The sequence below is a fragment of the Mus caroli genome, unplaced genomic scaffold, assembly GCF_978045245.1.
Source record: "Mus caroli unplaced genomic scaffold, Mus_caroli_1 scaffold_5, whole genome shotgun sequence".
NCBI lineage: Eukaryota > Metazoa > Chordata > Mammalia > Rodentia > Muridae > Mus > Mus caroli.
In genome coordinates, this window is record NW_028227260.1 from 60,682,270 (window position 1) to 60,754,358 (window position 72,089).

At 38.1% G+C, this 72,089-nt stretch overlaps 1 protein-coding gene across 1 annotated transcript; it reads left to right on the forward strand.

Annotated features, from left to right (window-relative positions):
• Positions 1–33,893: 33,893 nt before the first annotated feature.
• On the forward strand, positions 33,894–36,488 carry LOC110287286 (uncharacterized). Its single transcript, XM_021153942.2, has 2 exons — positions 33,894–33,939; positions 34,981–36,488. Exons 1-2 carry the CDS (start codon positions 33,894–33,896, stop codon positions 36,486–36,488), a joined length of 1,554 nt encoding a protein of 517 aa, XP_021009601.1.
• Positions 36,489–72,089: the final 35,601 nt, after the last annotated feature.

The window sequence follows — 72,089 nt, forward strand, 5'->3', positions numbered from 1 at the left end:
TGTATGCAATGGTGTCAGCGTTTAGAAGCTGATTATGGGATGGATCCCTGGATACGGCAGTCTCTAAATGGTCCATCCTTTCATCACAGCTATGAACTTTGTCTCTGTAACTCCTTCCCTGGGTGTTTTGTTCCCAATTCTAAGAAGGGGCACAGTGTCCACACTTTGGTTTTCATTCTTCTTGAGTTTCATGCGTTTAGCAAACAGCTTCGGTGAAGTAGCTGGATATAAAATTAACTCAAACAAATCAATGGCCTTTCTCTACACAAAGAATAAACAGGCTGAGAAAGAAATTAGGGAAATAACACCCTTCTCAATAGTCACAAATAATATAAAATATCTTGGCGTGACTCTAACTAAGGAAGTGAAAGATCTGTATAATAAAAACTTCAAGTCTCTGAAGAAAGAAATTCTAGAAGATCTCAGAAGATGGAAAGATCTCCCATGCTCATGGATTGGCAGGATCAACATTGTAAAAATGGCTATCTTGCCAAAAGCAATCTACAGATTCAATGCAATCCCCATCAAAATTCCAAATCAATTCTTCAACGAATTAGAAAGTGCAATCTGCAAATTCATCTGGAATAACAAAAAACCTAGGATAGCAAAAACTCTTCTCAAGGATAAAAGAACCTCTGGTGGAATCACCATGCCGGACCTAAAGCTCTACTACAGAGCAATTGTGATAAAAACTGCATGGTACTGGTATAGTGACAGACAAATAGACCAATGGAATAGAATTGAAGATCCAGAAATGAACCCACACACCTACGGTCACTTGATCTTCGACAAGGGAGCTACAAACATCCAGTGGAAGAAAGACAGCATTTTCAACAAATGGTGCTGGCACAACTGGTTGTTAACATGTAGAAGAATGCGAATCGATCCATTCCTATCTCCTTGTACTAAGGTCAAGTCTAAGTGGATCAAGGAACTTCACATAAAACCAGAGACACTGAAACTTATAGAGGAGAAAGTGGGGAAAAGCCTTGAAGATATGGGCACAGGGGAAAAATTCCTGAATAGAACAGTAATGGCTTGTGCTGTAAGATCGAGAATTGACAAGTGGGACCTCATGAAACTGCAAAGCTTCTGCAAGGCTAAAGACACCATCAATAAGACAAAAAAACCACCAACAGATTGGGAAAGGATCTTCACCTATCCTAAATCAGATAAGGGACTAATATCCAATATATATAAAGAACTCAAGAAGGTGGACTCCAGAAAGTCAAATAACCCCATTAAAAAATGGGGCTCAGAACTGAACAAAGAATTCTCACCTGAGGAATACCGAATGGCAGAGAAGCACCTGAAAAAATGTTCAACATCCTTAATTATCAGGGAAATGCAAATCAAAACAACCCTGAGATTCCACCTCACACCAGTCAGAATGGCTAAGATCAAAATTCAGGTGACAGCAGATGCTGGGGAGGATGTGGAGAAAGAGGAACACTCCTCCATTGTTGGTGGGATTGCAAGCTAGTACAACCACTCTGGAAATCAGTCTGGCGGTTCCTCAGAAAATTGGACATAGTACTACCGGAGGATCCATCAATACCTCTCCTGGGCATATATCCAGAAGATGTCCCAACCGGTAAAAAGGACACATGCTCCACTATGTTCATAGCAGCCCTATTTATAATAGCCAGAAGCTGGAAAGAACCCAGATGTCCCTCAACAGAGGAATGGATACAGAAATTATGGTACATTTACACAATGGAGTACTACTCAGCTATTAAAAAGAATGAATTTATGAAATTCCTAGCCAAATGGATGGACCTGGAGGGCATCATCTTGAGTGAAGTAACACAATCACAAAAGAACTCACACAATATGTATTCACTGATAAGTGGATATTAGCCCAAAACTTAGGATACCCAATACATTTTGCATTTCTGCAGTTACTTCTGTTCGAGTAGTTGCACTTGGACTTATCTCTGTACAAACTGTTCCTTCTTTGGTCAGTTCGTACTATTGCCCTTAAGATATGCCTTTAGTTAACCTCCCTAGCATTAAACACAGCTTGAGAGATTTATTTGCCCTTTGTAAATAAATATGTTTCTGATACTATTATGGGAAATACGACATTAAATTGCTTATGAAAGATGTATTGAAAGTTCAAACAAACCCATATACTTCAGTGTGGGTCCTGGTGATTTTCAATTTCAGGTTCAACTTAAAATCAGTATTTGTGTTTTCTGCACATACTATCTTTTGGGTTTTTTTTTTTGAATCTTTTAATTTCCTTTTTTATTAGGTATTTATTTCATTTACATTTACATTGCTATCCCAAAAGTCCCACACACTCCTCCCACTCCCCCACTCACCCACTCCCACTTCTTGGCCCTGGCGTTCCCCTGTATTGGGGCATATAAAGTTTGCATGACCAATGGGTCTCTCTTTCCACTGATGGCCGACTAGGCTATCTTCTGATACATTTGCAGCTAGAGACAGGAGCTCCGGGGTTCTGGTTAGTTCATATTGTTGTTCCACCTATAGGGTTGCAGATCCCCCCAGCTCCTTGGGTACTTTCTCTAGCTCCTCCATTGGGGGCCCTGTGATCCATCCAATAGCTGACTGTGAGCATCCACTTCTGTGTTTGCTAGGCCCCCGCATAGTCTCACAAGAGACAGCTATATCTGGGTCCTTTCAGCAAAATCTTGCACATAATATCTTAATACAAATAAAATGCTTCTCATACAAATAATATCACATTGGTTGATAAAAGTGTATTATTGTGGAAAATGTCTCTCAATTTGGAAAAATATATTAATTCATTCTGTTTGTCTAAATTGCAAATTCTATTATTTAGCTAATCATTCAAAACATATTTTTCCAAATTTGTTGTAACTACCAAGATGCCATAGTTTTTCTAGTTTCCCTTCAAATGTGTGTATGTATGTGTATTTCTTCTGCAGAACTTATATATTAATATAGTTCATCCAAATGTATTATTTACTATTAAATCTATCTATACTAACAAATAAGATAATCATGTATGTATGTATAATGCTCTTTGATGCTCACTTTTTCTCCCTGACAGTCATGAGTCATACCACTGACTCATTCATCCCTGAAAGACAAGGAGATTAAAACTGATGAGAGAGAACTTGCTTCCAAAGACAATTTCTATTTCTTTTTATTTTAATCTCAGATAAGAAATTTCCTCAGATGAGGTATAATTTACAGACTTCAATAATTTTAAAGCGATAAGCCAGGTCTTTTGTTATCACTATGGTTTAAAGTCTGATGTCTTAGATACTGATAACCTCAGTGGGCCTAGGGTGTTTAAGAGCCACACAGGAAACTGAATGATAAATCACCATAAAAATCAAATAATAAAACTACACATTTGTGTGTTAGTGTGAAGTATGCTGTGTATATCAGGGGTGGGGCATTCACCTGTGTGTGTGGAAGCCAAAGGTTGACCTTGAATCTTTTCCCCTATCATTTTCTATTTATGTTTTGATACAGGGCCATTTACTGAGCCTGAAGCTTGCCATTTCTCCTATACTATTTGGCCAGAGAATCACTGGGAACAACAGTCAATCTTTATTCCCTGAGTGCAGGGGTTACAGGTACATGTTTCTGTGTCTAGCTTTCACATAGAAGATGCTTTCATAGCAAGCACTTTATACACTCAGCCAGTTCTCTAGTCACAGAGATTTTGATTAGAAGTAAAATATCTGATAGTGTAATAAAAGTGGGAAATTGAATAGGACTGATTGTAAGGGTGAAGAGAAAGAAGGTCAGATTCTCAAGTGGCTATCAAAAATATGAAAGCTGATGGGGACTCAGAGTTTTCAATACTCACAAAGAACTGTGTTTACTTCATTCTGAGATTGAAAACTCTCTCTCTCTCTCTCTCTCTCTCGCTCTCTCTCTCTCTCGCTCTCTCTCTCTCTCATGTGTGTGTGTAATACCACAAGTGTTTTATTTCCTACATGCATTAATATAAGTATACTTTAGAAACAAAGAATATTGCTGCAAAGACGTGAAATATTTTACTTCTGAAAGCCTTAAAAAATATGCTTTGAAGAAAGAAAATTTGAATAGTATGTGATCCTATTGTTCAGGCAAGACTTTCAGTTACTGGATACCATACCCAGGATCCAAATATCTTTGTAATCTTTGTATAAAGTAAAATAGATTAGATAGTATGTAAGCAAATACTTGTGGCCACAATTCCCATTGTGGGAGAGGGTATGCAGGGAACATACAACTCTCTTTTCTGTGCTACAACCTCCCTAAATATCAAGCATGTCTTCTATTCTTAATTGGTTCACAGAAAAAAAATGGTTGTCTCTGACCCTGCCACATTACACACTAATCCCAAGTTCATTAATTACATCTAAAGAAAATATGGATGATGTACAGTGGTTCATATCTAGAACTAAAACAACTATATTGCATTATAAACTAAACTGAAACATATATACAGAAATAAATCACTCAGTAAAAACTTACAGCATTAAATTGTAAAGATAATAAATATATCAGTTGTATAACTATAAACACAGGAACACACACACACAAAAAAAAAAAACCATAAAATAGAATAGAGCTTGGTTAGTAGAGTGTATGCATAGTCTCCAGGATGTCCTGGTTTTGAGCCCAAGAACTACTTGAGATGTGTGATGCACATTTTTTTCTTTTTTTTTTAATTAGGGATTTTCCTCATTTACATTTCCAATGCTATCCCAAAAGTCCCCCCTACCCTTCCCCCCACTCCCCTACCCACCCACTCCCACTTTTTGGCCCTGGCGTTCCCCTGTACTGGGGTATACAAAGTTTGCAAGTCCAATAGGCCTCTCTTTCCAGTGATGGCCGACTAGGCCATCTTTTGATACATATGCAGCTAGAGTCAAGAGCTCCGGGGTACTGGCTAGTTCATATTGTTGTTCCACCTATAGGGTTGCAGATCCCTTTAGCTCCTTGGGTACTTTCTATAGCTCCTCCATTGGGGGCCCTGAGATCCATCCACTAGCTGACTGTGAGCATCCACTTCTGTGTTTGCTAGGCCCCAGCATAGTCTCACAAGAGACAGCTATATCTGGGTCCTTTCAGCAAAATCTTGCTAGTGTATGCAATGGTGTCAGCGTTTGGAAGCTGATTATGGGATGGATCCCCGGATATGGCAGTCTCTAGATGATCCATGCTTTCATCACAGCTCGAAACTTTGTCTCTGTAACTCCTTCCATGGGTGTTTTGTTCCCAATTCTAAGAAGGGGCAAAGTGTCCGCACTTTGGTCTTCGTTCTTCTTGAGTTTCATGTGTTTAGCAAATTGTATCTAGTGATGCACATTTGAAATTCCAACACTCTGAAACTGCAGGCAGGAAGATCATGAAGTTCAAGGTTATCCTCGGGTAGTGAATGCAAGTCAGTCTGGGTTATATGACACTTTAAAAAGAATAAATAAGCCGGGCTTGGTGGCACATGCCTTTAATCCCAGCACTCGGGAGGCAGAGGCAGGCAGATTTCTGAGTTCGAGGACAGCCCGGTCTACAAAGTGAGTTCCAGTACAGCCAGGGCTATACAGAGAAACCCTGTCTCGAAAAACCAAAAATAAATAAATAAGTGTCAACCAACTAATCCAAAGGTAGTCAATATGGATCACATGCCTAAAAAGGAATTTAAAGAAAAATGATAAAAATGATCAATGACAATCTAAGGGAACACAGATAAGCTGAGTGAAATTGCCTCAAATCAGAACCACATCCTGTTTATTAATGTAAAATTAAAGAAAAAAGATTAAAAAAATAACCCATCAGAGACCTTCAATATTAAATGTTCAGTAAGTTAAATGAAAATATAATTAAATGACTCATGAACAGATTGAATCAAGAATAAGGAAGAATAGCTAAACTTGGAAGAGTGGCACTTTGAAATACTGCAATCACACCAAGAATATCAACTGCCTATAGAATACCATTAAGAGGCATTCAGATTTTTAGAATATCATAATATAAAGAAAATAAAAGAAATTGCATAGAAAATTGATTGAAGAAAATAGACTATAACTTTCTGAATCTTGGGTAAGGTAGATAGATAGATAGATAGATAGATAGATGCATAGAATACTTGTAGAATACCAATTTGCCATGATGCCTGTAAATATTTATGATGACATATTATATCTAACACAAACAAAGAAATAAATTGAAATGTGCAGCAGAAAAACACAAAGTCTTATTGAAAGTTCTCTTAGTTATCCTAACAGCACATTCAACAGAAGAAACCATAAAGACCAAGACAAAACATGACATATTAGAAGTTCAAGAAAAATGTCAATTATGATTATAATAGCTAACAGAAATTAAGGGAGAAATAAATGCTGAACTTGTCATGGATTTCTAACACTGTAGACAAAATTGATTATGTATATATTATATAATATTACATCTCATATCTCATGTCACATGTCACTGCCACATATAACATATCTTCATACATCATGCATCACATCATATATCATTTAATCATGTATCATATATCCTATATTAATTAGCATATAATTAATATATCATATATTGGGTATTTTACTATATCAAGGAATTAAATTGGCTTACAGGATGTGGACCATGTAATCTAACAATGCCTATCTCATGACAAAAATGTCAATAATCCTGGAATTGTTAAGTCCATAAGATTGGATAGCTCAATAGTTTCAATATAGTGCTGGAATCCTGGAAGATTTGTAGAAAGCTGCTGCTGTTCAGTTTACAATGCCTGAAGAAGTTGTAATTAATACTGGTCTTGGAAACAATATAGAAAAACTTGCCTGTGTGAATGAGTGAAAAAATAGTTTTCTTCTTCCATTTCCCTTAATGTAGGCTGCCACCAGGAGGTGTGGCCCAGGTTTAGGGTGAATTAGAGTGAATATTCCTGCTTCAAACAATCTATTTAAGAAAATCCCTCACAGGTGTACTGAGGATCTTGGGTACCAGTTAATTCCAGCTGAAGTTGCTTTCACAACTGAGATTAGCCATCACAAATACCTTTACAGAAAGGCAGTAAATTAGCATAACAAAGCTTGATTGAGAAAGTTCTTCTAAAGGTGTGAACAAATCCATAATTCACATCATGAAAGTATGTGATAACACAATTGTCACCACAATAGTCAACACATAGAAGAGCTTTAGGAAGGAAATAGAAGTGGAGGGAGGCTTCTAGAAGCACTGTCACTATCACACTGCACTGCACACTGCTAGTCCCACCAAGAACTTGTTTGCTACCTCACATTCCTTTGTTCAGGTTCAATGATGAGCTCTAGTAAAGCCCCGATTGTATGTCTTCTGGATGGTTGGTGCAGCACTCCCAGAAACCCTGAAGCCACTGGTCACCAGAATGACTAAAACTGCCTTAGATTCTAGATTTGTTTCAAGTCCCAGAAGCAATCAAAGGTGATTTGTTGGTATTAATTGGGTACCTCTAACTATTTTGTGTAGAGGAATTTTAATTGAGCAAGATGGCTACTACGGCAAGGGATTACATATCCAGCTGTAATGTAGACATGTCACACACCTTTAATGCCTCTGGCTGAAATGCAGAAACCCCCTATGGATCACACCTTTAATTCCAAAGAATGACATCTAATTTAGGGGAAGAATAAGTGACTGATCAGAGAAAGATTTGAGAGCACAATATCAACTCTTCATATCTTCAAAGGGATGTTCTGGACACAGTGATTCAAATATGAAGATGACTCAAGCTCAATGTAAAGACATGTTCACAGATATAACAAAGAGAGCTGTTATTCTGTACCAGCAAGCTATGCAAGATAGAGATTCAACAAGAGAGATGTGATAGAAATGATTATTGTTGGTGAAATGAGAAGAAGCCCTCAGTTTCAGCTTCTTAAAGACAAAACCCTTCATAAAGCTATCAGTCCTGATTAGCAATTGGAGCTGCCATTCAGGAAGGTATGTGGGATGGTGAAGTTCTATTTCTGCAGGTTCCCCCTGTTTTGGGGTATTAAGATTCTGTGAGGTGACTTTATCAAATGTATTAATAAAAACTGCATTTTCACAAGCAAAAAGAGGCAAGAGGTTTTAATGGTTGCTGAGGAACAGACTAAAGTAGAGAATGTTAGGATAAGAAAGAACACATTTCTTGCAGTTTTCTCTAACTGAAATTCCCTAACCTCCTTGTAGACTTCTCCAGATCAATGGAATTGCCTAAGTCAAAAGAAAAGGAAACATTAATGGCAACCATTCATTTTGGAGCTAAGAGAAGAACATGCTATGGAGCTTGAGAGTTCCTGAGCCAAGGGTGGCAAATTTCAGTCTGTGCACTGACTGTACTTTTGCAGTATTCTGTACATGAAATTTCATTAGCATGTAAGTTTAGTGACAATAGCTAACTGAATTAATGGGTGATAAATCCAGCAACAGCAGGAAGTTCATAATGTTCTTCCCCTCGCTTATTATTTTCACCTGCATGTAAAGAGAGGAAGCATCATGCCAGTGAAATAGTTCACCAGGTCATTCACTTGCTATATGACCTGAGTTCAATTCGAAGAACCCATAGTGAAAGTGAAAAACAAGCATAGTGCAAGTTGTCATCTGATCTTTACACATGGGCTTTTGCACACACACACACACATGCACACACACACACACACAAACACACACAAACACACACACACACTACTGCTATGATTAATAATAATAGTAATAATAATTTTAAAAGTAAAGATATTGGAGATAGTTAATAATCATTATTAAGGTATCATTGGATTATGCTAAACTATGTGTACATGTGGTCATTCAACTGATGCTTTGTAAAACAAGACCTAGGTCATGTTCATAGGTGCTGAATTTGAAATAACTTTGAAAATGTAATGAGGGCAGGTTGAGGTCCTTCATGATCTTAACATATGTTTTTCTTGCTGCCCTCTTGGTCTGTGTCTGTCACTTATGTACTTCATGATTGTTCTTTTTTATATTGTCTGTTTTTAAAATAAAAAATAAAACATGGTATGCATATTAAAAGTACAAATAAGCATAACAACTAAAGTTAAACATTGATCCACAAATGTTCCAAATAGAGGACAGAAAGAGCAATGAATATTCAAAACAATTACAAGAAAATCAGCAGAATATCTAAAATGAGTCCTTAACTATCAATAATAAACTTGAATGTGAATAGAATAAATTATCCAATAAGAATACATAAACATACTGGATGAATTAAAAATCAAGAACAAATAAATTTCCAAGTAGAAATAAATTTCTTTCCACTGATGACACCAACTGAATGTGGAAAATAAGAAATAACATTATATATTGAAAGGCCCAAAAAGGGAAAGAGATAGGGATGTAGGCCAAATTAGGAGTCAAAGGAGAAGGTTTACACAAAGAAAGGAGGTATAAAATGCCACATAAAAAAGACTTAAAGGGTATAAGGATAGTAGAATTCACATGAAAAGAAAGAAGAGAGGGGGTATATTAAGTGTTGATGGAATTAAGTGTGGATGTGTTGGTGGAATGTGAGAGTGGAGAAGGTAGTGGATAGATTAACCAAACCCTTATGTTACATAGGGGAACGCCAAGGCCAAGAAGTGGGAGTGGGAGGGTAGAGAAGCAGGGTGAAGGGAGGGTATAGGGAACTTTCGGGATAGCATTTGAAATGTAAATAAAGAAAATATCTAATAAAAAAAAGACTTAGGAAAACTCACTGGTTAATAAGCTAATTTCAAACTACAGCTTAGCCAGCTACCTGGGGCTAATGAGGTTATGGATCCTAGTGAAGAATCTACTACTGCCAGTTTCCTTGCGAGTGTGAATTACAGCTATATTCTAAACACTTAACCTGTAAACCTACAGATAAATGTAGTTCTCAAACATAAAAAAAGTACTTATTTCAGTGATTGAGGCCATTACAAAAAGCCACAATTGATCAAAATACTTAGAACAATGGACTGTGGATTTCCAACTCCAGTTTATCCATCTACAACACAATTGCTACAGCTAAGTCCCAGTGAACATTACAGAAAGGGAGGCATACAGAATGTAAGTGGAACAGGAAGTCTTACTGTATGATTATATTTTCAAGATATGGCAAAGAATCTACACCCATGAAATCATAGTAATATCAAGCCTAAATAAGACTTGAGCAATGGCAATACCAGCTGACATGCTAGTGTGATTTAAGTAATATAACAGGGCCCACTACATGAGGATAATGAGATGATGGAGAACCTACTATCAGCAGTTTCTGACTGTGTATTTATGCTTAGATGAAGAGATACTGGCAGTAAAGACTGCTGAGAAAGATAATTAATCTTCCTGAATGATATGCCCCAATAATTGGTTATCAAATATCAAATGGTTAAATCCTAGACATACACACATAAGCAACTCTAAAGTCACCAGATTATATTTATATACTTATTTGTTTATATCTGTATAACAATAATAATAATAATAATAATAATAATAAAAAGGCCATGAATTTGGAGAGGAAATGGACAGTGGTTGGCATGGAAGGATTTTGAATTAGGAAGGAGAGGAGGTAATGATATAAATGAGACAAATGCTTAGAAAACAATTTTAACATAGAGTTGGCATGGAAGGATTTTGAATTAAGAAGGAGAGAAGGTAATGATATAAATGAGACAATGCTTAGAAACCAATTTTATCATAGAGTTAACACAGATTGACTATAGAAACTTATATCATTGTGTCACTTCCATTTATGTTCATATTATGCTTTAATTGATTCCACACACACTAATATCATTTCTTTGCTTCCATCCTACCTCTATTCAAATCCATTTACTTTTCTAATAGTTCCTCTTCTATTTTCAGGTAATATAATATAATATAGCATATATTATATTATACATAGTATATACATACATACATATATTGATATATTAAAAATTGACACACATCCTGCATTTTTATGATTATAATACATATACATGCATCTATCATATATACATATATATGCATATATATGTATATATACAAATATATATATATATATATATATATATATATGAGTCATCAATCCTCAGACAAACAAATAATAATCATTTCCTACCATCTCATAAGCAAACTCTTTACTTTGTAAGTTCTTTGATGTATGGGAAAAAATTAATTTGATGTGATTTTATTTGGTAGCTTTTGCTTTTATTTCTTGAACTACTAGATTTCAGAACTTTAATATCTACATTTATATCGTGAATGTTTTGCTCCACTAGCGTTAAAATTTTATAGCATGACATTAGAATTTTCGGTTAATTTTTCTTTTTTTAACTGAATGAAAAGGATGTAGCCTCAATCAACATGTTAGCATAGACCTAATCCACTTTTCAATCTCTAGCATCTCCTAGACATCTCCAAAAGCCCCTCCCAACTTCCTGTCCTAGTCTTTTTTATTTATAACTCAGGAATTCAAGTTAGATTTGTTCCCATGCCCATGGATGTAGGGTAGATTTGTTCCCATGCCCATTGATGTAGGGTCATCTTCTGGATCATGGACAATGTACAAGAGACCACAACACTGGAAAAACACTGGGATTCCTTCAGCCATCAACTGCCTGTATCTCTTAAGTAGGAGTGGGGCCTTGTGTACCTCTATCCCATCCATGTTGGAATGTTTACTGGATTGCTGTTGTACAGATACTGTGAAGCTAGCCACAGCTACTTGACATCATGAGTGCATTGCCCTAACTGTGTCATGCCCAGAAAACAGTTTCAGCACTGTGTTTGGAATAGTCTTTGCCAACTTCTGACTCTTAAAATCTTTCTAGCTCTTTCTCTGGTATTCCCTGATCCTTGGTGGGAAAAGTTATGTAGATGTCTCGTTTAAGGCTGAACACTCCACAACCACTCATTACTATACTTTTTCTTGTGAGTCTATGTGTTAACTGCCATCATCCACTGAATTAAGAAACTTCTCTGATAAGAGTAATAGCTATGAACAACCATTACAATGCTATGTTGAGTCTGTACTGTTTTAAATTGGACTTTGTAATGCCTCCAATTTGGTTAATTTTTCTCAGAATTACATTGGTTATCCATGGTGTTTTGGTTATACAGAGTATTTTCTATTTACAAATAAATTTTAGGAATTCTGAACTTGTAAATAACGCCATTAATATTAACTTTATTTAAATAAATATTTATACATTGCTGACAAGGAAGGTTTCATCTTTTCTATGATCTTTTTCGCTACTTTTTCATTTTTCCCTTAGTTTCACTCTAGAACTTCTTAAACTAGTAAGGTTTATTCATAGGTATTTTATTGCTTATGCTGAGGCTACACTGAGAGGAAATTTGTTTACCTATTTGTTTCGTATTCAGCTCATTGTTACTTGTGTGTGTGTGTGTGTGTGCGCATGCGCCTGCTCTGTTGTTGTAGTACTTAATTTGCTTATCAGAACTAAAAGTTTTCTGATGGAATGTTTATGGTCTTTCAAGGACACATAATATAATATGCTGTAAGTGATTATTCTACTTCTTTTCTATTTGTATTTTTTCTTTTACTTCCTTATTGTTCTTGTAACAATATCAAGTATTATAAGAAGTAAGAATTATGAGAGTGCCCATTCTTGATAATACAAGAATTTATTTCAGTATGTTTTCTCCATTCACTATGATGTTGCATATAACCTTACAATCTGGAGCCTTTATTATAATGAAGTGATTATTAAGGCTTTAATTAAAACTATTTTATTTTAATTATTGTATTTATTTACATTCCAGACATTAATCTCCTCCTGGTCCCCCCTGCCACCATTCTTTACCCCATTCCCCCTGCCCTTTGCCTCTGAAAAGACGCTCCCTGCCTGTGGCATTCCCCTTCCCTGGGGCCTCGAGTCTCTACATATGAGGCTCATCCTTTTCCACTGAGGTCAAAAAAGACAGTGCTTTGTTATATATGTGCCTGGGGTACTGGACCAGCCTGTGCATGCTCTTTGACTGATGGCTTAGTCTCTGGGAGCTCCCAGGGGTCCTGATTAGTTGATACTGTTGGTCTCCCTATGGGGTTGCCATCTCCTACAGCTCCTTCAATCCTTCCCCTTATTCTTCCATAGGGTTCCCAACCTCACTCTAATGGTTGGTGTAAGCATCTACATCTGTCTTAGTCAGATGCTGTTAGGGCCTCTTAGAGGACAGCCATGCTAGTCTCCTGTCTACAAGCACAGCACAACATCAGTTATAGTGACAGGGATTGGTGACTGCCCATGAAATGGATCCCAAATTGGGCAGATCACTGCCTTTCCTTCATTCTCTGCTCAATTTTTGTCCCTGCATTTCTTTTAGACAAGAACAATACTGGGTCAGAAATTTTGACAGTGGGTTTCTAACCCCATCCACCCACTTGGGGCACTGTCTATCTAGTGGAAGTGGTTCCTTCAGGTTCTCTCTCCCTACTGTTGTACATTTCTGCTAAGTTCACCCCCATTGAGTCCTGGGAATCTCTCACATCTCAGGTCTCTGGGACTTTATAGAGGGGCACCCACACTCTCAGAACTTGCATAATTCCATTCATTAGCCTGTCATCTGGGTTTCTCTCCTATCCCCATACATTATCCTGCCCTCCTCTTCCCCTCCCCTCCCCTCTTTCAGCAAGTTATCTACGTCCCTCTGCCTCCCACGAAAATTTTGTTTCCCCTTATAAGTTGTATTGACACATCCTCACTTAAACCTTTCTTCTTGTTAATCTTCTTATGCTGTATCATGGGTATTCTGTACTTTTTGTCTTCTATCCATGGGTATTCTGTACTTTTTGTCTTATATCCACTTATCAGTGAGTACATACCATGCATGTCATTTTGGGTCTGGGTTAAATTATTCAGGATAATGTTTCCTAGTTCTATCCATTCACCTGCAAAATTCATGTTGTCCTCATTTTTAAAAGCAAGATAATACTCCATTGTGTGAATGAATTACATTTTCTGTATAAGCCTGAAACAGGCTAAGCCAGAACCTGACCTTGCTGCCACTAAGTAGATTAACTAGGGTGGAGCCTTCCTCCCTAGATCACTCTATTGTTCTGCCACTGCTGCTGTTCCTTTTCAAGATACTACTACCTGCTGAGAGGCCCCAGAGCTATTCTGGAGATTACGCCCTATTCTGCACTTCATCACCTGCAGCTGGTTCCAGGCTCCAAGGATGAACTGGTGGGAATGGACTTTCCTTCCCTCTTTTATAAGGAGTGTTCCTCAACATTAAAATTTGAATCGTGATCAGAACCCTGTCTTGGTTCCATCTTCCTCTCATCACCTAATTTCCTTCTTTTTCAGCACCTGCCTGCTATTCAGGTGTACCCATCCTTGTGAGCCACTGGACAGCATGCAACACTGGCTACTATAAATAAGGCTGCTATGAACATAGTGGAGCATGTGTCCTTATTACAAGTGGATATCTTCTGGGTATATGCCAAGGAGAGGTATTGTTAGATCCTCCAGTATTACAATGTCCAATTTTCTGAGGAACCAACAGACCGATTTCCAGAGTAGTTGTACAAGCTTGCAATCCCATCAGCAATGGAGTTTTCCTTTTTCTCCACTTCTTTCCCAGCATCTGCTATCATCTGAAGTTTTGATCTGAGCCATTCTGACTGGTGTGCGGTGGGACCTCAGGGTTGTTTTGATTTGCATTTCTCTGATGATTAAGGATGTTGAATGTTTTTTCAGGTACTTCTCAGCCATTTGGTATTCCTCATTTGAGAATTCTTTGTTTAGCTCTCTACCCCATTTTTTAATGGGGTTATTTGATTTTCTGGAGTCCAGCTTCTTGAGTTCTTCATATATATTGGATATTAATCCCCTGTCAGACTGAGGACTGGTAAATACCCTTTCCCAATCTGTTGGTGACCTTTTTCTCTTCTTGACAGTGTCTTTTGCCTTACAGAAGCTTTGCAATTTTATGAGGTCCCACTTGTCCATTCTTGATCCTATATCACAAGCCATTGCTGTTCTGTTCAGGAATTTTCCCCCTGTGCCCATATCTTCGAGGCTTTTCCCTACTTTCTCCTCTATAAGTTTCTGTGATTCTGGTTTTATGTGGAGTTCCTTGATCCACTTAGACTTGAACTTTGTAAAAGGAGATAAGAATGGATCAATTCAGCCATCTTGTGTCCCAGGTCCCTCTGAGACCAGTCTCTGCATGTCAGCTTGTGGACTGTCGAGGGTAAGCAAGGGGAAAGCAGAAGTAACACAGCTTCTGGGACAGGCAGAAGGAACAGTTTCTAAGACAGACCCCGTTTTGGGCTCCAGACACCCAGACACCTTCCCTGACAGAAAAGAGGTGGTCACCTGGGAGGGCTCTGACCTCCAGAGCATATGAGGGAGCCATCTTGTGTCCAAGTCTCTCTGAGACCAGTCTGAACAGGTGAGCAAGCAGACTGCAGAAGCAACACAGCTTGTGGGACAGACTCCAATTTGGGCTCCAGACATCCAGGTACCTTCCCTGCCAGAGGAGAGATGGCTGCATGGGAGGGCTCTAACCGCCAGAGCATGTGAGGGAGCCATCTTGTGTCCTGGGTCCCTCGGGGACCAATCTGTGAAGGTGAGCATGCAGACTGCAGAGTCAACACATCTTCTAGGACAGGCCCTGTTTCAGGCCTTCATCTTCAGCCAGGAGGCAGGTCTGAACTCCAGAACACTGTGCACCTTCCCTGCAAAAGGAGAGCCTGCCTGCAGAGACTCAGGAGAGAGCTGGACTCCCAGGACTGCTGACAGAGGCTAACAGAATCACAGGAGGAACAGGCTCCAGCCAGAGACAACTATAACAACTAACACCAGAGATTACCAGATGGTGAAAGGCAAACATAAGAATCTTACCAACAGAAACCAAGAATTCTCACCATCATCAGAACCCAGCACTCCCAACTCAGCCAGTCCTGAATACCCAAACACACCCGAAAAGCAAGATTCAGATTCAAAATCATATCTCATTATGCTGATAGAGAACCTGAAGAAGGGCATTAATAATTAACTTGAAAATAATACAGGAGAACACTATGAAACAGGTAGAAGTCCTTAAAGAATTACAGGAAAACAATGCTAAACAAGTAGAAGTCCTTAAAGAGGAAACACAAAACTCCCTTAAAGAATTATAGGAAAACACAACCGAACAGGTGATGGAATTGAACAAAACCATCCAAGACCAAAAAGGGGCAGTACAAACAATAAAGAAAAGCCAAAGTGAGAAAACTCTGGAGTTAGAAACACTAGGAAAGAAATCAGGAACCATAGATGCGAGCATCAGCAACAGAATACAAGAGATAGAAGAGAGAATCTCAGGTGCAGAAGATTCCATAGAGAACATGGACAAAATAATCAAACAAAATGCTAAATGCAAAAAGATCCAAACTCAAAACATCCAGGAAATCTAGGACACAATGAGAAGACCAATGCTACGGATAATAGGAGTAGATGAGAATGAAGATTTTCAACTTAAAGGGCCAGCAAATATCTTCAACAAAATTATAGAAGTAAACTTCCCAAACCTAAAGAAGAGATACACATGAACATACAAGAAGCCTACAGAACTCCAAATAGACTGTTCCAAAAAAAGAAATTCCATGACACATAATAATCAAAACAATAAATGCACTAAATAAAGATAGAATATTAAAAGAAGTAAGGGAAAATGGTCAAGTAACATATAAAGGCAGACCTACTAGAATTACACCAGGCTTCTCACCAAAGACTAGGAAAACCAGAAGATCCTGGACAGATGTTATACAAAACCTAAGAGAACACAAATGCCAGCCCAGACTACTATACTCAGTAAAACATTCAATTACCATAGATGGAGAAACCAAAGTATTCTATGACAAAACAAAATTCACACAATATCTTTCCATGAATCCAGCCCTTCAAAGGATAATAACAGGAAAACACCAATGCAAGGATGGAAACTACACATTGAAAATGCAAGAAAGTAATCCTTGAACAAACCTAAAAGAAGACAGCCACAAGAACAGAATCCCAACTTTAACAACAAAAATAACAGGAAGCAACAATTACTTTTCTTTAATTTCTCTTAACAACAATGAACTCAATTCCACAATAAAAAGACATAGACTAATAGACTAGCTAAACAAACAGGACCCAACATTTTGCTGCTTACACTAAACCCACCTCAGGAAAATGGACAGAAAGTACCTAAGAGCAAAAGGTTGGAAAACAATTTTCCAAGCAAATGGTCCCAAGAAACAAGCTGGAGTAGCCATTCTAATATCAAATAAAATTGACTTCCAACCCAAAGTTATCAAAAAAGACAAGGAGGGGCACTTCATGCTCATCAAAGATAAAATCTACCAACATGAACTCTCTATTCTGAATATGTAAGCTCCAAATACAAGGGCAGCCACATTCATTAGAGAAACTTTATTAAGCTCAAAGTACACATTGCACCTCAAACAATAATAGTGGGAGACTTCAATACTCTACTCTCACCAATGGACAGATTCTGAAAACAGAAACTAAACAGAGACTCATGAACACTAACAGAAGTTATGAAACAAATAGATTTAATAGAGATCTAAAGAACATTTTATCCTAAAACAAAGAATATACCTTCTTCTCAGCACCACATGGAACCTCCTCAAACACTGACCATATAATTGGTCACAAAACAGGCCTCAACAGATACAAAAATATTGAAATTGTCCCATGTATGCTATCAGATCACCACAGACTAAGGTTGATCTTCAATAACAGTACAAATAATAGAAAGCCAACATTCACATGGAAACTGAATGACACTCTACTCAATGATACATTTGTCAAGGAAGAAATAAAGAAAGAAATTAAGGACTTTTTGGAGTTTAATGAAAATGAAGCCACAACATACCCAAACTTATGCGACACAATGAAGGCAGTCCTAAGAGGGAAACTTATAGCCCTGAATGCCTCTAAAAAGAAACAAGGGAGAGCATATACTAGCAGCCTGACAGCACAACTAAAAGCTCTAGAACTAAAGGAAGCAAATTCACCCAAGAGGAGTAGACAGCAGGGCTGTCAAACTCAGGGCTGAAATCAACCAAGTGGAAACAAAAAGAACTATTCAAAGAATCAACCAAAGGAGGAGCTGGTTCTTTGAGAAAATCAACAAGATAGATAAACCATTAGCCAGACTAACTAGAGGGCACAGGTACAGTATTCTAATTAACAAAATCAAAAACGAAAAAGAAGACAATAGAACCTGAGGAAACCTAAAACATCATCAGATCCTGCTACAAAAGGCTATACTCAACAAAACTGGAAAATCTGAATGAAATGGACAACTTCCTATACAGATACCAGGTACCAAAGTTAAATCAGGATCATATTAATGATCTAAACAGTCCCATTTCCCCTAAAGAAATAGAAGCAGTCATCAATAGTCTCTCAACCAAAAACCAAAAACCAAAAACCAAAAAACAAAAAACAAAAACCAAAACAAAAAAACCCAAAAAACCAAGGACCAGATATGTTTTGTGCAGATTTCTATCAGACCTTCAAAGAAGACCTAATTCAAATTCTCCTCAAACTATTCCACAAAATATAAACAGAAGGTACTCTACCCAATTCGTTCTACAAAGCCACAATTACTCTGATACCTAAACCACACAATGATCCAACAAAGAAAGAGAACTTCAGACCAATTTCCCTTATGAAACTCAAGAAGATGGAAGACCATAGTGTGGCTACTTCATTCCTTCTTATAATGGGTAACAAAATAAAAAACAAGGAAGTAGTTACAGAGACAACGTTTGGAGCAGAGCCTGAAGGAACTCTGCCCCTCTTGGGGATCCATCCCATAAACAACTAGCAAACTCAGACACTAGGCAGATGCCAACAAGAGCCTGCTGACAGGAGCCTGATATAGTTGTCTCCTGTGAGGCTCTGCCAGTGCCTGGCAAATATAGAAGTGGATGCTCACAGTCATTACATTGGATGGAGCACAAAGTCCCCAATGAAGGAGCCAGAGAAAGTACCCAGGGAGCTGAAGGGATCTAAACCCCCATAAGAGGAACATCAATATGGACTAACGTGCACCCACAGAGCTCCTTGGAACTATACCACCAATTAAAGCAAATACATGGTGGAACTTGTGGCTCAAGTTGGTCATTAATGGGAGGAGAGACCCTTGGTCCTCTGAAGGCTGTATGCCCCAGTATAGGGGAATGCTAGGAACAGGAATGGGTGTGGGTGTATTGGGGTGCAGGGGGAGGGGGAAGGGGATAGGTGAATTTTGGAGGGGAAACTAGGAAAGGGGATAACATTTGAAATGTAAATAAGATATCTAATAAATTTTTAAAAAAAAGAATAACAAGTTTGGGCTTATAAAACCTTTAAAGTTTCAGTAATAGTGCCGTTAATTATCTAGAAATTTTCAACTGAGCCCTTACTAAGTTTTTAAATAAATTGTATATGAATTATTAAATATATACTTTCATAATTTGTTATGGTGTTACACTTGGCGTTTTCTTATTAGTATGAAAGATAAATATTTTATTTTTCTTTCAAAAAAGAAGATAAAATGTTAAACAAAGCACAGATCAACCATACAAATATGACAAATATACACATATTATAAACTTGTTAATTATAAGGATTATATTGGACTTCATAGAAATACATCACTACTTCATCCTAACTTCAAGAGACATCTAAAACTGTCACAAATATTAATAAAAGGTATGATAATATCTAACATTAAGTAAGAACTTTTTTCATTTTTAACAATTTTCATAGTAGTAGCAATATATGCAAAGTTAGTACATGAAATACCTCCCAGCACAAAAGTAGAATCACGGTTGCTTTGTGAGCATGTCATCAATGAAAGGTTGTTTTATGACAAGCCTGAGAAGGTTTAGGACAGCAGAAGATACCAATGAATTCCCCACATTGACATCTTGAGGACGTTTTTTACAACAAAGCCTTCAGAATGCTGTAATAAGGACTACATCTTTCTCATAGGATACATTCTTTGCAGTTAGGCAGATTTTCCCTGTGGGAGTTATCTTTCATCCAGGAGCTTGCTCAACTTCCTACAAATTAGCCACACCATTAAGAACTTATTTTTATGACATCATTCTTCAATACCTTTGCTGTATGGCATCTGTTATAACAAAAGGCATATGAATAAACATGATTAGTTTGAAACTAAACAAACTGGAATTATGAAAAGATAAAAGCTTTTCCTTGATTTCAGAATGACACAAAAGTGTTCTTCATCATAGTTAAACACACCTTAATAAGTAAGAAATACATGATACAACCCCTATCGTAATATGACAAATCAGTTTCAGAGAACAAAGTATTATAATAGCTCTACACATTCTGATTTTAACACTAAAGTATATATTCTGTAAAGTATATACTTTATGATTCTCATAAACCTTTACAAATAAATTAACAACCTTACTACATACATACTAAAGCTAATGAAATGTTATGTAAATATGCATAGCTTTTATTTCACATTTTCTTATGCATTCAGATTTTCATTAAGGTCTCAATGTATATCAATATATTAATAATAGATAAGGAAGGTTGATAAGATCCATAAATTATTTTCCTCACTGCTATGGCAAATATTTGACAGGAAAGCAAATTAAGCAAGAGAGGGTTCATTTTGTCTCAAGGTTTCACAGGAATTAGTCCATCACTGGAAGGCAAGGATAGCAAAAGAGTCAGTGTAAGATTAGAGGTGCATGTAGAAGTTACATAACATACTGTCCAGAAAAGAGAGAGAGCTAATATAAGAGGAAGATTAGGCAATTATCCCCAGAGCCTATCCCTATAGTCACCCACTTCCTATTTCTCTACCCTTTTTTATAAAATTTTCACAACCTCCCTAAACAGTGCCAACCATGTGCAGACCAAGAACTATACAAACGTAAACCTGTGGGGGAAAAATTTATAACCAAATCACAGCAATTCATTTTATCAAATTTATTCAACTTACATATTTGAATAATTTCTTTTCATAATGTTTGTGTCTATTCTATATGTTTTCTTTTAATTTGATTTGAAGGATTTATAAAATTTTATTTTATGTTCATGAATGTTTTGCCTGCCTGTATGTACACATGCCATGTACATGCCTAGTGCGTTCTAGAGTCTAGAAGAGGATGTAGGATCTCCAGAAGCTGAAGTTGTATATGGTTCTAAGATGCCTTGTGAGTAACGGGAATCAAAGCTGAGTTTCTGAAGGAGAAGAGGGGGTTATGAAATACTGAACTACCTCTCCAATGCCCTAATATCATTTTATGTACTATTTTATTATATATGCATTATTTTCTTTTTTTTTAATTAGGTAATTTCCTCAATTACATTTCCAATGCTATCCAAAAAGTCCCCAATACACTCCCCCCACACAGTCCCCCATCCACCCACCCCCACCCCTTGGCCCTGGCATTCCCCTGTACTGGGGCATATAAAGTTGGCAAGTCCAATGGGTCTCTCTTTCCAGTGATGGCCTACTAGGCCACCTTTGATACAAATGCAGCTAGAGACAAGAGCTCTGGGGTACTGGTTAGTTCATAATAATGATCCACCTATGAGGTTGCAGTTCCCTTTAGCTCCTTGGGTACTTTCTCTAGCTCCTCAATTGGGGGCCCTGTGATCCATCCAATAGCTGACTGTGAGCATCCACTTCTGTGTTTCCTAGGCCCCGGCATTGTCTCATAAGAGACAGCTATATCTGGGTCCTTTCAGGAAAATCTTGCTAGTGTATGCAATGGTGTCAGCGTTTGGAAGCTGATTATGGGATGGATCCCTGGATATGGCAGTCTTTAGATGGTCCATCCTTTCTTAACAGCTCCAAACTTTATCTCTGTAACTCTTTCCATGGGTGTTTTGTTCCCAATTCCAAGAAGGGGCACAGTGTCCACAGTTTGGTCTTCGTTCTTCTTGGGTTTCATGCGTTTAACAAATTGTATCTTATATCTTGGGTATCCTAAGTTTTTGGGCTAATATCCACTTATCAGTGAGTACATATTGTGTGAGTTCTTTTGTGAATATGTTACCTCACTTAGAATGATGCCCTCCAGATCTATCCATTTGCCTAGGAATTTCTTTTTTTTTTAATTTTTAATATTTTTATTACATATTTTCCTCAATTACATTTCCAATGCTATCCCAAAAGTCCCCCATAGCGCCACCCACTTCCCTAACCACCCATTCCCATTCTTTTGGCCCTAGCATTCCCCTATATTGGGGCATATAAAGTTTGCAAGTCCAATGGGCCTCTCTTTCCATTGATGGCCGACTAGGCCATCTTTCGATACATATGCAGCTAGAGACAAGAGCTCCAGGGTTCTGGTTAGTACATCATGTTGTTCCAACAATAGGGTTGCAGATCCCTTTAGCTCCTTGGGTACTTTCTCTAGCTTCTCCATTGGGAGCCCTGTGATAAATCCAATAGCTGTCTGTGAACATCCACTCCTGTGTTTGCTAGGCCCCGGCATCTTCTCACAAGAGACAGCTATATTTGGGTCCTTTCAGCAAAATCTTGCTAGTGTATGCAATGGTGTCAGCGTTTAGAAGCTGATTATGGGATGGATCCTGGATACGGCAGTCTCTAAATGGTCCATCCTTTCATCACAGCTACGAACTTTGTCTCTGTAACTCCTTCCCTGGGTGTTTTGTTCCCAATTCTAAGAAGGGGCACAGTGTCCACACTTTGGTCTTCATTCTTCTTGAGTTTCATGCCTTTAGCAAATTGTATCTTATATCTTGGGTATCCTAAGTTTTGGGCTAATATCCACTTATCAGTGAATACATATTGTGTGAGTTCTTTTGTGATTGTGTTACCTCACTCAAGATGATGCCCTCCAGGTCCATCCATTTGGCTAGGAATTTCATAAATTCATTCTTTTTAATAGCTGAGTAGTACTCCATTGTGTAAATGTACCATAATTTCTGTATCCATTCCTCTGTTGAGGGACATCTGGGTTCTTTCCAGCTTCTGGCTATTATAAATACGGCTGCTATGAACATAGTGGAGCATGTGTCCTTTTTACCGGTTGGGACATCTTCTGGATATATGCCCAGGAGAGGTATTGCTGGATTCTCCGGTAGTACTATGTCCAATTTTCTGAGGAACTGCCAGACTGATTTCCAGAGTGGCTGTACAAGCTTGCAATCCCACCAACAATGGAGGAGTGTTCCTCTTTCTCCACATCCTCACCAGCATCTGATGTCACCTGAATTTTTGATCTTAGCCATTATGACTGGTGTGAGGTGGAATCTCAGGGTTGTTTTGATTTGCATTTCCCTGATGATTAAGGATTTTGAACATTTTTTCAGGTGCTTCTCTGCCATTCGGTATTCCTCAGGTAAGAATTCTTTGTTCAGTTCTGAGCCCCATTTTTTAATGGGGTTATTTGACTTTCTGGAGTCCACCTTCTTGAGTTCTTTTTATATATTGGATATTAGTCCCTTATCTGATTTAGGATAGGTGAAGATCCTTTCCCAATCTGTTGGTGTTTTTTTTGTCTTATTGATGGTGTCTTTAGCTTTGCAGAAGCTTTGCAGTTTCATGAGGTCCCACTTGTCAATTCTCGATCTTACAGCACAAGCCATTACTGTTCTATTCAGGAATTTTTCCCCTGTGCCCATATCTTCAAGGCTTTTCCCCACTTTCTCCTCTATAAGTTTCAGTGTCTCTGGTTTTATGTGAAGTTCCTTGATCCACTTAGACTTGACCTTAGTACAAGGAGATAGGATTGGATCGATTCGCATTCTTCTACATGTTAACAACCAGTTGTGCCAGCACCATTTGTTGAAAATGCTGTCTTTCTTCCACTGGATGTTTTTAGCTCCCTTGTCGAAGATCAAGTGACCGTAGGTGTGTGGGTTCATTTCTGGGTCTTCAATTCTATTCCATTGGTCTATTTGTCTGTCACTATACCAGTACCATGCAGTTTTTATCACAATTGCTCTGTAGTAGAGCTTTAGGTCCGGCATGGTGGTTCCACCAGAGGTTCTTTTATCCTTGAGAAGAGTTTTTGCTATCCTAGGTTTTTTGTTATTCCAGATGAATTTGCAGATTGCACTTTCTAATTCGTTGAAGAATTGATTTGGAATTTTGATGGGGATTGCATTAAATCTGTAGATTGCTTTTGGCAAGATAGCCATTTTTACAATGTTGATCCTGCCAATCCATGAGCATGGGAGATCTTTCCATCTTCTGAGATCTTCTATAATTTCTTTCTTCAGAGACTTGAAGTTTTTATTATACAGATCTTTCACTTCCTTAGTTAGAGTCACGCCAAGATATTTTATTTTATTTGTGACTATTGAGAAGGGTGTTGTTTCCCTAATTTCTTTCTCAGCCTGTTTATTCTTTGTGTAGAGAAAGGCCATTGATTTGTTTGAGTTAATTTTATATCCAGCTACTTCACCGAAGCTGTTTATCAGGCTTAGGAGTTCTCTGGTGGAATTTTTAGGGTCACTTATATATACTATCATATCATCTGCAAAAAGTGATATTTTGACTTCATCTTTTCCAATTTGTATCCCTTTGATCTCCTTTTGTTGTCGAATTGCTCTGGCTAGGACTTCAAGTACAATGTTGAATAGGTATGGAGAAAGTGGACAGGCTTGTCTAGTCTCTGATTTTAGAGGGATTGCTTCAAGCTTCTCACCATTTACTTTGATGTTGGCTACTGGTTTGCTGTAGATTGCTTTTATCATGTTTAGGTATGGGCCTTGAATTCCTGATCTTTCCAAGAGTTTTATCATGAATGGGTGTTGGATCTTTTCAAATGCTTTTTCTGCATCTAACGAGATGACCATGTGGTTTTTGTCTTTGAGTTTGTTGATATACTGGATTACGTTGATGAATTTCCATATATTGAACCATCCCTGCATCCCTGGGATGAAACCTACTTGATCAGGATGGATGATTGTTTTGATGTGTTCTTGGATTCGGTTAGCAAGAACTTTATTGAGGATTTTTGCATCAATATTCATAAGGGATATTGGTCTGAGGTTTTCTATCTTTGTTGGGTCGTTTTGTGGTTTAGATATCAGAGTAATTGTGGCTTCATAGAATGAGTTGGGTAGAGTACCTTCTGTTTCTATTTTGTGGAATAGTTTGTGAAGAACTGGGATTAGATCTTCTTTGAAGGTCTGATAGAACTCTGCACTAAACCCATCTGGTCCTGGGCTTTTTTAGTTGGGAGACTATTAATGACTGCTTCTATTTCTTTGGGGGATATAGGGCTGTTTAGATCATTGACCTGATCTTGATTCAACTTTGGTACCTGGTATCTGTCTAGGAACTTCTCCATTTCATCCAGGTTCTCCAGGTTTGTTGAGTATAGCCTTTGGTAGAAGGATCTGATGGTGTTTTGGATGTCTTCAGGATCTGTTGTTATGTCTCCTTTTTCATTTCTGATTTTGTTGATTAGGATGCTTTCCCTGTGCCCTCTAGTGAGTCTGTCTAAAGGTTTATCTATCTTGTTGATTTTCTCAAAGAACCAGCTCCTTGATTGGTTGATTCTTTGAATAGTTTTTCTTGTTTCCACTTGGTTGATTTTGCCCCTGAGTTTGATTATTTCCTGCTGTCTACTCCTCTTGGGTGAATTTGCTTCCTTTTGTTCTAGAGCTTTTAGGTGTGTTGTCAAGCTGCTAATGTGTGCTTTCTCTAGTTTCTTTTTGGAGGCACTCAGAGCTATGAGTTTTCCTCTTAGAAATGGTTTCAGTGTGTGCCATGAGTTTGGGTATGTTGTGGCTTCATTTTCATTAAACTCCAGAAAGTCCTTAATTTCTTTCTTTATTCCTTCCTTGACCAAGGTATCATTGAGAAGAGTGTTGTTTAGTTTCCACGTGTGTGTTGGCTTTCTATTATTTATTTTGTTATTGAAGATCAGTCTTAGTCCATGGTGATCTGATAGGGTGCATGGGACAATTTCAATATTTTTGTATATATTGAGGCTTGTTTTGTGGCCAATTATGTGGTCAATTTTGGAGAAGGTACCATGAGGTGCTGAGAAGAAGGTATAGTTTCGTTTTAGGATAAAATGTTCTGTAGATATCTGTCAGATCCATTTGTTTCATAACCTCTGTTAGTTTCACTGTGTCCATGTTTAGTTTCTGTTTCCATGATCTGTCCATTGATGAAAGTGGTGTGTTGAAGTCTCCCACTATTATTGTGTGAGGTGCAATGTGTGCTTTGAGCTTTACTAAAGTATCTTTAATGAATGAGGCTGCCCTTGTATTTGGAGCATAGATATTCAGAATTGATAGTTCCTCTTGTAGGATTTTACCTTTGATGAGAATGAAGTGCCCTTCCTTGTCTTTTTTGATGACTTTGGGTTGGAAGTCAATCTTATCAGATATTATAATGGCTACTCCAGCTTGTTTCTTCCTACCATTTGCTTGGAAAATTGTTTTCCAGCCTTTCATTCTGAGGTAGTGTCTATCTTTTTCTCTGAGATGAGTTTCCTGTAAGCAGCAAAATGTTGGGTCCTGTTTCTGTAGCCAGTTTGTTAGTCTATGTCTTTTTATTGGGGAGTTGAGTCCATTGATATTAAGAGATATTAGGGAGAAGTAATTGTTGCTTCCTTTTATTTTTGTTGTTAGAGTTGGTGTTCTGTTTTTGTGGCTGTCTTCTTTTAGGTTTGTTGAGGGATTACCTTCTTGCTTTTTCTATGACGTGGTTTCCGTCCTTGTATTGGTTTTTTTCTGTTATTATCCTTTGAAGTGCTGGATTCGTGGAAAGATAATGTGTGAATTTGGTTTTATCGTGGAATACTTTGGTTTCTCCATCTATGGTAATTGAGAGTTTGGCTGGGTATAGTAGCCTGGGCTGGAAATTGTGTTCTCTTAGTTTCTGTATAACATCTGTCCAGGCCCTTCTGGCTTTCATAGTCTCTGGTGAAAAATCCGGTGTAATTCTGATAGGCTTGCCTTTATATGTTACTTGACCTTTTTCCCTTACTGTTTTTAGTATTCTATCTTTATTTAGTGCATTTGTTGTTCTGATTATTATGTGTCGTAAGGAATTTCTTTTCTGGTCCAGTCTATTTGGAGTTCTGTAAGCTTCTTGTATGTTCATGGGCATCTCTTTCTTTAGGTTTGGGAAGTTTTCTTCTATAATTTTGTTGAATATATTTGCTGGTCCTTTGAGTTGAAAATCTTCATTCTCATCTACTCCTATTTTCCGTAGGTTTGGTCTTCTCATTTTGTCCTGGATTTCCTGGATATTTTGAATTAGGATCTTTTTGGATTTTGTATTTTCTTTGATTGTCATGCCGATGTTCTCTATGGAATCTTCTGCACCTGAGATTCTTTCTTCCATCTCTTGTATTCTGTTGCTGATGCTCGTATCTATGGTTCCAGATTTCTTTCCTAGTGTTTCTATCTCCAGTGTTGCCTCAATTTGGGTTTTCTTCATTGTTTCTACTTCCCTTTTTAGGTCTTGGATGGTTTTATTCAATTCCATCACCTGTTTGGTCTGGTTTTCCTGCAATTCTTTAATGGATTTTTGTGCTTCCTCTTTAATGTCTTCTACCTGTTTAGCAGTGTTCTCCTGCAATTCTTTAAGGGATTTTTGTACTTCCTCTTTAATGTCTTCTACCTGTTTAGCAGTGTTCTCCTGCAATTCTTTAAGGGATTTTTGTGCTTCCTCTTTAATGTCTTCTACCTGTTTACCAGTGTTATTTTGTATTTCTTTAAGTGTGTTATTAAAGTCCTTCTTGATGTCCTCTACCATCATCGTGAGATATGCTTTTAGATCCGGGTCTAGCTTTTCCGGTGTGTTGGGGTGCCCTGGACTGGGCGAAGTTGGAGTGCTGGGTTTTGGTGATGGTGAGTGGTCTTGGTTTCTGTTAGTAAGATTCTTACGTTTTACCTTTTGCCATCTGGTAATCTCTGGGATTAGTTGTTATTGTTGTCACTGTTTAAAGATTGGAGCAGACTCTGTGTTCCACTCACCAGAAGTCTCAAAATCCTGTGGCGGGTGTCGTGGGTAGCTGGCGGGTGTCAGCAGACCCTGCGCTCTAGCTACCCAGGTGCTGTTCAGACCGGAAGAGGCTTGTGGCCCTACTCAGGCCGGATTTCTGCCTCCCCAACCAAAGCAGTCTCCCATTATTCTCTTTTTTATTAGATATTTTCTTTATTTACATTTCAAATGCTATCCAGAAAGTTTCCTATACCCTCCCCCCTCCCTGCTCTCCTACCCACCCACCCCGACTTGGTCCTGGCATTCCCCTGTACTGGAGTATATAAAGTTTGCAAGAACAAGAGGCCTTTCAGATCTATGTATCTTCAAAATTCATGTTTCTTTAAATGAAGTATGTCATACATAGTTTATTTACCAAATTTGTGTGTGTGTGTGTGTGTAAAATCTCCACATATTTAGCAATTAATATATTCATATAATGCAGTTTGATCAAATCACTTTACTTCTCCCTCCAATTTTTTTCCCTAAGATTCTTCTTAAACGTGTTTCACTACAAATTAATGATATAGATACATTGGCCATGATTCCAACATTACATAATTTCATGTGTACTCAAGCACCACACAATACTTAATAACTACGTTTATGTTTTATCTGTTAAAACAAATTAGAAAAAAATTGACCTTTTCAGAGATGTTTTCCTGGACAGCTACTTGTCCATAAAACTGATTCACTTTTCTGTTTTTTTTTTTTTTTTTTCTTTACTTAGTGGCCTCTGTTCTACTCTCAAGTCACATGTCAACTTTTTTGTCACCTCTACCTTCTACAACTGCATCTTGCAAAACCACAAGCAAAATAAAACCTTCTTTCCTTGAGTTCCTCATTTTCTCTGCCACTGGTCATCAGTCTAGTTTCATTGCCACCCACTTATTGACAGTCTTACCATGTGAAATTACAGTAAGTATCTGTGGACTTGTTTTCATTTCATCTATTGTAGTGTAACCCACCTGGAAAAAAAAAGATAATTCATATGTCCTCTTTTATCTCTGAGGCCTCAAACACTTCGCCATTTTTTGTTTACATGTTTTTATATTTTCTTAGCTACATAATAAAGAAACCATATCTGCTATTTAATCTTTTCAATATTGTTTCTACAGCATTTTACTACAATTGTTTCACTGTACAATCATGTTATGTAAATATACTATGTATGTGTAAATTTATTCCATTATCATTTTATACATGGATATATATTGTTGATCTCTTTGAGTTTCTCAACTAGTCTCCTACTTTCATACTGTTGGATCTTTTTGTTTGTTTTTCCAAATAGTTCAGTCAGGGTTGTTTACAGGAATATGGTGTGTGAGGGGGAGTTATTTACAGGAACCTAAACAACTTATCAATGGATACACTGCTAATGAAAACTATTCTTTCTCTCCCAATTGCCATGAATTGTTAATAATTCCCCAGTTACTGGTGGAAACTTCATAAACTGGCCCTTCCTCCATTATAGAATGTCAATGGTCCTAATTGTATGCAGGTCTTGCCCAGATAATCAAAGCTGCTATATGTCCATGAGTTGACATTCCTGGAAGACAGAATTCCACAACCCTTTACCCTATGTTATATTCTTTACTTCTTTTACTGATCCTTGAAGAGGGTAACAATAGATTTAGGGCTAAGTATTTAAAAGTCATTTACTCTAAACCCTCTGGCCAGGTTTGAGTCTCTGCAGTAACCACTGCCCACTGGATAAAAGAAGTTTCTCTGACCAAAGCTGACAGTGCTAAACATAAATATTTTAAGATGATTTGCTGCATATAACATGTTCCTGAGTTTATATTGAGAAAATCTATTGATATAAAGTATAGCCTTGTCATAATTTGACCATGTACTTTTATTTTATTTTTCAGTTTATAATATAATTACAACATTTCTCCTTTTCCTTTCCTCCCTCCTTACTCTTCCAAGTACCCCTCACTGCTCTCCTTCAAACCTACAGTCTGTTTTTCATTAATTGTTATACATGCATGCCTAATGATTAATTGATCCTCTCTTCCCTGGGAAGGACCAACCTCCTGCTCCAAGCTTTATTTAGTAGCCTGTAGTTTTTGTGTAGGGTTGAGGTTTTTGGGCTCTTCTCCATCTAGTTTCATTGGTGTCATCTTTGTTCAGCTTATATTTGGGCAGTCATGTCATTTTTATTAAAGATCTTATTTTTGTTTTCATAGTTTTGTAGCATATTTTCACTTATTTTAAGTGTTTACTTCATGCTTTCTCTTCCAATCTGAAGTATATGACTTTTATTAGCTTCACTGGCATTCTCAATTTTCTCACCCAGTATCATGCCATTAAATGCCAGCTGCATGCAAATAATTATGTAATGTATATTTCTAGCTCCAAAACTTGTATCCTTGTACTCACTTACTGTTCCTCTGCAAAATGTATTTTTGATAAATTTTCTTCTTACTACCTTTACTATTACCATCTGCAACCAGTCATTATCATCATTTCCTCCTGGGATAGCCTTCACCTTCTAACCAGCTTCCAGGACACCATCCTGTTTTAAAAATAAACCTTATTTTTATTGCTATATACTTTCATAAAATGAACATTTTCATATTGTAATGGTATTATACTTTCCAATCTTAGTCACAGTGCCTTCTTTATACAGCAAACAACCATTTAGTTGTTCTAGATACAAAATTTCAACTAAATAAGCCATTCTTCCCATGGAAGGCCACTGTTTGCTGAGACCAGCAGAATCCCTGATAAGGGAAGGAACAGAGTGCACATAAATAAGAAACTTTCCCAGGGTCAGGTTTCTTGGTGCCTTGTGCTCTCTCAGCCTGAAGTTGTATCTGCTACTTTAATACTAGGTAGTGCTCTGAACTCAGGATTGGAATAATTTTGTTACAGTCTTAGAATCATGCAAAATAGAAACTTGAAATAATTATAAAGGACTTTAAAATGAAAAGGGTTTGAAGTAGAATTTAAAAATGCTTGGAGTGTGGTGTTTGACAACTTTGATAAAATGTAACTGTCTATAGTCCTCTAGTGTCAATAACCACTAACAAAGTAGTAGAGTTCATCAAGATGAATGTATACACGTTATCCTGGCAAAATGTTGGGGCCATTTCAGTTTAGGGACATATATTAATTTTTATTTTTCTCAAAAATTACATATCAAGCTAACCAAAGCAGCTGGTAATGACTCTGGTACTATGGAGCTCATAAATAAGAAAAGAAGCAAAAATGAGTCAAAGATAGGATCCATGAGGTAATCTCAGGTGACTGCTCTCTTCCATATAGTATGGAGTGGCACATCTCACAGATGAATGTTGCCTTCCTTGTAAACATGCAGTTGCTTCAAAAATGCTTAATGGACAATAAAACAATCTGTACTCTCTTAAATCAGTCTGTGTATGGTGGAACTGCAGGAGAGACATGTCACATACTACCATGGGCTGCTCTGTGAAGGGAGACATGCATAAAAACCAAGCTGAGGTCTAGATAGAACTTGCTCACTTAAAGAAGTAACTAGACTTGGAAAGGGATTTGTGATTTGAATTCTTTGTGCTAGTCACTGAACTTGGAGGAAAATTATATAAATGAGGGGCCAAGTAGGAGCTCTATTCCTATGAGTTCATATACCGTAGACTTCACAAAAGGAAAGTACAGTCCTCTTGTAGTGAGAGGTCCCATATGACACCTAAAGGCTTAAACTCCATTGGAAAAACAAAGAAAGTTAGGAGAATAATGAAACCAAGATCAATGACAACACTCCCAAACCTGATGTATAGTGCAGAGAAAAAAGATATCCCATGATTGTTCATGATGATGGTGGTATTAACATTGATCTTATTTGGGAAAGTATAAATTGTAGGGATATTCTGCCTCTGAAACGGGCATACGGGTGGTGTTCTATGTAAAACTCTCACTGACAATTGCAAAAGCAGCAAGTGTAGGACAAGTATACAGAGCGTGGACAAGCTGTCTTTGGACAAAAGGTTGAGTTTCCTGTGCAGTCCATACCTCTGAAGTCTCACTTAGCCCCATGATCTTACTGGAAAAAAGTAAACATTTACTATCTGGCATTTTAGATGATCACATGCCCATTTTATCCTAAACTTCACTTTCAGGGTTAACATATAACAATTTGGGGCTCTTTGTGTATTTTCACTCCCATTTATCTTGTTTGCTCTTCAAGGACATTGAGAAGATTTGTTATCTTGGCCAGCTCTCTCTGGAATATAGCATCCTGTACCATTTAGAGTCATGTGAAACCAAGGGGAAAACTATGTGACAGAACATCTTGAAATACAAGAGGCAATAAAGTCTGCCTAAGATCTAGAACAGATAAAAAAAATCTTGTACTTTAGCAGTGTGTGGACAGGTGATCTCAGTTTCATTCTGTCACAACTATAGTTTGATTCAACCCACTGTTCTCAACAGTAGGTCCAGGTGAAGGAGTAAGAAAGAAATAAGGAGGGAAGCAAGGAAAGGATGTAGAATAGAGGGAGGAAGAAGAGTGATGAAGGCAGAGAGCTGAGGGAAGAGGAGAAGGAGAAGTACGTCAGAGTGGGAGGACTAGAGGGATGTGGCCCTAATGGCAGAGGGAAGAAGGCTGAATTAGAGAACAAGTAGAGGGAGAAGGGTAGAGAACCCAGAAGAGAGCAAACAAAAGACAGCTAGAACAAGGACAAGATGGCAGATGGTGGAGGGAAGAGTGCAGAAAGAAGAGGTAAGTGGGGAGAGTGGAAGTCATGGAGGTCAGAGAAAAGAAAAGAGAAGGTGGAGGAAAGAATAGAGCAGATAGAGGAGGGAAAAATAGAGGGCAGAAGGAAGACAGTAGAACAAGAGCAGAAGGAAGAGAGAAGGGCAAGATCAGAGAGGAGAGCAATGCTAGTAGATCAGAAGAGAGAAGAGGGCTGCAATGAGAGAAGAAAGAGGAGAGGGCAGAGGGATGAGGGGGACAAAGAAAATAGGGGAGACGTAAGAGGGAGGACATCAGGAGAGAAGAAGGAAAGGAGGGCTGAGGGAATAGGGGAGTGGAGCAGGAGAGAGGACAAGAGGGGCAGCCTAGTCAAGAGAATGGAGTCAGGAGAATGAGGAGAGTACAAAGGAGGACTGAGGGTAGGGACAGGAGGGGCAGAGGAAGTCAGGAAGAAGGAAGAAGCTAAAGAAGGAATATCAGAGGGAGGAGGAAAGAGGGGTACAGAGAGAATAGGGAAGAGAGAGAAGCATAATTGAAAAAGTAGGAGTAAGAGGCAATCTAGGGACTGAGTAGAGAGGTCAGCAGAGTGTAAGAGCTGAGGGAGGAGGGCAGGAGGAGGAGGAAATCTTAGGAAGTGCAGAGAGAGGGCATTATAGGGTAGAAAGAAGACAGGTAAAGGAAAACATCAGAGGTAGAATAGAGTAGAGCAAAGAGAAGAAAGAAGAAAGAGCGGAGATGAGAAGCAAGCATAGAGAAAAAGGCACAGGTGACTTGTGGAAATAGGGAAGAAAGAACTGGCTAGAAGGGAAGTGAAATTGCAGGGGGGAAAGGAAAGAATGTAGAACAAGAGAGCAGAGGGAGGAGTGAACTGGAAGACTGCAAGCAGGCAGAGGAAGGCAAAGGGGGAAAATCAGAAGGAGCAAGTAAAGGGGCTGGTAGAAGGAAAAAATATTGGAGGAAGAGGTGAGTAGAAGGAGGAAGTCAGAAGAGGCCAGAGGGATAGGAAATGGGGTGAAGAAAGGTGGACACAAAGAAAGAAGTGAAGTGCACTAAGGGCAGAGGGAAAAAAACAGAGCCCAGATGGAAGAGGAATTCCCAGGGAAGAGAGGATGGATGAAGGTAGAGAGAGGAATGTAGGGAGTAGAATGTGATGTCATAAATAGGGTGGGCAGAGGCAGTAGGGCATAGGCAGCAGGAGAACCCCTGGAGGTAGAAAGAGCAGAGGACAGAAAGGAAGAAAGCTAATGGGGGAACGGATCACAGGTAGGAGGGGAAAAGGGCAGTGGCAGAGGAGGAGGAGAAGATGGAGAATGGAAAAGATAAGAGTGAAGAACAAAGGAGAGCACAGGGTATAAAAGACATGAACAGGGCTGAGGGAGGAGGTGGAAGAAAGTTAGAACTGCAGTAAAGGCTCTTGAGGTTATAGGGCAGAAAAAGGAAGAGGTGCTAGGGATTATGGAAATGGAGGAAAGCAGAGTGGAGTCAGAAAGGTTAGGAGAAGAATAGAGGGAGTTGAGGACAGAGGACTGGACTAGTGGCAGAGGTCAGAGGAAAGCAGAAAAGAAGAGGGAGGAATAGGCAGTGTTAAGAGGTCAGAACGACAAGAGAAGTAGTTGGAGGAAGTCAGGGAAGAGTTGAGAGAGGGGAGTAGAAGGCAGGCAGCTTGAAGAGACCATATTGAGAATGAGACCAGAGGGAGGATGTAGGAGAGAAGAGGATACATGCCCAAGGGAACATAGCAATGATATAATAATACATTGCTGTCTAATTGCCTGTTCAAAGAATGAAATCTGATGTAACAGTTTGCTTGTCCTGTAACTGCTGACTATCTGAAGGCAAGAAGCTGGTATAATCTTGAAAGGCTTTGGGATTTGTCAGATGTTGGCAAAGCTTAAGATTTTGGTTAACAGCCTGAATGAGACTAATAATAGTGGTGGATGCTTAAAACAGGGACAAGGAAGTAGCTTTCAGCAGGTTCCTAATGCAAATCCAACATGTCATTTGATGAAGAAATTTTGAAAAAATATTGAATCAGGGATAATTACTGAAATTAATGATGAGTTCATATATATAGCTTTGTCATCGTTAAGCAAAATAGTGAGACAAGTAAATGATCTAGGTAGGTTTACTCAATATGTGCTTGGAAAACTTGATAAAGAGATCCATGACCTCTCTTTTAAACTTAAGATTTTATGAGAAAATATAATTCAGTTAACTAAAGTTGTTCACAAAATTCCAAATGACATGTTATCTATGCAAATTTGGAAATCAAGAAAGACTTTTTCAAAGATAACTACTGAAACACAGCAAGTATACTCAAAATGCACATCATTACCCATTAAAATCTTTGAAAAAAAAACATGTTAATTTACCAATACCACTTCTTACAGTGTCCGGATATCTCAAAAATGACTTGGAAGATTCAAATTGTTACTGTGATTCCTTCCACTCATGCTTATATTATTCAAAACATTTTAACAATAACATATCTATGAATAAAGGACAAACAAGTGAGAAGAAACACATACAGATCCAAAATATCAACCATGCTGGTGATTCCAAAAATGTGCTACATTGTCAACTCTTGAAAGAACATATCCCTGTGGATCACATTCCAGCCTCTGGTAGTGAGGAATATCATTCATACTTAGATCAATATGATGGTGGCTCATCCTCCTACATTTTACAATCAAATAGAAACAAGTATCAAGGAAGATCTGCAGCAAACATCTTACCTGATGTGCAGGACAATTTCTACCACTATATTGGGCATGTGAGCAATTCACAGCCTCGTGTCCTTTATGGGATTGGTAAGGGAGGTGTGGTGCTTAGGCAAGGATCAGCTCTGACTCATTACAAACCCAATGTATTTGTCAACCCACTCTCACCAGAAGCACCACCATTACCATCTGATTGGCTCATCCAACTTATCAGTTCTAAAAGACCATCTGCTCATGGAATTGTAAGCTCAAGAAGATTAAGAGGAACATCTTCCTTACTTGTTTTGGAAAGAACTACAACATTACCACCTGCTTCCTCAAAGAGTAATCCTAACATAGATCTAACAATGCCACCTGAAGTTGAGTTTACTGCAACATCAGAATCACTTGAATATTGTGAACTACAAAAACAACATGCTCTAAATCTACAGGGTCTGGATCAGGAGATCCCTCTACTTGAACATCCTTCAGTAATTCCACTAAGAAATCAGTCATGGAATTCAATTGTGGATCTTATTGACTCTTCTTTAGTTTTGAACACACAATCCAGAAAGTCTTCTTTTCCAAAGTCACCAAGATCTCCATCAAAATCAAACTCTGGACATGGATCACTATCACAAAATCCAGTTGCAAATACATCAAGGATTTCTACTACCCAATCACCAAGATCTTACAGGGTACCTTATTATTCTTCAGTACCTCCCTCACAGAGTCCCAAACCGCAAATAACTTTAAATCCATTACCAGAGCATTCAGTGAGTCACTTAATAAAACTTATTGAGGCACAGTCAAAGTTACCCATGACACTTTCAAAAAGACTGTTACATCCACCACAAGCAAAACGATCAAGTTTCACCTCGAGTGAAGTTTCCACTTTACAGTCATCGTTGTCTTCTATGAAATCATCTGTTTCAGGCCAGAGAGCTCTAACAATAAGGCAGTATACAATAGAGTCAGCATATGCCAGTATCATGCAAAACCCTTCAAGCCTGCCAATAATGACCAAACCAAGGAATGAATTGATGGAAGAAATCAGAAAAGGCATTAAACTTCGCAAAACTCGACCAAGAGCTGAAAATGAGGAAACTGAAAATGGAGCAGAAATGATCCGGGTTCGTCGTAAAGCGATGGGGTATCATTCAGAAAAATCAGATAGCGAAACTGAATGGATTGAATAAACAAAGAAACCATGAAGAGTAAAAATTAATTTGTTGTCTTTTTACATTTGAGCCATTTTTCATGTTTTAATATTTCCTCTAGAATTACCTACCCCAAAGTACACACACACACACACACACACACTGTTATTGTTAAAATAAAACATTGTAGAGCAAATTCTATCAACACACAATAAAACATGATCAAGAATCTAGAAAATATTTCTGTATGTTGTCTGATGTCAAAATATTTACTTGCAACATGAAAGCAATTACTGTGAAACAAACGGTTCTGTGATACATAGAAGTTTAATATAAAGTATGATTTTTATTTATTTGGAATGGTGTTGGGGCACAAGCCACATGTGATTAGATAGCAGATGACAATATGTTCAAATTGGTTCTTTCCTTCCACAACATGATTCCCAGGGAAGAAATTACTTTTTTCACAGCAGACTCCTTGATCAGTGAGCCAACTTTTCATCCCAAAGTAATGTGATAATATAGCCAACATTTTGAAGGGAATATAAAAGACATATAGATAGTTCCCTTCTAAAGGAAAACAGGGTAAAAAAGTTATAGGCCATAATCATAAAGTAATAACATCTGAAGTTATACAACTATACCATTGAAAATATATGCAAGCCCAACAAACCAAAGTATAACAAAATTTTATTGTAAGAGCTGAGATATTTAGTAATTATGACACCAATGAGCAGTATTGGAAGTTAAGATACAGGTTTTGTGCTATGTTTAGGACAGTACCTCCTTCATGTATATTTGTATATTTTTAATGACTAAGTCAAATCAAACTACTTGGAGAATTTCATCTACATAGCAGCTTTCTGTGGTTATGCATAGCTGCTATGTGTTCATGACTGCATTGGTATCTTAGTTACTATTCTATTGCTATGAAGAGACACTATGGCCAGGGCAATTTATAGAAGCAGCAGTTAATTGGGAACATGCTTTTAGTTTCAGAGTGTGAGTCCATAATCATCATGGTAGAGAGCCTGACATCAATCAGATAGGCATGGTGTTAGAGCAGCAGCTGAAAGCTTACATCTTTTTTTTTTTTTTTTTTTTTTTTTTGTCATTTCTCTGGAATAAAGTCCCAACTATGTGCTGACCATTCTTCTATATTCCCACATATTTGTATGACAGAAATAATAAGAAATAAATTGTTACAAGCTGAAAAATGTAAATCTTAATAAAAGCTACATTTTCCAAAATATAAACTTTTAGCCAAGTTAAAAAAACATCACTAAATAAATGATTCTACAACTTTAAAAAAAAAAAAAAAAAAAAAAAAAAAGAAAGCTTACATCTGATCCACAGGGCCTGGCAGAAATAGACTGGGTCTGGCTCAGGGTTTTCAAACTTCAAATACCATCCTTAGTGACATACCTCCTTCATCAAGCCTGGATCTCCTAGTCCTTGAAAAAGTCCAACTGGAAACCAAACATTCAAATGTATGAGCCTATATATGCAATTCTCATTCCACCCCCACAAATGACTATATCCTATTCACGTGACAATGTTTCACAACAGCCCACCCCTTTTTCCAGTTCTTAGATACATGAAAAAAAAATAAACAATAACATATAGGAAATGCCGTTCATGATGGAGCCTGGATATGTTGAATTAGAATGGCATTCAATTCTATGTGATGATTCTGTGGAATCATTTTTACATAGGTAGTTGCTTTACAGGGGTCTTTCTGAAGTATTCCTGGTTTGCACAGTCTTCTTTCAAATGAATTGTCATTTTTACAAAGTGGAGCCTTTAAAAAAAATTTTGGAGGAGTGTTCCTCTTTCTCCACATCCTCGCCAGCATCTGCTGTCACCTGAATTTTTGATCTTAGCCATTCTGACTGGTGTGAGGTGGAATCTCAGGGTTGTTTTGATTTGCATTTCCCTGATGATTAAGGATGTTGAACATGTTTTCAGGTGCTTCTCTGCCATTCGGTATTCCTCAGGTGAGAATTCTTTGTTCAGTTCTGAGCCCCATTTTTAAAAAAATGGGTTCTTGAGTTCTTTATATATATTGGATATTAGTCCCTTATCTGATTTAGGATAGGTGAAGATCCTTTCCCAATCTGTTGGTGGTTTTTTTGTCTTATTGATGGTATCTTTAGCCTTGCAGAAGCTTTGCAGTTTCATGAGGTCCCACTTGTCAATTCTCGATCTTACAGCACAAGCCATTACTGTTCTATTCAAGAATTTTTCCCCTGTGCCCATATCTTCAAGGCTTTTCCCCACTTTCTCCTCTATAAGTTTCAGTGTCTCTGATTTTATGTGAAGTTCCTTGATCCACTTAGACTTGACCTTAGTACAAGGAGATAGGAATGGATCGATTCGCATTCTTCTACATGTTAACAACCAGTTGTGCCAGCACCATTTGTTGAAAATGCTGTCTTTCTTCCACTGAATGTTTTTAGCTCCCTTGTCGAAGATCAAGTGACCGTAGGTGTGTGGGTTCATTTCTGGGTCTTCAATTCTATTCCATTGGTCTATTTGTCTGTCACTATACCAGTACCATGCAGTTTTTATCACAATTGCTCTGTAGTAGAGCTTTAGGTCCGGCATGGTGATTCCACCAGAGGTTCTTTTATCCTTGAGAAGAGTTTTTGCTATCCTAGGTTTTTTGTTATTCCAGATGAATTTGCAGATTGTTGGTGGGATTGCAAGCTTGTACAACCACTCTGGAAATCAGTCTGGCGGTTCCTCAGAAAATTGGACATAGTACTACCGGAGGATCCAGCAATACCTCTCCTGGGCATATATCCAGAAGATGTCCCAACCAGTAAAAAGGACACATGCTCCACTATGTTCATAGCAGCCGTATTTATAATAGCCAGAAGCTGGAAAGAACCCAGATGTCCCTCAACAGAGGAATGGATACAGAAATTATGGTACATTTACACAATGGAGTACTACTCAGCTATTAAAAAGAATGAATTTATGAAATTCCTAGCCAAATGGATGGACCTGGAGGGCATCATCTTGAGTGAGGTAACACAATCACAAAAGAACTCACACAATATGTATTCACTGATAAGTGGATATTAGCCCAAAACTTAGGATACCCAAGATATAAGATACAATTTACTAAACGCATGAAACTCAAGAAGAATGAAGACCAAAGTGTGGACACTGTGCCCCTTCTTAGAATTGGGAACAAAACACCCAGGGAAGGAGTTACAGAGACAAAGTTCGTAGCTGTGATGTAAGGATGGACCATTTAGAGACTGCCGTATCCAGGGATCCATCCCATAAGCAGCTTCTAAACGCTGACACCATTGCATACACTAGCAAGATTTTGCTGAAAGGACCCAAATATAGCTGTCTCTTGTGAGATGATGCCGGGGCCTAGCAAGCACAGGAGTGGATGTTCACAGTCAGCTATTGGATGGATCACAGGGCTCCCAATGGAGAAGCTAGAGAAAGTACCCAAGGAGCTAAAGGGATCTGCAACCCTATTGTCGGAACAACATGATGTACTAACCAGAACCACGGAGCTCTTGTCTCTAGCTGCATATGTATCGAAAGATGGCATAGTCGGCCATCACTGGAAAGAGAGGCCCATTGGACTTGCAAGCTTTATATGCCCGAATATAGGGGAATGCCAGGGCCAAAAGAATGGGAATGGGTGGGTAGGGAAGTGGGTGGCGCTATGGGGGACTTTTGGGATAGCATTGGAAATGTAACTGAGGAAAATATGTAATAAAAATATTAAAAATTAAAAAAAATTGTAGTATTTCTCTCCTTTCCTTCCTCAAGGCCCTCCTTTTGTCATTTTCAAATCCACAGCCTCTTTTTAAAATGTTATTGTGTGGTATATATGTATATATATATATATTCCTAAACACAACCTGCTCACCTGTATGTTTTCTGGGATGACCATAAGTGTAGGTGTGTCTGTTACAGCCCTTTCTTGCATACACTTTGGCTACAATCTTAAACTTTCTCAGGCACCTGCCCTTAATAAATTTTACGTTTTTATACGTTTCTACCCAACCCATTGTTGTTTTTATTTCTCTAGTCCTACATAAACAGAGATAAGCCATAATAACTATACCACATTCTAAATACTATCTTTGTTTGAAGTTTCCACTATCATAGTAGTCCATTAAATTTAAATTCAGACTATCAACATATGAAGACAATAAAGCCAATTTCTTCACCAGAATATAATCAGAGTCAACTGTTTCATATGGTATCCAGGGGCTTTGTAATTCAAAGTTACAAACTTTTGAGTATTCCTCCTGCATACCTGTTCCAAGGGCCTAAGAACCATATGACAAGTTTTATCACAACAATAAAAACACTTCTAAGTACTCATGTTCTAGATTATTTGCTTATACTACTGCTGACTTAACGAAGGAAAGAATAATTTTGCTCATAGATTGAAGATAAAGTCAATTGCTGAAGTAGAGTCATGGCGTAAGAGCATGAAGTATGAAGTCACATATCTGCAGTCAGGAATAAGATAATGATTAATATTGCTCATTCTTTTATAATCAGTCCTGAATCTTAGCACACAAAATGGTGATGTTCACGATTAGGGTCGAAGGATGGGTATTCTCACCACAATCTAATCTGGCATAGCCTCACAAAAATGCCCAGAGTTGATCAGAGGTGATTCTAAATCCTATCAGGTTGTCAAGATTAACCATCACAACATGTATGCACAGTGGTGTACAGGTGTGGACTGAGTACTTGTGCTTGTTGAAGATGGAGGACAACCTTGAAAGTCATTTGTCAGGGGATTTCCACACTTATATTTTTGCAATATCTCTTGCTGAGATGGGACTCTCCAATTAGCCCACCTAGCCAGAAAGCCTGTTTTTTTTAATACATTCTGGGGACTGAACTAAGGTCCTTGCACTTATAAGGCATGTGCTTCTATTGATTGAGCCTTCCAACTCAGAATTTCATCTTTTAAAGTCACATTTAAACTCCAAAGAAAGTAAGTTTAACCTCTGCCTAGCATGATGTAGTTATCATGTACATACCTGAAATATTCCATCATTTCCCTTCCAAAATGATGGAGTCTTTCAGCCTCAATCACAATTATCTCCAAGATCCATATGTTAGAAAGTATGATTAACAATATCTATATACTATGCCCTAAAGTCAGTACACCTTGCTAAATAAGTAGAAATAGGAAAGAAGAAAAAATACATTGGTATCAACTGAAGAGAAAATGCTCATAATTTCATTTTTTATTTCTACATGTGATCACATGATCAAAGCTAAAAGTGTTACTTGATCTACTTACCACTCCATAGTCCCCTGATTTCAGCAGGTTATGGTTCCTTTTCTTGTACAGTGTGTAATCAAAACATTCCTTTCTGGAAGGAATTGGCAATCTGTAAAACTGCCTGAATCTAGTTGCTATAGTTTTTTTTCTTTAATTACACAGTCCATGTGTTGATAACTTTTCATTACTTTGAAAAACTGAGGTGAAAAGCTAACCCATATAAAAGACACATAATCCAGTTATTTTATTTACAAGTCATAGCCTAGATTAGGCAGGTTTGGAGGTATTCTAACATATTTTCCAGCTATAATGTTCCTTGTTATTTGCTGTATTTACTGACCACTGGCCACATGCTCATGGTCTGTCTTAGGATTTTATTGCTGTGAGGAGACAGCATGAGCAAGGCCACTCTCACAAAGGCAAAGAGTTAACTGGGGCTGGCTTACATTTTTAGAAATTCAGTCCATTATCATCATGGCAGGAAGCATGGAAGCATCCATGAAGGAACTGAGAGTTGTACATTTTGATATGAAGGTACTCAGAAGACTGGCATCATCAAGTAGCTAGCAGGAAGCTCTCTTTGCCCACTCTCACGGTGACATACTTCCTCTAAGAGGGCCACACCTACTCCAACAAGACCACAGCTCCTAATCGTACCACTCCCCGGGACAAGCATATTCAAACCACTACATTCCACTCCATGCTCCCATAGGCTTGATCAAACATGATTCTATGGGGGTCATATCTAGGAATAACATAATGAAAAATACATATATTCCAATTTCAAAAGTGCCATAAGCTATCACAGTCTCAACAATATTTAAAAGTCCAAAGTTCAAAGCTCTTTTCTGAGCTTCATCCAATCACTTAACTCTAATCCCCTATAAAATCAAAATCAAAAAGCAGATCACATACCTCCCATATCACAGGATACCATTACAGGATTACAATTACAAAATGTCATAGTGAGAAAATACTGGACCAGGAAACCAGGTGGGTGAACTCGGAGCTCTACACCTCCATGTCTGATATCAAAGCACTCTTCAGATCTCCAATTCCTTTCTTCTTTGTTGACTACAGCACAATTCTTTCTCTTTGGCTACTTCCACTGACTGCTAGCAGCTTTCCTTGGCAGGTATCCCACAGCACTGGCGTCTTTAACATCTTGGGGTCTCCAAGGAAACTTCTACTTCACAGCTTTTTATCCCAATGTCTGGGATCTACACATGATCTGGGATCCCCCAAAGGACTTGTGCCACCTCTCCAACTCTGTTCTCTGTAGCTTTGGTCAACTCTACTCCATGCTGCTGCTGTTCTTTGATGTCATCCTATGTACTGGCATCTCTAATAAGCAGTGGGGGTTGTTTTCACAGCAACTAATCTTCACCAGTAGCCTCTCATAAGGCCTTCAAAACCAGAACCACCTGGGTGACTCTTACACATTACCAAATCTGGCTAAAAGCATGAGCTACAACCTTGGCTGACTCTGGAACCCAGTTTCTTTGTGCTGTCAGAAAATACTTCCCAGAAGATTTCACCCCAGTGATGCTGGTCTCTTCTTAATCACAACTAATTTCTTAGGTCCAGCTAACCAGCACCAGTTGTCTCAGTAACCCCTTCTATTCTCTAAAGCCAGGGTCACATTCTGAAACTGTCAAGTTCTGCTACTTGCTGAGGATGGAATTTGCCACCTTGCCCTTGTTCTATTATATCATCACTACTTTTCTGTTTTCCAACTTCTTCACTGCCTAAGCTTGGCTGTAATGGAATGTGGTCTGTAGACTGTTCTTTAACTCAGAGATCTGCTTGGCTATCTCTCTCCTAAATGCTAGCTTAAAGGTGTGTACCACCATTCCTGAGCCTAAACTTTTTGTGGCCACTATTTTCTCAAGATTCAGATAAAAAATCTGTGTCCTCCATTTTGGATTGTAGTTCATTCCAGATTAAAAGTCCAAATGAAAACAATAGCCAAGTAATAACAATACTTAACATGATATAACTATTCCTTGTTCAATGGCAAACACATAAACAATAAGCTTAGCTGGGTGGGATCATACACCCAAATCACCTCTCTCTTTATCTGCTTATCTCATCAAACATGGGATTTAGCTCCATTGTCCTTCCTGACACTCTTTTATTAGTTGAACTATACATTTTATATTTTTTTCTTTCTAAGATTGCTATGCTTGATCAGAATGCTCTTCATGAGAGGAAAGCAGAGAATAAAGTTTATATTAGGCTTTTTCAAGACTTCTAATCTATAAATGTTTCATGTTATAATACCAATATAGCAAGTAAGATATGCCCGCTCACATAAAAGTGGCATGACTGGCTAGACTGTAACCAACTACTTTCCAATTGGATTAATGTCTGCCACAAGAAAGAGCAAATACCTATGGCTGGGGATGTCATAGACCTTAGGGAAGAACGTTCCACAGATGTTTTGCTAAACAGGCAGGTAGTCACACTGTTTAGTAAACTTTTAAACTAGAAATCTAAGTCTGGGTCAGAGAAACAATTTTAACAAATGGTTATGTGTTGTGCAAATTCATAATTGATTAAAATGCTCTGACTAAGTACTTGTTGGATATCTAGACCTAGATGAAACAGATCATATTCATCCACTTCAAAGCCCAGGCAATATTGTGGAAGAAGAGGCAGAGAAATTGTAAAAGTCATTGATAAAGGGTACTGAAATAAAATAGTATCTTCTGGACATGACAGTATCTTTGTACTCAGGAATTCATAGCAGCTCTCATTGCCTCCACCAGACCTGCTCAAGATCTTGTCAATTAATAGTCCACCATGGATGGGGAAGGGCCCATAAGGTTCCACCCCTATTGGAGCTATTGGAGGTTGATGGCCGTTAGGGGAAGATTAATTAAGAATGCTGCAGGGGTATGGCCTCTGATAGGTTTCTTATTCAGTAGAAAGTTTCACAGGCCTGCATATATATACACAGTATGAATGCTGACTTTCTATTTCTTTGTTAGACATACCTTATCAAAACAGAAGCAGTTCCTCACATCACTAAAAGAGGAAGGCACATGCCTCCAAATCACAGAGCAATGAAAGTTTCTTCCTTAGAGTGGGGTACTGTGTTACTTTCTTTCAAGCGATGATACCTCTGTGGTTTTCAAGAATGCTTGAAACACACTTTTTAAAAATGCATTGTTTCTTCTTCATCTTTATTCTTTCCAACTTTGTATGATTTTCCATAACTTATTAGTCTTCTGATTATTTTTTCTACTACAACTTAGACATCTTCCACGATGTCTTCTCTAAAAGAGTGGATCCAAATGGGAAGGGATAAACCGTTTGCCAATGAAAAAAATATACAATGAAGATATAGATGCCCTAGAAAATTTGTCAAGCCAAATAGATATACTCAGTGTCTCTACGTACTGTTAAAAATGTTGTTGACTGCATAGCAACAATCAACTATGTGACTAACATCTTACTTTCCATTCAACAAGCCAGAAGACATTTGGTAATGTTATCTCTTTTCAAAATTACACTAACCATATTTTTACTAGAAAATGCTCTAAAGACAATGGAAGCCTCATTTTAATATAACCTTTAGCATATTAGTCAGGGATAGTCTCTCCACTGCCTGATCTATTTCTCCTATTCTTATTCCTTTATATATCAATGTGTTTTGTTATTTTGCTTAAAATTTTATACACTGATAAATATACTGCTCTATTCTGTAAGATGAATAGTCTTTGTTAATAACCAGAAACATAGGCTACTCAGACATACTATCTCAGAAAAAAAGAACTAGCAGAAAAATATTAAAATAATTTTCAAACAATGGCAATATGTGTCTAGTAATAGATTAATATTAACAGCAACATTGCTACAAAGTCATTATAATAATGAGAGAACTCACAAAGCTGTTAGAAAATATACAAATTAATGGACTTACAGTTTAAAATATTAGAAAGAAGATTCAATGGAAGACTAACCACAGTTATAATAGCAAACCAATATACTGGCTATAAATTATATGTATGCACACATTATTAATATATCTATATATGTATATAATCAACACACAAAATTTGAAAGACTGTATAAAAAGAACATTAATTGGATTAAGTAGATTAGAACAAAATAAGAATATATAGTTAAATAAAAATTAGATAATGAAATGATGTATCTAGATCTATATTCATGGATATAGTGACTTATGTATATTATATATATTGGTTTTGACAATGAAAACTATTTTCACAATGTAGACCAATAAAATGTGTTAAGAAAATTGATTAGTTATGTGGTTTGAAAGTATGTTTAGTTGGAACTATATTTTTCTTTGTAAAATATTAATTATATTTTGATCAAATATTTTAATATTTAAAAAATAAAATCAGCAAAAATACCATAAAGATTTTCCAACTTTGTCTAAAACCTAGGAGTATGCAAAGAAAAAATTTCAATTTAAAGTTCTGACCACAAACAAATAATAGACATAATTGATAAAGATGTGTTTATTACTGTCCTAGAGTTTCTATTACTGAGTACCATGGCTCCAGTTCCCTCTCCCTACTGTAAGGCATTTCATCTAAGTTCCCTCCCTTTGAGTCCTGAGAGTCTGTCACCTTGCAGGTCTCTGCTGAATTCTGGGGGGTCTCCCCAACCTTATTTCCTAAGGTTGCCTGTTTCCATTCTTTCTGCTGGCCCTCAGGTCTTCAATCTTTTTCCCCTCACCAAATACCAGAACCGGTTCCCATCTCCTCCGCCCCATCCACTTTTACTCACAGGTCCCTCCTTTCCACCCCACTTGTGATTGCTTTCTTCTCCCTCCCAAGTGGAACTGAAGTGTCCACTTGGGCACTTCAACTAGTTGACCATTTTGAGTTCTGTGGACTGTATCTTGTGTATTCTGTACTTTTTTTTTTTTTTTGGCTAATATCCTATAGGAGGACCAGCAGTCTCAATTAATCTGGACACCCAAGATCTCTCAAACACTGAACCACCAAACAGGCAGCATGCACCAGCTGATATGAGACCCCCAACACACATACATCAGAGGACTGCCAGGTCTGTGTTCATTCAGAGCTGATGCATCTAACCCTCAAGAGACTAGAGGCCCCAGGGAGTTTAGAGGTCAGGTGGGGTGGGAGGTGGGGTCGTCCAGGTGGAGAAAGAGGGGTGGGAGGAGGTGGACTGGGGTGAGGGAAATAAAATATGAAGTGTAAAATAATTAATTAATTAATTCTAAAAATCACTTAAAGCTTATCATAAAACATTGAGAAAAGCAACCAAAGCTGCTTGTTTTACTAATTGAGGATTATCATTAAATGTCTCTGCAACTCCCCTGTCCCACCTCACACACACATCAATTGAGGTGGAAAATTAAGGGTTCTTTGGAAAGTGATTTGTGTCGGATGGTTCTTTGTTAAAATAGACATGTGGAGTAGCCTTTTCCTAAAGTGGACACAGGTGAAAGGCTAAGGCACATTTGTGAAGGAATATTTCACTGAAGCAGACACAGATGAAAGAATGTTCTGTTAAAACACATGAAAGGACACGTGATGAAGGATTCTTTGCTAAGGACACACATGTATTGGTCCCCCTTACATTGTATAGTGGAGCTGCATTTGTTGGGACTTCATAGAGAGAAATGCACCAAAAACTTGTGGTGGGATGCACAGCTTCTTTTCACTTCCATGGACTTGGGCTAATTGACAAAATGATGCCAGCTGATACAGACTCACATAAAGTTTTACTTAGATTCACGTGCTAAGACAAGACCCATAGAAGACACAAGATGTGACCTTGAATTGTTCTCTTATGAAAGTAAAATATTAACTTGTGCCTTTTGCCTTCTAGAACTACAGAATGGATTAACTGAAAAAGCATACAAAGCACTTCTCACACTGAAAACAGTTTTATATGGTATAAATAGGATAATAGTTGATATATTTCACTATTTATACCATATAAGTTCATACCATTTATATGGTATAAATAGTTAAAATAGTTTTAAATTCTATATGGTATAGCTAGGGAAGGTAGACACTGTAATTTCATTTGTGGGTGACACTTATATTTTTTTAGTTACTACAAATTATTTGAAACAAACCTAATACATGAATGTATTTAATCTTATCAGTGGAACTCAACTCTGCAAAGAATACTTGTTTGCGTGTTTCAGTATTGTTAAATGTTTTAAGAATATAAATTTTAATTGTGAATACTCTTTAAACATTTTTTCTTTTCTCATTGTATTTTCCCTTTGAAAGAGCAAAACTATCAAGAGCAGTCATTTGGCCTCCTGAATGACAAATGGCATGCTTTGTGCCTTGAGCCCAGAGCTGTGAATCAATCAGTTCCTGTGTTGGTGACTGGCAAGACTGTCATCATGACATCTCAGCTGCTTGGAACACTTTACAGATGCCTTGAGGAAACTGCAATTAACATTGCTAAAGGCATGACTCCTGCTTCATGGGGCCCTCCAAAGGCTCTGAAAGAATCCACTCATGATAAGATAAATGCCCTTGAACTTACAATGACCCTGTTCACCTTGGAGATATTATTACTCAGAAAGGGAAGGCAACCACTTTCTGAGTGGATTCAGAGATCATCAAATATAGAAAGTCATTCAATAAATCCCTCTCCCAACACCAAGATTCTCTGTGACATTGCTGGGACAGAAGCTTTTATGTCTGGGCAGATTAACTGCTACTAAAGAGATACTCCTTTCCATGCTTATTCTCTCACTCATCCTGGATCCCAGAGTTTAGTCCACTTGTCTTTAAATTGAGTATCATAATATTTGTGATAGTGATTTTTAATGTGAAGTTGTCACAAATTAGAATCACTCCAATTTGGGGAAACTTTCTGGTAGCAGTTGAAATAAAAGTGCAAAGCAGAAGGAGTGCGCTATACCTATTGATTGCTTGAAATTCATTCTTGTGGTTGAGGTGACTTATTCTTTTGTCGTGGCTGCATCCATTGCTCATAGAAGAACTGGCATTTTCAAGCTTCCACCATTGATGGAATGAACCAGAGGCTCTCTAGTACTTTCCCAAGTATTCAGCATAGAATTGTGACTGTAAACGCATCACATCTCATGAACTGAGCAACTACTAGCTTCTCAGCCTCTTGGGTCTGAGATACCTGTTGTTTCTATTTGAATGTAAGATGGCTTAGTAAATTACACACACACACACACATACACACTTGCTTGTTCGCATGTTTGTTTATCCTATTCATTCCTTTAAACAACTCTGACTAATACAATGCCTTATTCTTTTCTTTTTTTAATTTTTAATATTTTTATTACATATTTTCCTCAATTACATTTCTAATGCTATCCCAAAAGTCCCCCATACTCTCCACTCCACTTCCCTACCCACCCATTCCCATTTTTTTAGCCCTGGCGTTACCCTGTACTGGGGCATATAAAGTTTGTGTGTCCAATGGACCTCTCTTTCCAGTAATGGCTGACTAGGCCATCTTTTGATACATATGCAGCTAGAGTCAAGAGCTCCAGGGTACTGGTTAGTTCATAATGTTGTTCCACCTATAGGGTTGCAGATCCCTTTAGCTCCTTGGGTACTTTCTCTAGCTCCTCCATTGGGAGCCCTGTGATCGATCCACTAGCTGACTGTGAGCATCAACTTCTGTGTTTGCTAGGCACCATGCATACACTAGCAAGATTTTGCTGAAAGGACCCAGATATAGCTGTCTCTTGTAAGACTATGCCGGGGCATAGCAAACACAGAAGTGGATGCTCACAGCCTTATTCTTTTTATCTGAAAAGAAATTGAGGTTGGCTGAATGGGACAAATCTTAGATTAGAGATATTAAACTTTGGAAAGTAAAGCAGAGCAACAATGTCCTGGTTCCAATCATCTATGTATAATGACAAAATATAATTATATTATAATGTGCTTTTCACAAAATGTATTGGAGATAAACAATGTAGTCTGCTTATTATGAACCTCTGGGATTTATGAAGGCATAATATATGGTCAGCTAAAATAGTACAAAATTAGACACTGTAGTTTATTTTTTTGTTTGTTTGAGTTATTTTTTTAATTAGATATTTATTTCATGTACATTTCCAATGCTAACACAAAAGTCCCCCACAGGATCCCCCACCGACTCCCCCACCCACCCACTCCCAGTACTTGGCCTGGCATTCCCCTGTACTGAGGCATAAAAGTTTGCCTGATCAGTGGGCCTGTCTTTCCACTGATGGCCGACTAGGCCATCTTTTGATACATATGCAGCTAGAGAAACGAGCTCCGGGGGACACTGGTTAGTTCATATTGTTGTTCCACCTATAGGGTTGCAGATCCCTTTAGCTCCTTGGTTATTTTGGCTAGCTCCTCTATTGGGGGCCCTGTGATCCATCCAATAGCTGACTGTGAGCATCCACTTCTGTGTTTGCTAGGCTCCGGCATAGTCTCACAAGAGACAGCTATATCTGGGTCCTTTCAGCAAAATCTTGCTAGTGTATGCAATGGTGTCAGCATTTGGGGGCTGATTATGGGATGGATCCCCGGATATGGCAGTTTCTAGATGGTCAATCCATTCATCTCAGCTCCAAACTTTGTCCCTGTAACTCCTTCCATGGGTGTTTTTTTCCCAATTCTAAGAAGGGGCAAAGTTTCCACACTTTGGTCTTCGTTCTTTTGAGTTTCCTGTGTTTGGAAAATTGTATTCTAAGTTTCTAGAATAATATCCACTTATCAGTGAGTACATATTGTGTGAGTTCTTTTGTGATTGGGTTACCTCACTCAGGATGATGCCCTCCAGGTCCATCCATTTGCCTAGAATTTCATAAATTCATTCATTTTAATAGCTGAGTAATGTGGTACATTGTGTAAATGTACCACAGTTTCTGTATCCATTCCTCTATTGAGGGACATCTGGGTTCTTTCCAGATTCTGGCTATTATAAATAAGGCTGCTATGAACATAGTGGAGCATGTGTCCTTCTTACCGGTTGGAACATCTTCTGGATTTATGCACAGGAGAGGTATTGGGGGATCCTACACTAGTATTGTGTCCAATTTTCTGAGGAACTGCCAAACTGATTTCCAGAGTGGTTGTACAAGCTTGCAATCCCACCAACAATGGAGGAGTGTTCCTCTGTCTCAACATCCTTGCGAGCATCTGCTGTCACCTGAATTTTTTATCTTGGCCATTCTGACAGGTGTGACGTAGAATCTCAGGGTTGTTTTGACTTGCATTTCCCTAATGATTAAGGATGCTGAACATTTTTTTCAGGTGCTTGTCAGCTATTTGGTATTCCTCAGGTGAGAATTCTTGTTTAGCTCTGAGCCCCATTTTTTAATGGGGTTATTTGATTTTCTGGAGTCCACCTTCTTGAGTTCTTTATATATATTGGATATTAGTCCCCTATCTGATTTAGGATAGGTAAAGATCCTTTCCCAAACTGTTGGTGGCCTTTTTGTCATATTGACGGTGTCTTTTGCCTTGCAGAAGCTTTTCAATTTTATGAGGTCCCATTTGTCGATTCTCGATCTTACAGCACAAGCCATTACTGTTCTATTCAGGAATTTTTCTCCTATACCCATATCTTCGAGGCTTTTCCCTACTTTCTCCTCTATAAGTTTCATTGTCACTGGTTTTATGTGAAGTTCCTTAATCCACTTAGGTTTGACCTTAGTACAAGGAGATAGGAATGGATCAATTTGCATTCTTCTACATGATAACAACCAGTTGTGCCAGCACCATTTGTTGATAATGCTGTCTTTTTTCCATTGGATGGTTTTAGCTCCCTTGTCAAAGATCAAGTGACCATAGGTGAGTGGGTTCATTTCTGGGTCTTCAATTCTATTCCATTGGTCTACTTGTCTGTCGCTATACCAGTACCATGCAGTTTTTATCACAATTGCTCTGTAGTACAGCTTTAGGTTATGCATGGTGAATCGCAAAAGGGTTCTTTTATCCTTGAGACGAGTTTTTGCTATCCTAGGTTTTTTGTTATTCCAGATGAATTTGCAGATTGCCATTTCTAATTCGTTGAAGAATTGAGTTGGAATTTTGATTGGGATTGCATTGAATCTATAGATTGCTTTTGGCAAGATAGCCATTTTTGCTATATTGATCCTGCCAATTCATGAGCATGGGGATCTTTCCATCTTCAGAGATTTTCTTTAATTTCTTTCTTCAGAGACTTGAAGTTCTTATCATACAGATCTTTCACTTCCTTAGTTAGAGTCATGCCAAGATATTTTATATTATTTGTGACTATTGAGAAGGGTGTTGTTTCCCTAATTTCTTTCTCAGCCTGTTTATCCTTTGTTTACAGAAAGGCAATTGACTTGTTTGAGTTAATTTTATATCCAGCTACTTCATTGAAGCTGTTTATCAGGCTTAGCAGTTCTCTGGTGGAATATTTAGGGTCACTCATTTGTATTTTCATATCTGAAAAAAAGTGATATTTTGACTTCTGCCTTTCCAATTTGTATCCTCTTGATCTATTTTTGTTGTCAAATTGCTCTGGCTAAGACTTCAAGTACAATGTTGAATAGGTATGGAGAAAGTGGACAGCCTTGTCTAGTCCCTGATTTTAGTGGGATTGATTTCAGCTTCTCAGCATTTACTTTGATGTTGGCTAATGGTTTGCTGTAGATTGCTTTTATCATGTTTAGGTATGGGCCTTAAATTTCTGATCTTTCCAAGACTTTTATCATGAATATGTGTTGGATTTTTTCAAATGGTTTCTCAGCATCTAAAGAGATGATCATGTGGTTTTTGTCTTTGAGTTTGTTTATATACTAGATTATGTTGATGGATTTCCATATATTGAACCATCCCTACATCCCTGGGATGAAACCTACTTATTCATTATGCATGATTGTTTTGATGTGTTCTTGGATTCAGTTAGCAAGAATTTTATTGATTATTTTTGCATCAATATTCATGAGGAAAATTGGTCTGAAGTTATCTATCTTTGTTGGGTCTTTTTGTGGTTTAGGCATCAGAGTAATTGTGGCTTCATAGAATGAGTTGGCTTGAGTACCTTCTGTTTCTATTTTGTGGAATAGTTTGTGAACAACTGGGATTAGATCTTCTTTGAAGGTCTGATAGAACTCTGCACTAAACCCATCTGGTCCTGGGCTTTTTTTGGTTGGATGACTATTAATGACTGCTTTTATTTCTTTAGGGGATGTAGGACTGTTTAGATCATTAAACTGATCTTGATTTAACTTTGGTACCTGGAATCTGACTAGAAACTTCTCCATTTCATCCAGGTTCTCCACTTTTGTTGAGTGTAAACTTTTGTAGAAGGATCTGATGGTGTTTTGGATTTCTTCAGGATCTGTTGTTATGTCTCCCTTTTCATTTCTGATTTTGTTAATTAGGATGCTTTCCCTGTGCCCTCTAGTGAGTCTGGCTAAGGGTTTATCTATCTTGTTGATTTTCTAAAAGAACCAGCTCCTCATTTGGTTGATTCTTTGAATAGTTCTTCTTGTTTCCACTAGGTTGATTTCTCCCCTGAGTTTGATTATTTCCTGCCGTCTACTCCTCCTGGGTGAGTTTGCTTCCTTTTATTCTAGAGATTTTAGGTGTGTTGTCAAGCTGCTAATGTGTGCTCTCTCTAGCTTCTTTTTGGAGGCACTCAGAGCTATGAGTTTTCCTCTTAGAAATGCTTTCATTGTGTCCCATAAGTTTCAGAATGTTGTGGCTTCATTTTCATTAAAGTCTAAAAAGTCCTTAATTTCTTTCTTTATTCCTTCCTTGACTAAGGTATCATTGAGAAGAGTGTTGTTCGGTTTCCAAGTCATTGTTGGCTTTCTATTATTTATGTTGTTATTGAAGATTAGCCTTAGTCCATGGTGATCTGATAGGATGCATGGGACAATTTCAATATTTTTGTATATGTTGAGGCTTGTTTTGTGACCAATTATGTGGTCAATTTTGGAGAACGTAACGTGAGGTGCTGAGAAGAAGGTATATCCTTTCGTTTTAGGATAAAATGTTCTGTAGATATCTGTCAGATCCATTTGTTTCATAACCTCTGTTAGTTTCACTGAGGCCCTGTTTAGTTTCTGCTTCCATAATCTGTCCATAGGTGAAAGTGGTGTGTTGAAGACTCCCACTATTATTGTGTGAGGTGCAATGTGTGCTTTGAGCTTTACTAAAGGGTCTTTAATGAATGCGGCTGCCTTTGTATTTGGAGCATAGATATTCAGAATTGATAGTTCCTCTTGGAGGATTTTTCCTTTGATGAGTATGAAGTGCCCCTCCCTGTCTTTTTTGATGACTTTGGGTTGGAAGTCAATCTTATCAGATATTAGAATGGCTACTCCAACTTCTTTCTTCAGACAATTTGCTTGGAAAATTGTTTTCCAGCCTTTCATTCTGAGGTAGTGTCTTTCTTTTTCCCTGAGATGAGTTTCCTATAAGCAGCAAAATTTTTGGTCCTGTTTGTGTAGCCAGTCTGTTCCTATGTCTTTCTTTTTGGGAGTTGAGTCCATTGATATTAAGAGATATTAAGGAAAAGTAATTGTTGCTTCCTATTATTTTTGTTGTTAAAGTTGGCATTCTCTTTTTGTGGCTGTCTCCTTTTAGGTTTGTTGAGGGATTACCTTCTTGCTTTTTCTAGGATGTGGTTTCAGTCCTTGTATTGGTTTTTTTCTGTTATTATCCTTTGAAGGGCTGGATTCGTGGAGAGATAATGTGTGAATTTGGTTCTGTCGTGGAATACTTTCGTTTCTCTATCTAAGGCAATTGAAAGTTTGGCTGGGTATAGTAGCCTGGGCTGGCATTTGTGTTCTCTTAGTGTCTGTATAACATCTGTCCAGGATCTTCTGGCTTTCATAGTCTCTGGTGATAAATCTGGTATAATTCTGATAGGCTTGCCTTTATATGTTACTTGACCTTTTTCCCTTACTGCTTTTAATATTCTATCTTTATTTAGTGCAGTTGTTGTTCTGATTATTATGTATCAGGAGGAATTTCTTTTCTGGTCCAGTCTATTTGGAGTTCTGTAGGCTTCTTGTATGTTCATGGGCATCTCTTTCTTTAGGTTTGGGAAGTTTTCTTCTATAATTTTGTTGAAGATATTTGCTGGCCCTTTGAGTTGAGAATCTTCATTCTCATCTACTCCTATTATCCATAGGTTTGGTCTTCTCACTGTGTCCTGGATTTCCTGGATGTTTTGAGTTAGGATCTTTTTGCATTTTCCATTTTCTTTGATTGTTGTGCTGATGTTCTCTATGGAATCTTCTGCAGCTGAGATTCTCTCTTCTATCTCTTGTATTCTGTTGCTGATCCTTGCATCTATGGTTCCAGATTTCTTTCCTAGGGTTTCTATCTCCAGCGTTGGTTGCCTCACTTTAGGTTTTCTTTATTGTGTCTACTTCCCTTTTTAGTTCTTGGATGGTTTTATTCAATCCCATCACCTGTTTGGTCATGTTTTTCTGCAATTCTTTAAGGGATTTTTGTGCTTCCTCTTTAAGGTCTTCTACTTGTTTAGCAGTGTTCTCCTGTATTTCTTTAAGTGAGTTATTAAAGTCCTTCTTGATGTCCTCTACCATCATCACGAGATATGCTTTTAAATCCGGGTCTAGCTTTTCAGGTGTGTTGAGGTCCCCTGGACTGGGCGAGGTGGCAGTGCTGGGTTCTGATGAAGGTGAGTTGTCTTGGTTTTTGTTAGTAAGATTCTTATGTTTACCTTTCGTCATCTAGTAATCTCTGGAGTTAGTTGTTATAGTTGTCTCTGGTTAGAGATTGTTCCTCTCATGATTCTGTTAGCCTCTATCAGCAGACATGGGAGACTAGCTCTCTCCTCTAAGTTTCAGTGGTCAAAGCACTCTCTGCAGGCAAGCTCTCCTCTTACAGGGAAGGTGCCCAGATAGCTGGCGTTCGGTTGTCCCTCCTGGCCAAAGATGAAGGCCCAAACAGGAACTGTCCCAGAAGCTGTGTTTCTTCAGTCTGCCACAGAAGCTGTCAGCTTTTGTAGTCCACACTCTCACCTGCACAGACTAGTTTCAGAGGCATCCTGGAACCAAGATGGCTTCCCCAGGTGCTCCTGCAAAGCTCTCCTGGGCAGGGCAGACACCTATCCTCTGGCTGAGAAGGTGCCCAGATGTCTGGAGCCTGAAAGGGGGGCTGCCTCTGAAGCTCTGTGGCTCCTGCCTGTCCCAGAAGCTGTTAGCTTCTGTAGTCCACACTCTCACTTATCGATTTCATTTCTTCTATGAAAAGAAATTAAAGCATCCATAAAGTGTCTGTACACCCATGTTTCAAAGCTTGAACTGCTTCATAAAATTTGTATTACAATTTTATACTAGATGAAATCAAGGTTAGAAGACAATAAAGTTAATTATTGATAAAACAAACAAGCAAACAAACAGATAAAATTATCAGGCATAATATCTTCTCCTTGGGCCTTAGAAGAAGACTATGAAATGGAAGAGTCTTGAAATTGAAGTGTATAGGCTTCAGATTAAATCTATCTCTGTCCAGGCTTCAGATTAAACCTATCTCTCTCCATACTGGATACCTACTTCTGGCATTACTATGAATTTTTCAGCTTTTACATCTCACAGCCCTAGTTTTAATTTTCTGTTTGCTTCTTGTACTTGAATATTTCTTTTTTTATTTCTTCTTACTTTCAAGTTAATGAGGATATATAAAATGTTTCTGCTTGGCAATTTGTCTGCATGTATATATATAATGTTTCTATTGTACTCCTAACGTTTTTTATTTTCACTATAGACATTCTCTTCCTTTTTTTCCCTGATAATGGATAATACTGGAAACAACTATATAAACTGTGACACAGAATCACAAACAATCTCTCTCATTTGTGGATTCTTGCTTCACATATTGTGTATTTAGCTTGGCACACAAGTAGAGGCCCCAAAACTTGGAAAATGGATACATTAAAAGAGCAGGGAGAGTAACTTATAGGTAAAACGAAGGTAATAAGGTAGAAAACTTGAGGCAGAAAGCCTTAGGCAGGGAAAAGTGGGGTTGCATGGAGGGAAATCAAGGATAAAGGTAAGGGACAACTAAAAGGAAGGAGATCTACAAAGCCAAATGAAAACCCACTCTACTGACACTCAACTTAAAAGAAGTGGAAAGCTATTAGAACACAGCTAGAAAAATGAGGATATGGAGGGTTAAAGAATTTGGTGGAGTGGTGGGGAGAATGGGCTAGAGAAGGGGTGCTATAAAGTAATATGAAAATGACATATGCAAACTGTATTAGTCAGTATTCTCTAGAGTCATGGAACTTATGGAATGTGTCTACATATTAAGGGAATGTATTATAATGACTTACAGTCTGCAGTCCAGCAAGCCCAACAATAGGCAGCTGTGAATGGAAAGTCCAAGTATCTAGTAGTTGCTCAATCCCATGAGGTTAAGTATTTCAGCTGGACTTCTGTATAAGCTGGAATCCTGAAGAAGTAGGTTCCAATAGATATGCTGGCAAGTAAGTACAAGCAGACAAAAAAGAACCATCCCTTTCCTTTTCCTCTGTCCTTATGTAGGCCTCTAGCAGACAGTATGGCCCAGATTAAAGGTATATGCCACCACTCCTGTATTTGGAACTTGTTCTGTCCCAGGCTAGCATTGAACTAAGATATCTAATTTCTTCAGTCTCCTAGAATTAAAGGCATGTGCTACCTTGCCAGGGCCTAAACTTTCCATGGCCACTATGCCTCAAGATCTGGATCAAAAAACGTGTTATCCCAAGTCAAGATCTGAGTCAGAAACATGTGTCTTCCAGTCTCAAGATCTGGATCACAGGTGTGTCCTCCATTCCTGGATTGAAGTTCATTCCAGATGCAATCAAGATGACAACTGGGAATAGTCATCACAGAAACTCAGTAGTTACTAAGCTAATTGCAAAATAAAAATCCACTTTTTGGGGCTTCTACTTGTGTTACACACTAAATACACAAAAGATTTGAAGCTAGAGTCCACAAATAAGAGAGAATATAAGATGTTTTTTCATTCTGGGCCTGAGTTACCACAGTCCCCATAGTAGTTTCCAGTATTATCCATTATCAGGGAAAAAAGAGAGAGAATGACTTCAGTGAGAAAAAAAAAAAAAAGGAGTACAAGAGGAAAAAAGTTACCTTGCATAGACAGTTCTGCTCCCCAATGTCTTGAAGGCATGGGATACTTCCTTATGAGTTACTGGTCAAAAAGGCCTCACAGATCTCTAACACAACACAGGCTATCACTTTTGTGATAAGTATATGGTAAGACACTATTGATGAAGACACTATGACAAGAAGACATAGAGAATCAATCTCAAACTGACGAGGAAACTTACACCCTGCTGGCTAGCTTTCGCAATTTTGAAATGTGTTATGCATGCTGTTGTTATAGAAAAGGCAGAAATGGTTTTAACCTAGTATTGCATGCTATAATACCAACCTGCCAAACAAGAAAAAACTACTAGTGCAGTTGTGGCAATAACTGTTTACTGATTATATTCAAATGGCTGTTCCACAAGTGGGAATTTCATGCCTTGTACTGTATCTAATTCTGGTCCAAAGCTCATGGACTTGAAAGTCAGGGGCTCTGGGGTAGAATTTTTTTTTTTTTTTATTAAATGGTAATGTTGTCAATTGCCTTCTAAACATTCATGTTTATAGCCAAAGGCCTGGATTGTTCTCAGCTTTGGTTGGAGTAGCAATTTTTTGGGCAGTGGACATAGTCAATGGAAAGATGCATAATGGGTTAAAGTGTTATGAACAAAGTCTGAGTGCTAAACTATAAGCAGGTGGTCTATATTACATTATCTTCTCCAACCAAGGCTCATGGACTATTTTAGAAGAGGAGATGGAAAGAATTTAAAACCTGGGGAATGGGTTGGGGGAGTGCTGTGAAATTCTGTCTTTGGGGCATGACATGGCTATTGCAGTCATGATCTTACAGCAACTGCAGAAAACTTACAGAAGATCAAACCAGACAAAATTATTGCAGAAGTGTAGACTATCTCCAGGTCTTACCACTTGTTGAGGAGTTACTGGTAGTGGATAGACACTGGGGGAAGAATAATCACTCTTTATTAATGAGATGTTCACTGGTAGGACATCCATGCTCCACTGAATGGTCCCAAACCATTGCACTTTTGGGCAACTATCACGAGATTTAGTGGCTAATATTTTTTGATTTAACATGTATTTATTTTTCATCATAGATCTACTTTTCTAAATACATTCTTAAAGGTGTGTTCAAAGAAAGGTATGTGTAAGACATAGACTTGACATTCATTTGGCTTCATATTCTATTATAATAAAATTACTTTCATAAGTTTTTATCATGTATTTTGACAGTGGTGACAAGAATTAAATGTAACCTTTATAAAATCACCAACATATATTAATTGTTCTGAAATGGAACATCACTCTGTAACATATCCTACTCTTCTATTATATTGTTGTTAAGAAAGACATTACTTCACATATTTCATCCAAGCTCACAATGTAGAAATTACTTACTATTCATGTAGATTAATGACCATGTAAATTCAGCATCCATAGAGTCAATTGATTTCTCTTCCTGATTAATAAGGAGTAGTAATAGAGGGAGAGCAGGCCAAAACCCAGAAGCTTTAACAAACCTGGGAGTACTTAGGTAGTAAAGCAAAGCCAGGTACCCTTCTTATCGGAACATTAAACCCAAGGGTTTCAAAAGAGGAAGCAGCTGGAAGTTCATACAGATCCTGTATCCTCGGATCTTCATGGAACGGCAGACACCTCCCTGCCTGAAATGCAGGTGCATACTCAGGAAAGGTGATAATATTCTCTTAGGGTGCAACCTGGCAGTCTTGAGGGAATCAAAGAAAGGTCTATGCCATGAAATACCCTGCATGCACACCTCTGCTAAAAGCAGTGGGGAAGCAATTGTATTTTTCTTTTTCTTTCTTTCTTTCTTTCTTTCTTTCTTTCTTTCTTTCTTTCTTTCTTTCTTTCTTTCTTTCTCTTTTTTCTTTCTTTCTTTCTTTCTCTCTCTCTCTTTCTTTCTTTCTTTCCTTCTTTCTTCCTTCCTTCCTTTCTTTATTTATTTTTATTAGGTATTTTCTTCATTTACATATCCAATGCTATCCCAAAAGTCCCCAATACCAGTACTCCCTCCGACTCCCCTACCCACACACTCCAACTTCTTGGCCCTGGCATTCCCCTGTACTGAGGCATATAAAGTTTGCAAGACTAATGGGCCTCTCTTTCCACTGATGGCCGACTAGGCCATCTTCTGATATATATGCAGCTAGAGACAAGAGCTCCAGGGGTACTGGTTAGTTCATATTGTTGTTCCACATATAGGGCTGCAGATTCCCCAGCTCCTTGGGTAGTTTCTCTAGCTCCTCCATTGGGGGCCCTGTGATCCATCCAATAGCTGACTGTGAGCAACCACTTCTGTGTTTACTAGATCCCGACATAGTCTCACGAGAAACAGCTATATCTGGGTCCTTTCAGCAAAATCTTGCTAGTGTATGCAATGGTGTCTGCGTTTGGCAGCTGATTATGGGATGGATCCCCGGATATGGTAGTCTCTAGATGGTCCATCCTTTCGTCTCAGCTCCAAACTTTGTCGCTGTAACTCCTTCCATGGGTGTTTTGTTCCAAATTCTAAGAAGGGGCCAAGAGTCCATACTTTGGTCTTCGGTCTTCTTACGGTTCATGTGTTTTGCAAATTGTATCTTGTATCTTGGGTATTCTAAGTTTCTGGGGTAACAGCCACTTATCAGTGAGTATATATCATTTGAGTTCTTTTGAGATTGGGTTACCTCACTCAGGAAGATGCCCTCCAGGTCCATCCATTTGCCTAGGAATTTCATAAATTCATTCTTTTTTAATAGCTGAGTAGTACTCCATTGTGTAAAAGTACCACATTTTCTGTATCCATTCCTCTGTTGAGGGACATATGGGTTCTTTCCAGCTTCTGGCTATTATAAATAAGGCTGCTATGAACATAGTGGAGCATGTGTCCTTCCTACCGGTTGGAACATCTTCTGGATATATGCCCAGGACAGGTATTGGGGGATCCTCTGGTAGTACTATGTTCAAATTCTGAGGAACTGCCAGACTGATTTCCAGAGTGGTTGTACAAGCTTGCAATCCCACCAACAAAGGATGAGTGTTCCTTTTCCTCCACATCCTCACCAGCATCTGCTGTCACCTGAATTTTGATCTTAGCCATTCTGACAGGTGTGAGGTGGAATCTCAGGGTTGCTTTGATTTGCATTTCCCTGATGCTTAAGGATGCTGAACATTTTTTCATGTGCTTCTCAGCCATTCGGTATTCCTCAGGTGAGAATTCTTTGTTTAGCTCTGAGGCCCATTTTTTAATGGGGTTATTTGATTTTCAGGAGTCCACCGTCTTGAGTTCTTTATATATATTGGATATTAGTCCCCTATCTGATTTAGGATAGGTAAAGATCCTTTCCCAATCTGTTGATGGCCTTTTTTTCTTATTGACGGTGTTTTTTGCCTTACAAAAGCTTTGCAATTTTATGAGGTCCCATTTGTCAATTCTCGATCTTAAAGCACAAGCCATTGCTGTTCTATTCAGGAATTTTTCCCCTGTACCCATATCTTTGAGGCTTTCCCCCACTTTCTCCTCTATAAGTTTCAGTGTCTCTGGCTTTATGTGGAGTTCCTTGATCCACTTAGATGTGACCTTAATACAAGGAGATAAGAATTGATCAATTCGCATTCTTCTACATGATAACCTCTAGTTGTGCCAGCACCATTTGTTGAAAATGCTGTCTTTTTTTCACTGGATGGTTTTAGCTCCCTTGTCAAACATCAAGTGACCATAGGTGTGTGGGTTCATTTCTGGGTCTTCAATTCTATTCCATTGGTCTACTTGTCTGTCGCTATACCAGTATCATGCAGTTTTTATCACAATTGCTCTGTTGTACAGCTTGAGTTCAGGGATGGTGATTCTACCAGAAATTCTTTTATTGTTTATAATAGTGTGTGTTATACTAGGTTTTTTGTTATTCCAGATGAATTTGCAAATTTCTCTTTCTAACTCTATGAATAATTGAGTTGGAATTTTGGTAGGAATTGCATTGAATCTGTAGATTACTTTCAGCAAAATGGCCATTTTTACTATATTAATCCTTCCAATCCATGAGGATGGGAGATCTTTCCTTCTTCTGAGATCTTCTTTGATTTCTTTCTTCAGAGACTTGAAGTTCTTATCATACAGATATTTCACTTCCTCAGAGTCACACCACGGTATTTTATATTGTTTGTGACTATTGCAAAGGGTGTTGTTTTCCCTAATTTCTTTCTCTGCCTGTTTATCCATTGTGTAGTGAAAGACCACTATTTGTTTGAGTTAAAATTTTTTATTATATATTTTCTTCTTTTACATTTCAAATGCTATCCTCCAAAACCCCCTATATACTCTCTCCGCCCTGCTCCCCAACAAACCCACTCCCTCTTGCTGGCCCTTTCATTCCCCTGTACTGGAGCATATGACCTTTGCAATACTCTCCTCCCATTGATGGCCAACTAGGCCATCCTTTGCTACATATTTAACTAGACACACAGTTCGGGGGTACTGGCTAGTTCATATTGTTGCTCCTCCTATAGGGTTGCAGACTCCTTTAGCTTCTTGGGTACTTTCTCTAGCTCTTGCTTTAGGGGCCCTGTGTTCCATCCAATAGCTGACTGTGAACATCCACTTCTGTATTTGCCAGGCATTGGCATAGAGTCACAAGAGAGAGCTATGTTAGGGTCCTGTCACCAAAATCTTTCTGGCATATGCAATAGTGTCTGGGTTTGGTGGTTTTATATGAGATGGAACCCCGGTGGGGCAGTCTCTGGATAGTCTTTCCTTCTTTCTTAGCTCTGAACTTTGTCTCTGTAACTTCTTCCATGGGTATTTTGTTCCCCATTCTAAGAAGGAACGAAGTATCCACACTTTGGTCTTCCTTCTTCTTGAGTTTCATATGTTTTGCAAATTGTATCTTGGATATTGTAAGTTTCTGGGCTAATATCCGCTTATCAGTGAGAGCATACCATGTGTGTTCTTACTGCACTGAAGTTGTTTATCAGGTTTAGGAGATCTCTGTTGGAATTTTTGGGGTCACTTAAGTATACTATCATATCATCTGAAAATAGTGATATTTTACTTCTTCCTTTCCAATTTGTATAATTTTGATCACCTTGTGTTGTCTAATTGCTCTGGCTAGGACGTTAAATACTATATTGAATAGGTAGGGAGAGAGAGGGCAGCCTTGTCCACTCCCTGATTTTAGTTTGATTGCTTCTTGTTTCTTTCAATTTAGTTTGATGTTGGCTACTGGTTTGCTGTATATTGCTTTTATTATGTTTAGGTATGGACCTTGAATTCCTGATCTTTTGTTGAATTTTCTCAAATGCTTTCTCAGCATCTAATGAGATGATCATGTGGTTTTTGTCTTGAGTTTGTTTATATAGTGGATTATGTTAATGGATTTCCATATATTGAAACATCCCTGCATCCCTGAGATAAAACCTACTTGATCATGATGGATAATACTTTTTTATTATATATTTTCTTTATTTACATTTCAAATGTTATCCCCTTTCCTAGTTTTCCCTCTGAAAATCCTCTATCCCTGCCCCACTCCCCCTGCTCCCCAACCCACCCACTACCATTCCTGGTCCTGGCATTCCCCTATACTAGGGCATAGACACTTCACAGGTCTGGTCTGCATTTTAAAGAAGCCACTTACATATCCATCAGGTTCTCACAATATCCTTCACAGTAGGATTTTTTCTTCCATTTATTCATTTATTTTTTTTTGTTTTGTTTTTCTTTTTGTTTTATTAGATATTTTCTTTATTTACATTTCAAATGTTATCCACTTTCCTAGTTTCCCCTCTGAAAATCCACTATCCCCTCCACCTCCCCCTACTCCCCAACCCACCCAATGCCATTCCTGGTCCTGGCATTCCCATATACTGGAGCATAGAGCCTTCACAGGACCAAAGGCCTCTCCTCCCATCGATGACTAACTAGGCTATCCTCTGCTAAATATACAGCTAGAGCCACAAGTGTAGGGTGTTGTTTCCCTAATTTCTTTCTCAGCCTGTTAATCCTTTGTGAAGAGAAAGGCCACTGATTTGTTTGAGTTAAATTTATCTCCAGCTATTTATCACGTTTAGGAGTTCTCTGGTGGAATTTTTAGGGTCACTGATATATACTATCATATCATCTGCAAATAGTGATATTTTGACTTCTTCCTTTCCAATTTGTATCACTTTGATCGCCTTTTGTTGTCTAATTGCTCTGGCTTGGACTTCAAATACTATATTGAATAGGTAGGGAGAGAGTGGGCAGCCTTGTCTAGTTCCTAATTTTAGTGTGATTGCTTCAAGTTTCTCTCCATTTAGTTTGATGTTGGCTACTGGTTTGCTGTAGATTGCTTTTATTATGCTTAGGTATGGGCCTTGAATTCCTGATCTTTCCAAGACTTTTATCACGAATGGGTACTGGAATTTGTCAAATGCTTTCTCAGCAACTAATGAGATGATCATGTGATTTTTGTCTTTGAGTTTGTTTATATAGTGGACTAAGTTTATTGATTTCCATATATTAAACTATCCCTGCATCCCTTGGATGAAGCCTACTTGATCATGATGGATAATTGTGTTGATGTGTTCTTGGATTTGGTTTGCGAGAATTTTATCAAGTATTTTTGCATCAATATTCATAAGGGAAACTGGTCTGAAGTTCTCATTCTTAGTTGGGTCTTTGTGTGGTTTAGGTATCAGAGTGATTGTGCCTTCACAGAATCAATTGGGTAGAGTACCTGCTGTTTCTATTTTGTGGAATAGATTGAGGAGAATTGGAATTAAGTCTCTTTTGATGGTCTGATAGAAATCTGCACTAAAACCTATCTGGTCCTGGGCTTTTTTGGTTGGGAGACAATTAATGACTGTTTCTATTTCTTTAGGGGATATGGGACTGTTTAGATCATTAATCGGATTCTGATTTAATGTTGGTACCTGTAACTGTCTAGAAAATTGTTCATTTCATCCAGGTTTTCCAGTTGTGTTGAGTATAGGCTTTTGGAGTAGGATCTGATTTTTTGTTAATTACCTCAGTTAATCTTGTTATGTCTCCCTTTTCATTTCTGATTTTGCTAATTAGGATACTGTCTCTGTGCTCTTAACAATAGGGGATAACAGCCTTCTGTACATTGTTTGGGTGCAAGTAACTGCATCTGACTCTTTCAGCTGCTTGTTGGGTCCCTCATAGTGCAGTCATGATAGATCCCTTTTTTTGTGAACACTCCATAGCCTCAGTGTCAGTGTCAGGCCCTGGGACCTTCCCTTGACCTCGATCCCAATTTGGGCCTGTCACTGGACCTTTTTCTCCCTAGGCTCCTCTCCATTTCCATCCCTGTATTTCTTTCAGACAGAAACAATTAAGGGTCAGAGGTATGACTGTTAGATGGCAACCCCACAAATGTCCTGTCTTTCTGCTGGAGATAGGCTCCACAAGTTCCCTCTCCCCACTGTCAAGCACCTCATCAAAGGTCTATCTGTATGAGTCATGGGAATCTCTCATATCCCAGGTCTCTGGTGCATTCTGGCGTGTGCCTCCAACCTCCTACTTCCTGAAGTTACCTGTTTACATTCTTTCTGCTGACTCTCAGGACTTCTATCCTTTTCCCTTAGCCAATATCAGATCAGGTTCCCCTCTACACCACTGCCCTGCCACCCTATCCACATTCCCTCCCAACTCCCTTCTCCCCTCCTTCCTGACTTGTGATTACTTTCTTCTCTCTCTTTCAAGTGGGACTGAGGCATCCTCACTTGGGCACTTCACTTTGTTGAGCCTTTTGAATTCTGTGGACTTTACTTTGTGTATTCTGTATGGGTTCTTTCTTTCTTTCTTTCTTTCTTTCTTTCTTTCTTTCTTTCCTTCAGCTAATATCTACTTGTTAGTGAGTACATACCACGCTTGTTCTTTTGTGTCTGAGTTTCCTCACTCAGGATGATATTTTCTAGTTCCATCCATTTGCCTGCAAAATTCAAGATGTCCTTTTTCTTAATAGAAAAAATACAGGATCATAAATGTTAAATAACTTAGAGAGAAAGCAAATAATTATATCAATGCCAGATTAAAGATAAAAGCCACAATAACTCCTCAAATGAGCTTGATAAGAATTCATGGGGGGGGCTTACACTTAAGTAGATATCTGAAGATGGCATTTCTAGGCTAACAAAAGAAGACTGTAATATTAGGTAAAAAAGATTCAAAGACATGTCACCATGTTTTATTTAACTTTTGAAATTACAGTGCATTTTGGTGGTGTGTAGAAGCATTAGGTAAAATTGCTAGATTTGTTTATATATTAATTTTATATGTAATATTATATAATTTTTATATTATATGATGTGTGTGTGTGTGTGTTGTAAAAATGTAGATGAGACAATTGGAGGGGAAATCTAAGGGGAGAATGAACAAGAAACAGTAATAGAATATTTGTGACATGAAATCAGTAAATGTGAGCTATTGGGTAGAAGGAAACAGATCAGCAAGCAAAGTTAGGTAACCAGAGAGGACACAAGAAAAAGTAAGAAAAAAACTATAATATATACTATGAAAATGACAAATGAAGCCCATTATTTTGCATTCAAACTAAAACTAAATCACAAAAAAATGTGGTATCAAAAAACTTAAGAACTAAGTAGCTGATATATCAGGCATGTTGGCTAGTCTTATGTCAACTTTACAAACAAACTTATAGTTATCAGAAAGGAGGGACCCTCAACTAAGAAAATGCATCCATAAAATCCAGCTTTAAGTCATTTTCTTTTTTTTTAATTTTTAATATTTTTATTACATATTTTCCTCAATTACATTTCCAATGCTATCCCAAAAGTCCCCCATAGCGTCCCCCACTTCCCTACCCACCCATTCCCATTCTTTTGGCCCTGGCATTCCCCTATATTGGGGCATATAAAGTTTGCAAGTCCAATGGGCCTCTCTTTCCAGTGATGGCCGACTATGCCATCTTTCGATACATATGCAGCTAGAGACAAGAAAGAGCTCCAGGGTACTGGTTAGTTCATCATGTTGTTCCAACTATAGGGTTGCAGATCCCTTTAGCTCCTTGGGTACTTTCTCTAGCTTCTCCATTGGGAGCCCTGTGATACATCCAATAGCTGACTGTGAGCATCCACTCCTGTGTTTGCTAGGCCCCGGCATAGTCTCACAAGAGACAGCTATATTTGGGTCCTTTCAGCAAAATAAGTCATTTTCTTAATTAGTTACTGATGGAGGAGGGCCCAGATCATTGTGAGTGGTTCTGACCCTGAGCTGGTGGTACTGAGTTCTATAAGAAAGCAGACTGAAGACCCCCAGTTGGAAGGCCCCACAAGAGGTTTGCTACATCCAGGACCACAGGCCTACCAGGAGACCTGAAGCAACCCAGGGACAAAAGAGGCAAACTCCCAACAGAGTTACCCAGACCAGCAAACACCAGGGATAACCAGATGGTGAGAGGCACATACAAGACCATAAGCAACAAACAACAATATACGTGGGCATCATCAGAACCCAGTGTTCCCACCACAACAACACCTGAATAGACCTACACATATGAAAATGAGAAAGCTGATCTAAAATCCTATATCATGAAGATTATAGAGTCCTTTAAAGAGCATGGAAATTACTCACTGCAAGAAATACAGAAAAGCACAGGTAAACAGGTAGAAAGCCTTAAAGAAACAAATAAATCCCTTTAAAAATATAGGAAAACACAATCAAACTGATGAAGGAATTGAGTAAAGTGGTCCAAGAACTAAAAGTGGAAATAGAAACAATAAAGAACACACAAATGGAGGCAAACCTGGAAATGGAAAACCTAGGAAAGAAGTCAGGAATTACAGATGTAAGTATCACCAACAGAATACAAAACATAGAAGATAGAATCTCAGGTTTAGAAGATACCATAGAAGAGATTGACACAACTGTCAAAGAAAATACAAAACATAAACACTTCTAATCCAAAAGATCCAGGAAATTCGGGACAGAATGAAAAGACCAAATCAATAATTGGAATAGAGGAGAATGAAGATTCCCAGCTCAAAGGACCAGAAAATGTATTCAACAAAATCATAGAAGAAAACATCCCCAACCTAAAGAAAGAGATGACCATTAAAAGAGATGACCATACAAGAAGTCTAGATAACACCAAATAAATGGGACCAGAAAAGAAAATCTTCTCGACACATAATTATCAAAACACTAAATACACAGAACAGAGAAATAATATTAAAATCTAACAGGGAAAAGGGCAAAATAACACATACAAAGGTAGACCTATCAGAATTACACCAGACTTCTCAACAGAGACTTTGAAATCTAGAAGATCCTGGGCTGATGTCATTCAGACCCTAAGAGAACACAAATGCCAGCCCAGGCTACTATACCCAGCAAAACTCTCAATCAAAATAGATGGAGAAACCAAAATATTACAGGACAATATGAAATTCAAACAGTATTTCTCTACCAATCCAGCCCTACGGAGGATTCTAGAAAGAATAGACCAACATAAGGAAGGTACATACACAAAACGAAAGAAAAGATATCAAGCAACTCACAATAAAGCCAAAAGGAGAGGACCACAAGCACATAAAAGCAACTACAAAAACAAATATAACAGGAACCAAGAGTCATCTCTCTTTAATATTTCTAAATATTAATGGACTCAACTCACCTATAAAAAGACATAAGCTTATAGACTGAATATGAAAAAAAGATCCAGCATTTTGCTGCATACAGGAAACACACCTCAATAACAAAGTTAGAAATTAACACAGAGGAAAAAGATGGAAAAAGGTCTTCCAAGCAAATGATCCTAAGAAATAAGCTGGAGTTGTCATCTAATATTCAATAAAATAGACTTTCAACTAAAAGTTATAAAACATGATGAGAAGGACACTTCATAAACATGAAAGGGAAAATCCACCAAGAGAAAATCTCAATTCTGAACATCTATGCCCCAAATGCTAGGGCACCCATAATTATAAAAGAAACTTTACTAAAACTCAAAACACACATTGAGCCCCACACAATATTAGTGGGAGACTTCAACACCCCACTCTCACCAATGGACAGGTCATTGAAACAGAAACTAAACAGAGACACAATGAAACTAATAAAGGTTATTAACCAATTGATTTAACAGCTATATACAGAACATTTCACTCTAAAACAAAAGAATTCACCTTCTTCTCAGTACCTCATGCTACCTTCTCTAAAATTGACCATATAATTGGTCACAAAACAACCCTCAACCAATACAAGAAGATTGAAATCATCCCATGCATCCTATCAGATCACTTTGGCTGAAGGCTTGTCATCAATTACAGCAAAAACAACAGACATCCCACATATACTTGGAAAGTGAACAACTCTCTACTCAATGATAACTTGGTCAGAGATGAAATAAAGAAAGAAATTAAAGACTTCCTGGGATTTAATGAAAATGTTGACATATCATACCCAAAATTATGGGACACAATGAACCAGTGCTAAGAAGAAAGTTCATAGCTCTAAGTTCCCTGGTAAAGAAATTGGAGATATTTTACACTAGCAACATAATAGCACAATTGAAAGCTCCAGAATAAAAAGAAGCAAACACAGCCAAGAGTAGTGGACAGCAGGAAATAGTCAAACTCAGGGCTGAAATCAACCAAATAAAAACAAAAAGAACAATACAAAGAATCAACAAATCCAAAAGCTGGTTCTCTGAGAGAATCAATAAGATAGATAAATCCTTAGCCAAACTAACTAAAGAGCGCAGAGGGAGTATACAAATTAACAAAATCAGAAATGGAAAGGAAGACATAACAGAAACGGAGGAAATTTAAAAAATTATCAGATCCTGCTACAAAAGGCTATTTTCAACAAAACTGGAAAATCTAGATGGAATGGATGATTTTTAGACAGATAATGACATACCACAGTTAAATCAAGTGCAGGTGAACTATCTAAACAGGCCCATATTCCATAAGAAAATAGAAGTCATTAATAGCCACCCCCAAAAGGACCAGCCCAGGGCCAGATGGCTTTAGTGCAGAATTCTACCAGACCTTCAAAGAAGACCTATTACCAATATTCCTCCAAATATTCTATAAAATAGATACAAAAGGAATACTACCTAACTCGATCTATGAAGTCACAATTACTGTGATACCTGAGCCACAAAAAGACACAACCAAAAAAGAACTTCAGAACAATTTTGTTTATGAATATTGATGCAAAAGTACTCAATAAAATTTTTGCAAACAGAATCCAAGAACACATCAGAACAATCATTCACCACAGTCAGTCAAGGAGGCTTCATCCCAGGGATGCAAGGTTGGTTAAATATATGAAAATCATTAAGGTAATCCACCATATAAACAAACTCAAAGAAAAATCACATGATCATCTCCTTAGATACAAAAAAAAATGCATTTGACAAAATACAGGACCCTGTTATGTTAAAAGGATTGAAGAGATCAGGAATTTAAAGGCCATACCTAAAGAGAATAAATGCAATTTACTGCAAAGCAAGAGCCAATATCAAATTAAATATAAAGATAATTGAAGGAATCCAACTAAAATAGGTGGTAATACAAGGATTCCCACTCTCCCCATATCTATTCAGTATAGTACTCAAAGTGCTAGCTAGAACAATAAAAAAAGCAAAAAGAGATAAAGGGGATACAAATTGGTAAAGAAGAAATAAAAGTATCTCTTTTTGCCAATGGTATGATGGTATATGTAAGCGACCCCAAAATTTTTATCAGAAAATTCTCCAGCTGATAAACAACTTCAGAAAGTGGATGTACATAAAATTATCTCAAATAAATCAATAGCCTTTATTTATACAAATGGTAAACAAGCTGAGAAAGAAATTGGGGAAACAATTGCCTTCACAATAGCCACAAATATTATAAAATATCTTGGGGTAACTTTAATCAAACAAGTGAAAAACCTGTATGACAATAACTTCAAGTCTCTCAAGGAAGAAATTGCAGATCTCAGAAAATGGAGAGAGATCCCAGGCTCATGGATTGGCAGAATTAACATAGTAAAAATGGCCATCCTGTCAAAGGAAATCTACAGATTTAATGCTATCCCATCAAAATCTCAACAAAATTCTTCAAAGACATGGAAAGTGCAATTCTCAAATTCATCTAGAAAGTAAAAAAAAACATAGAGAAAACAATTTTAAGAATTTTAAGAATTTTAAGGAGGGAAGGAAGGGGGAGAGAGAGATAGAGAAAGAAGGAGGAGGAGGAGGAAGAGGAGGAGAAGAAAGAAAGAAAGAAAGAAAGGAAGGAAGGAAGGAAGGAAGGAAGGAAGGAAGGAAGGAAGGAAGGAAGGAAGGAAGGAAGGAAGAAAGAAAGAAAGAAAGAAAGAAAGAAAGAAAGAAAGAAAGAAAGAAAGAAAGAAAGAAAGAAAGAAAGAAAGAAAGAAGGAAGAAAGGCAGGCTGAGCACAGCATGAGGAGCAAGACATTAAGTAGCTCTTCTCCATGGCCTCTGCATCAGCTCCTGCCTCCAGGTTCCTGACCTGCTTGAGTTCCTTTCTTGAATTCCTTTGATAATGAACAGCAATTTGGAAGTATAAGCCAAATAACCTCTGTCTTCCCCAACTTGCTTTTTTTGGTATGATGTTTTGTTAGAAACCCTAAGACACTAGAGAAGAAATTTTAGGTCATGCTAAATACATGCTCCCCAGTAGGGGAGCCATGTATTTCTCCTTGGATGTAAAAAAATAATAGCAGCTGCTTTGGTGTAGAGAATATGAATTGCGTAAGCTTGGAAGCAGAGGTGAAGAACAGAAGGATTCTATAGTGGTCTATCTCTCCATTACTTTAACATGAAAAACATCTGCTTTACTCACAACTATAGTTAACTGAAGTGTTGCTAGTGATATTTCTAATAGTGTTTGAGAGTTACACAGTAGAAAACAATGCCCAGTTGCGGGATGGGGCCACCCAGCCATCTCAAAATTTTTAACCCAGAAATATCCCTGTCCAAAGGAAAGACGGGAACAAAAAAAAAAAAAAGACGGGAACAGAAACTGAAGGGAAGGGCATCTAGAGACCACCCCACCTAGGGATCCATCTCATCTGCAGACACCAAACTATGACACTGTTGCTAATGCCAAGAAGAGCTTGCTGATAGGATCCTGGTATAGCTGTTCCCTGAGAGGTTCTACCAGCCCCTGACCAATACAGATGCAGATACAGCCAACCATGGAACTGATTCCAGGGAACCAAAATGGAAGAGACAGAGGAAGGACTGAAGGAGCTGAGGGAGGTTGTAAGCCCACAGGAAGAACAATATCACCTAACTGGACTATCCAGAGCTCCTGACGACTA

Coding starts and splice junctions, on each gene's coding strand:
- LOC110287286 (XM_021153942.2), top strand. CDS start 33,894: ATGGAGAATGGAAAAGATAAGAGTGAAGAACAAAGGAGAGCACAGG. Junction 33,940..34,980: donor AGAACAAAGGAGAGCACAGG/GTATAAAAGACA, acceptor CACTTCTTACAG/TGTCCGGATATCTCAAAAAT.